Source organism: Periplaneta americana, chromosome 12 (assembly GCF_040183065.1).
Source record: "Periplaneta americana isolate PAMFEO1 chromosome 12, P.americana_PAMFEO1_priV1, whole genome shotgun sequence".
Classification (NCBI taxonomy): domain Eukaryota; kingdom Metazoa; phylum Arthropoda; class Insecta; order Blattodea; family Blattidae; genus Periplaneta; species Periplaneta americana.
In genome coordinates, this window is record NC_091128.1 from 927,501 (window position 1) to 980,758 (window position 53,258).

The 53,258-nt window shown below is 37.6% G+C and overlaps 1 protein-coding gene across 1 annotated transcript; it reads right to left on the reverse strand.

The window, feature by feature from the left end:
* Nucleotides 1-37,938: 37,938 nt before the first annotated feature.
* On the reverse strand, nt 37,939-51,659 carry LOC138710001 (uncharacterized). Its single transcript, XM_069840678.1, has 4 exons — nt 51,583-51,659; nt 44,804-44,956; nt 40,253-40,363; nt 37,939-38,523 (listed from the first exon to the last, which is right to left on the reverse strand). Exons 1-4 carry the CDS (start codon nt 51,614-51,616, stop codon nt 38,285-38,287), a joined length of 537 nt encoding a protein of 178 aa, XP_069696779.1. The 5' UTR covers nt 51,617-51,659; the 3' UTR covers nt 37,939-38,284.
* Nucleotides 51,660-53,258: the final 1,599 nt, after the last annotated feature.

The following is a 53,258-nucleotide window of genomic DNA, read 5'->3' on the forward strand; positions in this document are numbered from 1 at the left end:
GTAGATGGGAAGATAATATTAAAATGGATTTGAGATAGGTGGGATATGATGATAGACAACGGATTAATCTAGCTCAGGATAGGGACCAATGGCGGGTTTATGTGAGGGCGGCAATGAACCTCCGGGTTCCTTAAAAGCCAGTAAGTAAGTATTATTATTATTATTATTATTATTCCAGTTTGACATCGAGTTCCTAAGTAATGCAACCCCGTAGTGCTTCATCAACAATTATGCTTCGGAAGTTCAATGCGATATCCGAGAAAGATAGAGAACACAAACTGGAAATAGATTGTATCCACAAACTCAGCAGTGCCATTCACATATCCCTAATTGGTGCAAATAATGTTACAACAAATTATCATGTGACTGCTATGAGCAATGAGAAAGGCCGCGTTCTTCTGCGACGACTAGAAGTAGAGTTACAAGTTACTACAGATCTTGCATTACATTTCTGCCGGTGAGTGACCGTTGAGTTAGAAGTGGTCGTTGGTGTCAGAGTACGAAAACATAATACATCTGGTTGCCTTCATTCCAGTGGTGTGGTCACTGCTTGCTTGAGTCTAATCAGAGACTTCAGACACATTTTTTTTCTCACAGGTTAGTAGGCTACAACATTTTACTATCTCTCTTCCTCCTCTCCTCAGACTGTGACGTTGCAACATTTAATATGGTATAGGTCTCGCAAGTACGGATTACCGACGGAAGGAATGCGAATCAAACACTGCGATAAGGAAGAGCGGGCGACAGGAAAGGTCACGAGATAACTTGAATGATATTCAAGAGTACAGTCGGAAGAGAAATGACATCGATAGAATCAGTCTTGCGTTGTGATAGTTACATTACGACTTTAGTTTGTTCCATTGCATGTGAATACGTGTCTTGTATCGCACGGTATTATTATTTCAATCATAAACATATGTTGCGCGTTTAATTAACTTCGAATTTTTCTCTTGCTACGTTCTTTATTTCCACAGCGATGTCCTCACTTGTTCATCTTCTTGGAAGAGACAGTACTTCCATCGGCTCTTTCCTCTCCCCCCTCGGCGTGCCCACATACACACGTCAAAACAGACAGCAACGCCATCATTGGTTTTCGGTAATCGTCTCTTGCGCGAGCTATAACAGGAGCTACTGGAGGAGATATGCCAATCAATTCAGTACTTCGTGATTACGTAAATCTGGCGACGATACGCTGCATGTTTGGGCACTGACATAGCTGTCGCCATGAAAAATTATTCTACGGCAGGGGTTTAAATTTCAGCAGAGCAACATCAGCATTAATTCCATCGTGTGTTGTTAATCACTATTTTAGTAAAATTGTAAAATTAATATTTACGTAGGCTACACATTTTAATATAGTTTGTTTCCTAAGATATATTCCAACAGAAATAATCCATGTTGAATCTTTCCTACACTACTTTTAACACTTGAATATAAATAATTTATTAAATGGCGATCTTACTCGTGTTAATTATGTAAGCATGTGCGGCTTACAGCTGTTTCGGTGCTACTTGACACCATCCTCAGAGCCTTCTGTGTCTCGGCGTCATCTCAACTTCGCTGCCTGTTGTGTGGGTGCGTTCGTGTGATGAAGAGTTGTGTCAAATAGTGTGTGCGTACATCTACATATGCATAACTAATGCCAACCACACACACGGTAACATAAATACAGACATGGAAATCCTACACGTACAACCCAAGAACCAAAAACTCAACACACTAGAACAATATGAAATATACAGACACACTAAAACACACCCTAATCAAATACTCAACACACAGATCAATTTCAGAACACACACACTATTTGACACAACTCTTCATCACACGAACGCATCCACACAACAGGCAACGAAGTTGAGATGACGCCGAGACACAGAGGCTCTGAGGATGGTGTCAAGTAACACCGAAACAGCTGTAAGCCGCACATGCTTACATAATTAACACGAGTAAGATCGCCATTTAATCAATTAGAAATAATCACTTGGTTTGTCCATGAATAATCGTTTGAACACGTAAAATTTAATGATATTCTTAATAGTTAACATAGCTGACGTCTCAGTAGAAAGCAGTATAATTAAGCGCTCCCTGCAATTTATTATATAGCGTCAACCAGTGACCTCTGACCGAAGAGACTGATTCTGCAATGAACGTTTATTCCAGCCTCAGTCGAACAAGACTTCCTACGCCTCGCGATGTAGTTCCCACTTCCAGGTCTGTAATGGAACTTTACTTTATACTTGGCATCGGCTAATGATTTCTCTCCATGTATTTAAGAGCAGAACACTAAGTGTTCAGTAACACTCAATTTCCTTCATGCGGCAGGCGTCCCTGGCGTCCTGCAAAGGCAGTGCAAGCTGAGGCTCGAACACGGTGGTGGGTATCGGCGCGAAGATCGTATGTCACATTTCTTCTCCTTTGAGGTCAAAGTTGACCTAGTAATCCCAGGACCATAAATCTGCAGTGCTTAGGGATCGGCGGTACTAATTATCGGAGGGATCTTGGGCCATTCCCGAGGCACATACTGGCAACTGCAGATCTACGTAATTTTCTATGCAGCTGCGTTGCTTGCTATTGCACTGTTTTCTTGTTTACTAAGGAATAAAGCTGTACTAATCTCAATTCGCGAGTTTCTTATTGGGTGCCGAAAACACTTATTTTCCATGTAACAAGTTATGTCTCAGTAAAGATCAAACATTCGCAGAATTGTGTAGAGTAGAAGCCTTGGAAGGAGAAAAGGAAGAAATGTTCAGATTCTTCTGTCATCATTCTTCTTGAACACAACTGGATGTGCTCTGCTGTCCTTACTTTTCTTTTGATCACGTAGTGTTATCATAACTACAGATCTAAAAAATGCATTTCAGCAAATTTAATTTTTCTCCAATTTTACCATATGTACAGGAATTATTGAGTGATTTAAAAAGTACTGTCGGTGACTCAGGAGAAGACGAGAGCGGACTGAGGAGGAAGGGATGTGAACAGATAACGTACGACAACACGTGCAATATTTGTACTGCAGTAAGCGGAAACATTAGGTCTCCTTCTGTTCAACTCAGCTTTAATTTCCATATGCATTGTTACTCATGTTTCCTGCACAGTAATAACCTGGCTACTGGGATGCTTATCTGAGCGATGTTTATAATAATCAGCAGCGATAGTCAAGAAGGTCACATTCTTTCCGCTCGTCTTCTCCTGAGTAACGGACAGTATGTGTTTTGATTTTTTTGAAATATAAGAGCTGAAATAGCTCTCGATCTTGTAAGATTTTTTGAAGAAAAATCATAACGTTGACAGGTTTTTCTTAAATACTTCGGATTTTCGTAGCACACCATTACCCTGTTGCCGCCGTTAGTGTTTAAGAAGACTTGGATTTGCTAAAGGATTAGTGTTGCCAGGCTCTAAGAACGAAACATGTATTTGATTCACTATAAAGATCATTCCATCTAAAAAAAAATCTCTGGATATATTTAACTTTCAAAAGAAAACAGTTGGAGTTTCATTAAATCTCTTTACTGCTAGCTAATAAAACGTAGTTATATATATATATATATATATATATATATATATATATATATATATATATATATATATATATATATATATTATAGTCATACTATCGGCTACTAATTAATGCTTCATAAGCAATTACTCTCAAAAACCATTTAGATTACATTTGGGTACTATTCTATTTCCTCGGCTGACAATGTGAACATTGGCTTATCCTTGTACTTGATGAGCTTCAACACATTCTCACTGACAACGTAGCCATAGCAACCCTCCTTTAATTTCTAATTTTACACTTACAAGTGCAGCAAATGTTGGTGGAGGCAATCTGTTTCTATTCCTAGTTTTGATATTTTGCGTTCCATGAAGGCGTTGGATTGAAACGCAGTCAAGCAGGCTTTGACTGTTTAGAAAGCGAAATTCTGAATTGAAGTTTCTCGAGAATTGCATAATGGACAAATTCAAATAAGTAACTTATTTATCACTATAAAAGCCACTTTTTCTTGTTTTGAAATATAATTCCAAATTGCTCGTTTCTGTTTTCGTGTAGACGGTTCTTCCCAACTTTAATCATCCCGAAATATTCACTAAATTACTCACAAGACAGGTACAACTCAGAAACAAATGAGCGCACAACATCATCAATATAATCATCTACTCTATGATGCTGGAGTCCACATCTGTGGAGTAACGGTCAGAGCGTCTGGCCGCGAAACCAGGTGGCCCGGGTTCGAATCCTGGTCGGGGCAAGTTACCTGGTTGAGGTTTTTTCCGGGGTTTTCCCTCAACCCTATACGAGCAAATGCTTAGTAACTTTCGGTGCTGGACCCCGGACTCATTTCACCGGCATTATCACCTTCATATCATTCAGTCGCTAAATAACCTAGATGTTGATACAGCGTCGTAAAATAACCCAATAAAATAAAAAAGTGATGCTGGACTGATGAACTGCATGGTTCTTACGTCATATTGTGCTTGTTGAATAATTGTCACGATCCCTGATCATACTTTGGATATTCATCTACAAGTCCATAAAACTAAATGTCTTTTTTTTTTTTTTAATGTGTATATTTTGAAAATTCCGACATTTTCTTAAAATTTGTTTAAGATTCCCTCAGTCTACGTTTCGCTCTGACAACAGTGAAAAGTACGTTGAGTGCAGGCCGCTCGACCGCACCTGTCGTCTTGATCTCCTGCGCAGACAAAAACAGTCAAACAGAGCTGAGCTGATGGTTTAGTTCGCTGTACCGTTTGCTCTGCAAAGATTTGAACTTTGCGGAGCACACTAGACGTCTGAAAGGTCGCGCGTGTGATAAGGCCTCGTACTACATCTCTTTGTCCCGCGTAATGACTGGAAACGTGCGCTTCGAGATGCCAGGCAGCACGTGACCACGCGCGGGGAAGGCTGATGGAATGCGGGATCACCTTGTGTCATGATCGGTTGAATTGTATCCTGACGATATGCGGCACAAGGATCAGTGTGCGTTACCTTGACTCGTCGCTCAAACTTCCATTATGTCGAGTATAGTAGAAACCAAGCAAAATAGTCTATATCTCGAATGAGACTTCGGGATTAGCGCAGTTACAACATGTACATGCATGTTAACATTTATTTTAACGAAGTCATCCATGAATATTTTGATATTAATCATGTACTTAACGGTATGAATCCACTACGCAAATTATTTACTCTTCGTTATAGGCAAAAGGAAAGACAAAATCGCAAAGACTCGAATGAGATGGAGCTTTAAGAATAATCCTGAACCCTGTTCTGCAGATCAAACTGCCGTGCATCAGTTTTGTTTAATTAATGTCTCAAAAAGTGAAACTGTGGCTGTGATATTGAAAGGAGGCTTGGCTGAAGGGCGAAAATAGTTACTGAACCTAATATAACTGAACGAGCGAACGTATTGAAGTACAGTAGAACCCCGATTATCCGTCACCCTATTAACCGATTGGCGGATTATCCGACTGTCTATTTCTCGGTCTTTTTTTCTTCAGAAATAAATAACTTATATGAAGTACTGTTTTGTACATCATATTAGTAGGTTCTACATTATGTCTTTACTGGAGAGTGATATTACAAGCCTTTATCGTCACACAACATTGTCTACTGTTCTAATTGCCGTTCTATATTGTAACTTGTATATAAAATGTCTTCCATAGGTATTAACAGAAAACGTGATGTGCTAAGTATAATGGTTTGAGAAAGAGAAACTGTGGCTCATCTCGCATCAGAATACGAGATTGGAGTTACAACTGCGCGATTTAGTAAAAAAACAAGGGTAAAGTGTAAAAAAGTATGTAAATCTACAACATGAGACCTGTATTCCTATCTTCCCTGAGACAGTCATTACAAAGGGTTTCCTTGCCCCTTAAAAACCCGTCGTTGACAACCAGACTTAAATTAGTGAACTTCTGATCCACTATCTAGCGAGTTAAATACAAGACCATGGAGGAAATTACAAATCTTTCATGGTATGGATTATCCGATTTTTTCGGTCAACCGTTCAGTCTATCCCCTTCATTACCACGGATAATAGAGGTCCTACTGTATTTGACTTATCGTTTGTTACGTCAGAATGCAGTTATGGAAGGAATACCGACACCTGCAGTATGTGCTGTACGTGGAACAATAAGATGCTTAAAAGCGAGACTCGTAAAGAAAGCCGAATGTAATGTTAAAGAGTGGCGGTCGTCATTTTATTGTACGGTACTATACCGTCTAGGACATTAACACAAACGGACAAGGAAGCATTAACTGCAAGTACGGTGAATGAGGACGAAATGGGCCAACGCCTACGACCACGACTTGATGATGATGATGATGATGATTATGATGATGATGATGATGATGATGATGTGCTTTTCAGAAATTAATTACTGAGTTGTTTAAATAAAAATGTATTTTATGTGAAAAAGGGAAATTACTGTGATTGTCCAAAAATGACATTCTGACATTCACGGGACAATTAGAATTTATTTCTCTGCTAGTGTGAGATCTTCATTAATGCTGTTCATACTCCCTGCAAGTAGTAGCCTACAATCCAATTCCCACCTAATCTAAAAGTAGATCTAACACTACAAAAGTGGAACAAAATCGGCTTTTCCAATTTGCTTTTTGTTTTGTCCGCATTACATAGAGGCCTGCACGAAACGGTATGCATTCCACTTTTCTAGAGTCGTTAGGCAGGAAGGAAGTGTAAACCAAGCATTGGACTGGCATGGGAGTACTCAGGGCTGCTGCTAAGTAAAACTGTGATTGGACTTGGATTAGGAAATGAAAATTCATCTTCTTTCTATTAGGATCTGGGGTTGCTTTCGCTGAGGTATGTTTATCTTGTGCTACATGGATAGGGAATGCAGCTACATGGCGGTCGGTACACGATGCTCGTAAGAGTAAGGACGGAATGTGCAGTATTTAATGAAGTGATGACGTCAATGACATGTTAAGAGTGACTATTATTATCGCCTGTTGCCTTCAGTACAATTTTCCTTAAAAGAAGAGCTGAATATTGCTTCTGTCTTCAGGAACTCTCAAGACTGTATTAAAAGGACATTGAAATAAAAGAAATGTCTCTGTGTTAGGTTTAAACTGGACTTCGCTCATACCTGGATTAACATATTCTGGGTTTCTTAATCTCGTGCTTCGTTACTACAGACGTGGACAAATTATTAGCAAAATTGGATATTTTTATTATATATTTTTACAAAATATGATTCTTCAATTTAGACTACAGTTGACATCTTTGCGTATTTCCAAATTATTAGAAAAATTGAAGATTTGTATTGTATATTTTTACAAAATTTGACTCTTCAATTTAGATTACAATTGAAATTTTTGCATATTTACAAATTATTAGCAAAAGTGAAGATTTTTTGTATATTTTTAAAAAATTCGACTCTTCAATTTGGACTACAGGTGGCATTTAGGATATTTCCAAATTATTAGCAAAACTGAATATTTTTATTATATATTTTTAAAAAATTTGACTCTCCACTTTAAACTGCAGTTGACATTTTTGCATATTTACAAATTATTAGCAAAATTGAAGATTTTATTATATATCTTTTACAAAATTTGACTCTTCAATTTAGAATAGCCTACATTTTTGCATATTTACATCTATTGTAGGTGGAAATATGCAAAATTTTCAACTGTAGTCTAGATTGAAAAGTCAAATTTTGTTAATGGAATTATCATAAAAATCGTCGATTTTGTTAATAATTTGTCCACGTCTGTACTTACAGCTTAATCCTCAGTCTAAACTTGAAAGTGTCTCCTCTCAATTTTTGGGGTAGAATTTCAAAGAAATAACATAACTACAGACGAAAGTGTCGATGAGATATCAGCAGTTTGTGTTGAATTACAATACTACAGCCCAGATCTAACAGAGAAACTGTTAATGAGGTCATGTCGAAAGTGTCCCTGAAACTGTGCAGATACAAAGATCTTCACAGCAGATACAAAGAAAACCAGCTGTTCATACGAACTGTGAGCTTGTGAAGTTAAAAGATTACTCAAAATGGAGCAGCTCCTGCCTAATGCCCTCCCAGGCAGACAAGCGCTTACCTCGCATGCCACGTGGCATCTCTCCAAGAGAGCGACGTCGTTTCTTAATGCATAGCTGCAGCCAGTATTAACAGCTAATTTCTTATATTTGTTTTTGTGCTGTGGTGCTAAGTTTGAGGTAACATTTTCTTTGTAGTAGTTATTATACGATGATGATGTTTATGGTAATGTTGATACCAATGATCATTACAAAATATTTTACTTATATCTGTCAATCATATTCAGTGAAGTGTGTTGTGTAAGTGAAACATGTTCCTGTCAGTGAAGCTTTATAGTTTATAGTGGCAGTGCAAAGTATTTGAACAGTGAAATGTTTTTGAAGTGTTAGTGAATTCAGGATAGAATCAGTGAAATGTGTCGTAGTTCCAGTGCAGTGAGTGAGTTGACAGCGAAATGAGTGTAATGTTGAAAGGTACTTGTGCAGATATGAACATATCATACTCGTGGGTTTTAGTTCGAACTTAGGTTTAATATACAAATTAGATTTATTTTAAATGTTATTTTAAGTGATCGTGCTTCATTTAATTTAGGATATTCCCTGTTGTTATTATTATTATTATTATTAGTATTATTATTATTATTATAAATTATTGTTAGTATTAATTATTAGTATTATTAATTGTATTTTAATTAATAATTTTATTATTGTCATTATTGAGTGTAATTAGTTACCACTGCCACCGGGTACATACCCATTGCAGTGTGAATAAATACATACATACATACTCGACCATCTTAGCAGATGGCACAGAGAAAATGTTGTTCAAAAGAATAGTCTACAGTACTGTGTATATGATTCGTTTTAACGAAATATTTCGAATTTTGCTTCCCATGGTCAGATATTCTGCATTGTCTCGAACAATTTCGGATCTGCTTACAAGATTCGGATTCCTCGATAACTACAAAGGTTGCCTACACTGTTCGGCAGTTACGCTTGGCTATCTTAAAAAAAAAAAAAAACAATCGCATTCCTTCTGGTAACAAAATTTGTTAATTCCGAAACATGAGGGAAATTAGATTTGAAACGTGGAAAATGTTCACAACCCGTGAAAAGCAAAAGTGTGAACAAACGCTGCATTCCAATGAAAGAGGTAAACTGTACAGCGAGCGAATGAGCAAGACTGTTTGCTGCGCGCAAAGAAGAGGCAGAGGCGAAACATGGGTCGAAGTTTCTGCATAACAAGGCAGGCCATGATTCCCGCTAATTGTCTTGAAATATTGCGTACATTCGAACTCGTTGTGCGCCGACTTTGGATAACTTATTTTAAATTAGTTGGAATCATCCAGGAACTACATGCATCATCTCCGAGAATTAAGGCGGCTCGGATTTCATGTGCAATTACACTCGCTGCAAACTTTTAATTACTTGCAGAGTTTTTAATCCCAGACACATGAAAGGATCTCGAGTCAGACGTAATTGACTTCGTGTCTCGCTGATTATTACGTCAACATAATTGCCAATGTGATGGTGATACGCCACCGCGTGTCGTCCCTTGTTTGGAGGACTGGGATTGACCCTCAAGCACGCTCCGCACCCATTAAGGGCTCCTTGGCACAGCACAAATGAAGGATTGAAGGACAGAACCCAGCACAAGCTCTGACATTGTCGGAGTTACGTGGCCATCTGCGACGGTCTGCTTACACTAGATCGAATGAAGTAAATTGAAATTGAAATGTCTTCCTTCGAAAGGAAAACAAAGACGGGGGTTCCATTGATTTTCAACACGTAAATGTAAGGATCTATACTGTTTTCGCTGTAAGAAAAATCCTATTGTAAACATAAACACGTTGCTCTCATACCTGTGATTGGTTCCCAGTCGAAACACTCAGATGACGCAGGAAAATATAGTTCGTATTTGGAAACCACAATTTTGTATTATTTGAAAATAAAAAATTGAATTCTAGTTGTTAAATACGATGAAACATTTAACTTCACTCATATGTAAAACGCTATGTAAAAGAAAAGCTACTTTTATATTTTGTTATGTACTATGAACGCGGATGAATACCAACAGTAATACCGGGGTAGTCTGTTCTTGTAACAAGCTGGCGTCACTTGAGCTCGTAGTTGTTCACGTAAGCACGTGGTACTGAAGTATGGCTTCTGCATCCTCAACTGTCCTTTGTGAAGACATAAGACTTAAAAATAATTTAATTACATTAATTATAAAATAAATGTTTCCTAAGCAAACGAATGCATAGTAGTGAGGTTAGGCCTCTTGATGAGTAACGGGAAATGTTTAACATGAAACAGAATGTACAACAGTGGGCGGGAACACGTACTGAGAATCTATGGCGCCAAACGGCGGCCAATGAAGCCTCACTTCAGTCACGTGCTATTGTTTATATTAGGATTTTTCTTACAGCGAAAAGATTATAGGCCAGGTACGGAACTGAGGCTCCGGCCAGAGCCGCTAGTGTTGTAGTTGCTGTCAAGGACGTAGCCGCTTTGACCGAAAGTAGCCGAATGTTTCTCAGCAGTTACGAACATGTGACTTTGTTAATTTCATTAATGGAAATGCAGCTTTACAAAATAAGTCGCTGCGAACAATGAAAACACAGCGAACTTAGGAAACCGTCGCATAATATTAGAGCAGCAGAGTAATTAAGATATTAGAGCCAAATCAGGGTTTAAGGCACGTCTAATTTTGTTAGTCGGCTTATAAAAATGCAACAAACTTTGAAAGTAAATGTGCAAAAATGCGGCGACAACCACATTGGACTTCAGAAACGAGGATGGTAAAGGAGGAAATGAAATCAGAGATGTGTTTGAACTAATCTGAATTTGAATGGAATGCTAACGGCATGGACAATGTTCAAAAAGGTATTGAGCAATAGATGTTAAGGGGAGTTGGTCATTATCGCATGCAAAATAATGGTAAAAATAGCCTATCTTCTAGCAGTCATAAATAAATATAATAGTCTACTATTTATCAGTGGCCTTTCATTTTTGTTAGCTATGTGTGTATACATATTAAGCTTTAAAATGAAAAAGAATGGTGACTCTAGAGTAAATCTGTATCCTTAAATTAATTTTTTTTAATTAAGCACAATTTTTTTATAAATTCACTACATGTCTGTGATTAGGTACACTCTATTCACTTATTATAGCACATATTGAATTGAAAATTTGACCACTTACTGCTAATAGATACTAAAACATACCCTACTAAAATTATTCATATATCTGTAATATTATGGGCATAGGGCTTATAGTAATCATCACCGTCAATAAATTTAAAAAAAATTAAGATTAGTATAAACCCTATGCCCATAATACTACAGATATTTTAATAATTTTAGTAGGGTATGTTTTAGTATCTATTAGCAGTAAGTGGCCAAAATTTTAATTCAATATGTGCTATGATAAGTGAATAGAGTGTACCTAATCACAGGTATGTAGTGAATTTATATAAAAAATTTGTTTAAATTCAAAAATTAATTTAAGGGTAAGATTTACACTAGATTAACCATTCTTTTTTCATTTTAAAGTTTAATGTGTATACATATATCACTACAAAAATGAAATAGCTGTAATAAATAGTATTACATTTATAACTGCTTGAAAATAGGCTATTTTTACCATTACTTTGCATGCGATAACGCCCAATTCCCCTTAAGGATTTGATTTCAAACAGATGGTGAAATTCATGTAAGTTAAGTGAACAATTTCTTCTAATTGCTTTATACGTATAATTCCATTGCATACTGTAAATTGTGAGCGAGTAGTGCTTATATTATTGTTTCGAGATGAACATTTTTGTGTTTTATTCATCTAGTCACTTACAAGAAAAATAGGTACACAGGGAGCCTACATTAGTTAGGCCTATACTGGAAAGGGAGAAAAGAAATTGCTACTAAATTGATGAAACAAGATCTAGAAGGCAGGAAAAGTTGATTGCGAATCCAGACGACTTCGACAAAGGAATGTTCCGCGAGATCCATCAGCAGTGCTTAAAGCTGACGAACTGCCATGCCATTCTCTTCCTCCGAACAGAGACAAAATATGCAGTGGCGCCAACTTATATGGGCTCGTGCCCACCCAATAAATTGTCGTGTTATTATTATTATTATTATTATTATTATTATTATTATTATTAGTAGTAGTAGTAGTAGTAGTAGTATATGTTTATTTGTTATCAAATTGTTTCGACATCTCGTCTGTATCTAACGTAAAAAAAGTTCCTTTTGAACTTGAAGCACAAAGGTTTACGCAATTGAAGGGTACAATGCTGTTAAGGCTGATGTCATTATCTAATTCACTGTATTACTACAAACTTTAGTGTTATTTTTACCAAAAGTGATAAAGGAGAATTAAAACCACGGATACACTCATTATTTCCTTCATTTCAAATAGAAACACCAATAAATTTAGCAGTAATATACCGAAATAGATCAATATCTAAACCCTAATGGAAATGTGACATTGTTCGTTTTTCCCGTGTACCCTTCAATTGTCTTTAATAGTAATTACTGTTTCCAATCCAACCTATAGGCCTACATGTTTAGTCACGGTTTGTATGACTTGAGGCTTCCCCGGCATTTGATGTAGAATAACTCTTCTCAGGGAATTCCCTGAAGATGATGGCAGAGCTATCCATCGAAAGCTTGGAAGCAAATCTCCAACTCTCCTGGCTGAGAACCCGAGAAGAGTTATTCTAGCCACGGTTTCTCTTCTAACCTGACTCACTACGGAAATGCCGCAGTTCAACGCAACGCACTGACCAGTCGACTGGACGGCTGATACGATCTAGCTGAAGCATGCAATGATAGGCAGGGTCGCGGTTTCGATTCCTGGGCAAGGTGTGGCGGACAGAGGTGCCAACTACGGAGCAGTGCTCCTCCCTCCAGACAATGCTCTGCTCCACTGCGGACTGAATCGGAGGTCGAATATAATTAGCACCCCGCCCCTAGCAGTGGGAGGGTCTAGGTCACTGCATGGCGAGAAATGTGTCACATCGGGGCGGCCACGTGAGATCGTCCGTGCGTGCGAAGTCAAAGCAAATTGCGATCCCTGACAGAAACTATATTGCGACAAATGTAATCCAAGAAATCGTCGATGCGGCACTTTTTGGAGTTATAGGCCACACTGTCGCTATACGCAATGTTATACACTGATGCATACATTCATAGCGTCTTTATTAAATCCGAAATTATTTATTTTACACAGACAGAATACATAAACTACTCAATAATACTGGGTGTTCATTTCAAAGTGTGTCATGACGTCACCGTTGTTGGGTCACCGATTTGAAGCGAGTTTCAGCTTATATGTCAGAGAAGTTGCCTATTATTTAAGGCGTTCTTCAATCTGAACTTGAGAACGTGTACGGTATAACTTGAACGTCGTAGCAACAGATGGCGGTCTGTACGGTCTGTGTGCTACCATAACCTCTTTCGAACTGTGTTTTGCGCCGGCAAGCCGTACGCAGGGTATTTGTTATCATCGGTTGCGTACGGTAACACAACACAAATCAAATGCTCCGTGTCCATGTTGACCGTCGAAGTTAATGTCAACAAATACGTAAGTAATCGTCTTAACCCTCTCCCCATATCCCGACAGTACGTATTTCCAAACAGTTCACATTCCTGCCACTACCGGCGTTACCGTACGTATCGGTACGTACTCTTCAGAATGAACGCCGTACTTGCTAGGCAACTTCTCTGCCTCATATGTTATACACCTCTGCGGAAGTGTAGGAAGATTGAATTCTCTAAGTCCACATCTGTGGAGTAACGGTTAGAGCGTCTAACCGCGAAACCAGGTGGCCCGGGTTCGATTCTCGGTCGGGGCAAGTTAACCTGGTTGAGGTTTTTTCCGGGGTTTTCCCTCAACCCAATATGAGCAAATGCTGGGTAACTTTCGGTGTTGGACCCCGGACCCATTTCACCGGCATTATCACCTTCATCTCATTCAGACGCTAAATAACCTAAGCTGTTGATAAAGCGTCGTAAAATAACCAAATAAAAAAATTGAATTCTCTAGGCTCATCGGCTAGCCACATGACGGCGTACAGCGAGCCATGACACACTTTGAACTGAATACCCAGTATTACATTCTCCTGCATTGTTTATGATTTCCAATTTTTCTGTTCCACGCCAGAAGAAGTCCCCTGGTTTTGATAATCCCAGTATGGGAGCGAAAAAAATGAAGATGCGATGAAGCAAGGTAGAATAGAGTGGAAGTGGAAAACCTCCCTACTGAGCTCTAGGATAATGTTCAGTATGTGGACGGGCATTATCATGCTGCAGAATCACTTGATGCAGTCTTCCCGGTCGTGTTTATTGAATTGCGGCCTCAAGGCGCCTGAGATACTGACGATAAATATCAGCAGTGATGGTTACATTCATAGTAGACGACGCCTTCTTTGTCCCACCAGATATGCAACATTAGCTAATGGATGAAGACCAGCTTTTGCACGGGGAGTTACTTTTCATTAAGACTCAGCCAATCCTTTCCGTAAGGGTAACTATCTGTGGAAAACCATCGATATTGGTGACGAGCTAAACGATGACGAGCAAGCATGAAAAGTATGAATTCTCTGCGTTTGTCTAAACATAAATGTCAAACCATTGCAGCTTTTTATCATAGCATGAGTCAAGGTCCCAGATCATTAAACAAATTTTATTCCAATAATATTTCAACCACGAATCCTCTTCAAATTAATAAATAAAAAAAATAAAAAAATTGTATTGGATTTATAGTTGGATTTTAAACATATTAAACACTTTTTAATCTGTATTCACTGTCAATTTTAATTTTATTTTTGTCTGTATTGGAATCTCCTCCTGAGCACGAGTCTTTCTCATTCAGGAGTGGGCTAGTTTATCTTTCATTGTATTAACTTATATTCATTTCAAACTTACTAGAAATAAATAAATAAATAAATAAAAGAAGAAGAAAACTGTTAAGGATAAATCGCTGATTACTCTGTTAAAGAAAACCAAATTGAATTTTTCTGCTTCGATGAAGCTTAAGAAATCAAACTTCTTCAGTTTTATACCTCATAACGAAAAAAATAAAATATGAAGATTCATGTGATGCTGAACTCTTCCAACCCAATGTTACATTTAACATTCCAAGTCGCTCTGCCGGGAACTGCGTTCAACTGCAGCGGGTCGCAGGGAAGGGATGTTTGATACCCGCGTCCCTGGGGATGTTAATCGCAAGACGAGAAGAACAGTTCACTGTAGTTTCCTGCAATTAATCATTTATCTTACCTATTCGTTATAATTACCAAATGTCACCTGTTTTCGGTAGAATTAACATCACAGGCTGTAAGTTAAGGCATCATGCCGTGCCATGTGATGTTAACAATCACATTGTATAAAATCTTATAACATTTATACTTTATTATCTTTATTGCCAGCTTTCCAATTTTACATTGAAAAAAGTTCTTTGTCCACAGTAACGAAGGAGTTTTATAGCCCATTCTGTAAATTCTTTCATATTGAAATATTATCTTCTATATAAGCCTAACTATTTGAATATTTTATAATAAAAGTAATTCGAATTTTAATATCATCATATCAGTTGTCCCATGCGACGCCATTTCTAAGACTACTCACAATAATATAAGATCAGTCAAAAGTCGCATCAAAATTTGAAGCATTATAAATATTGTAATAAGGTAGGTGTCCCTGATATGGCCATGCTAAAGTTTCAGAATTTTTCTAGCCGCCATTTTGAAAAAAAAATGTAAACCACTTTTTTCTTACTCGTTCTCAGTCTAATGGACTTTCTTAAAACAATTTCCTTTCCCCATAAAAGTATCTTTAATTGTCCAAAAAGTCCCAAATTCCAAAAGTCTACCTAGTGGCCATATCAGGAACACGTGCACATGATATGGCCACCCTTGTTCCATGTTCTACAAATCGTGATTGTTTTCAGTTTGATAGCGCAGTTGTGCTAAAATTAAATAATGTTGATGTAAAATGAATAAACATGATACTTAATTAGGCCTAATCTTTTTTATAATTCAAAAGTGTAGTCAAAACAGGTTTTTCCATCAAAAAATTACGTTGTTTTTCTTAAAATACAAAATTTTTGCGTAATCCCAGCTATAAGGCATGTAAATTTGTCAGGTGAAAAAATAAAAGTGAAACGAACTTGATATGGCCATGGTGCATTTGATATGGCCATATCAGGAGCAAGTAAGCTTTCACGAAAATCGTTTGATTATGAACAACTCGTAAAAAATAGGCCATCAACTACAACACCAATCAACAGAACATTAAAAACTGAATGGAGTACGATGGTTTTCATGAACAAGTCTTTGAAAAACATGCATGAAACAAAGGAGACGTACCAGAGAAAAATAAGAAGAGATCACATGAAAACCGCAAAACAGACAACTGACGCCATATTGCTCAACCTGACTGGATGAAAAACGATCAAGTGACATACCAAGATGCCCTTTCACTGGATGCTGCTGCAATTTAGCAGATTTTTTGGTTATCTAACTCACAATAGGGGAGTGGCCATATCAGGAACATGGCCATAACAGGAGCACCTACCTTACATTATAAAACAAGAGCAAAAATGTTTCAAAATGCACATCAGTGTAATCTTTGGCTGGACAAAGTTTTCTGTACTGACGAAGCACAGTCCTTTCTTAATGGTAGAGTTAACGAACGTAATTGTAGACTTTGGTTTGAAAATGACTTCCATGTTTTAATGTTCAACGAAGTCTTCAAGATTTGAAAGTCACTGCATGATGTGGTTTCATTTCGCAATTCTTCATTGGTCCATATTTTTTCGAAGAAGACAATAATGTAACAATAGAAATTATCACATCAAAGGGAAGGATTAATTACTACAGTATTCTAAAGAACTTCGCCGCTATTAGATTGAGGAATTTCGACCTGGAAAACGTAGCTTCATGCAAAACGGCGCGCTACACTCCTGTAAAGCTATCACAAGGTTCTTAGTGATCCTGCCAAGAATTTGGCCTCCATGAGCTCTATATTCCAAACCGACCAACTTTTGGATGTGGGATTACTTTAAACAATGAGTTTTCGTGACACACCAAACAACCATAGAGTGCGACTTCGTGAGAAATTGAGAATTCTGTAAGACAATGTCTGCAAAATGCTGCGCTTAGGGGCAGGAAGAATTATGGTTGCGCGCTGTGGCGATGTTCCCAGTGTTTGGAGAAACAAAGTCGCCTCGTACGACAAAATATTAAAGTTTACAGAGAGCGGAAAAACAGTTTAATGCCTTCATAACGAACAAATATCTGACATAAGAAAGTACTTAAATATCTCCTTGTAAAGTTTGTACCCATACCTTCACATAAGAAATGTTTGCAGAAGATCCGGGAAAACTTTTGTGATAGAGATGAACTGAAATGTTATTTTGTTAAATGTTTTGACATACGACGTTGCAGTTCAATACCATCGCTTTTTATTACCATTTCTCAATTAAGGTGGGTGCTCCTGTTATGACCATGTTCCTGATATGGCCACTTCTCTATTGTGAGTTAGTTAACCAAAAAATCCGCTAAATTGCAGCAGCATCCAGTGAAAGGGCATCCTGGTATGTCACTTGATCGTTTTCCATCCAGTCAGGTTGAGCAATATGGCGTCAGTTGCCTGTTTTGCGGTTTTCATATGACCTCTTCTTGTTTTCCTCTGGTAAGTCTCCTTTGTTTGTTTTATGCATGTTTTTCAAAGACTTGTTTCATGAAAACCATCGTACTCCATTCAGTTTTTAATGTTCTGTTGATTGGTGTTGTCGTTGATGGCATATCTTTTATGAGTTCTTCATAATCAAACGATTTTCGTGAAAGCTTACCTGCTCCTGATATGGCCATATTAAATGCACCATGGCCATATCAAGTTCATTTCACTTTTATTTTTTCACCTGACAAATTTACATGCCTTAAAGCTGGGATTACGCAAAAATTTTGTATTTTAAGAAAAACAACTTAATTTTTTATGGAAAAACCTGTTTTGACTACACTTTTGAATTATAAAAAAGATTATTAAGTGTCATATTTATTCATTTTACACCAAAATTATTTAATTTTACCACAACTGCGCTATCAAACTGAAAACAATCACCATTTATAGAACATGGAACAAGGGTGTCCATATCATGTGCACGTGTTCCTGATATGGCCACTAGGTAGACTTTTGGAATTTGGGTCTTTTTGGACAATTAAAGCTATTTTTATGGGGAAAGGAAATTGTTTTAAGAAAGTCCATTAGACTGAGAACGAGTAAGAAAAAAGTGGTATACATTTTTTTTTCAAAATGGCGGCTATAAAAATTCTCAAACCTTAGCATGGCCATGTTTTTTGTGCTGGACTCGAAAATATTTTTAAAAGTTTCCATTACGTCAGTTGTTCATACAAATCACAACAATATGAATCAGGGACGAATCAAGAATGATATGGGCCCGGGGAAAGTAATAATTGGATGCCTTGTGTAAGAAAATAAAATTTAATATAACAATAAGAAAAAGAAGAAGAAGAAGAAGAAGAAGAAGAAGAATACTAGCTCGCCTCTTGGATGTTAAACACACGCATGAACTTCACTCACTCAGAACAAAGGAACTTTCGGCACTCTGAGGAGGCAAAATCGTGAATTGTGTCTTCAAATTCAACCAACTTTCAATATTTGTATTGTAAAGCCATGTAGTCTGAATTATTTCTGTGCTCTTCAATTGAAGGTTAAAATACTTATGGAATCATTCATTAAGGCTACGAACAGTTCTGAAGTGTTGGATTTACCATGTGAATACCATTAGTGCAGGAAATGGTGGACGAAGCAATCGTAAGGAATACCGTTCTCGCTGTAACTCCGTGACGAGATCTTGAAACAATTGAAGGCCGAATCATGCTAATGAATTGCTTGCATCTCTCACGCCCAAAATGACTAAAACTGGAGAGCGTGAAGGACTGTGAGGAATATGTTACTGGGTCATTGCGAAGCGAGACACTTTCTCAACGCCTGTGCTGTTATTAGTTTGCTTGACGACGACGTCTACGTCGTCCAGGTCATGGCTTCTCACTGAAGTGACCTGCCTTAGATCCTCGGCACATCCTCTCAGAGCACTGTGGGATAAGTTACAAATATAATGCATTGCAAGCACAACCCTCAGCTACAAAAGCCTCATTATGACTAATTGTTTAGTACCACACTGGCGAAATTTAAACTCCTGAAATTCCAGTTTTAGAATCCTACATTGTTTTCTGATTGTATTCTCTGCCCAGATTTTATGAAACAAAACAATGTATAACTTTCACTCTTGACGAAAAGAATTCGTGAATTGCACGCTACGTGTTCTCATCTTAGAGCCACGCAGATCCTGCATTTGGGATTTTTGTAGTTGAGTTAATTATTTTGTTTATATTCTATCTGATGCTTTTCCAATTCACTGCAGGCTAAAGCAGGGAGATGCACCATCACCTTTACTTTTTAACTTCGCTGTAGAATATGCCATTAGGAAAGTTCAGGATAACAGGCAGGGTTTGGAATTGAACGGGTTACATCAGCTTCTTGTCTATGCGGATGACGTGAATATGTTAGGAGAAAATCCACACACGATTAGGGAAAACATGGAAATTTTACTGGAAGCAAGTAAAGCGATCGGTTTGGAAGTAAATCCCGAAAAGACAAAGTATATGATTATGTCTCGTGACCAGAATATTGTACGAAATGGAAATATAAAAATTGGAGATTTATCCTTCGAAGAGGTGGAAAAATTCAAATATCTTGGAGCAACAGTAACAAATATAAATGACAATCGGGAGGAAATTAAACGCAGAATAAATATGGGAAATGCGTGTTATTATTCGGTTGAGAAGCTCTTATCATCCAGTCTGGTCTCAAAAAATCTGAAAGTTAGAATTTATATTACCGGTTGTTCTGTATGGTTGTGAAACTTGGACTCTCACTCTGAGAGAGGAACATAGGTTAAGGATGTTTGAGAATAAGGTGCTTAGGAAAATATTTGGGGCTGAGAGGGATGAAGTTACAGGAGAATGGAGAAAGTTACACAACACAGAACTGCACGCATTGTATTCTTCACCTGACATAATTAGGAACATTAAATCCAAACGTTTGAGATGGGCAGGACATGTAGCACGTATGGGCGAATCCAGAAATGCATATAGAGTGTTAGTTGGGAGGCCGGAGGGAAAAAGACCTTTGGGTAGACCGAGACGTAGATGGGAGGATAATATTAAAATGGATTTGAGGGAGGTGGGATATGATGATAGAGACTGGATTAATCTTGCACAGGATAGGGACCGATGGCGGGCTTACGTAAGGGCGGCAATGAATCTTCGGGTTCCTTAAAAGCCATAAGTAAGTAAGTTTATATTATGATCTCTTAACGAGAGCTTAGGCTAATTCCAAGACGCATGTATGCAGCTTCTTTCTTTTGAGGTTTTAGATACATGCAGCAATAGGGACACAACGATAGTTTTACATGATCTTGTTAAAAAGTTTCATTTTGCTTATGTAATTTCGTGTAAATTTTTCTGAACTTAAATTTCCAGGTAACTGCATCCAAGTAGGAAATTTTCAGCCTGAATTTGTTGTGGTGTATTATGTAGTTATTATAGATCATAGGTGATTTCTTTCTTAAAACAAATTTAGAAACAAGTAAATTAATGTTTTATTTATTTTTTATCTAATTTTAAATTTCCTGCTATTCGTTTCAAATGTTTAGTAATTCAACACTAAATTTAATAATTTGTATGCTGGATAGATAATTTCTTCTTCTTCTTCTTCTTCTGCCTGACAAGTGTTAGGCCACGAGGCCTGTTACGGTCTCACATAAAATTTTCACGCCATCTCTTAGCAGGACGACCCACAGATCTTTGGCCATGTGGTACATAATCATAAATTGCCTTTGGGAGTGTACTATTACTCATTCTTTCCAAATGATGTTTCCAATTAGACTGATATTGAACAATGTATGTATGACAAGTCTTTCTTCTGTTAAATTTTAACGTACCTTGTTAATAGGTCGAAACATGTTAACAAGGTACGTTAAAATTTAACACAAATAAGACTTATCACACATATTCCGAAGTGTGTAATCAAGATGTATGAACAATGTAATCTAAAACTGGTTGAGTTTTTAGTTCCTTTAAAATTTCACAATAGATAATTATAGTATAAAAATCTATGTACCAAGTTATGGTTTCTTTATTGACTGTTTTTATTTGAATCTATTTATTTAAATTATATAGAGAACATGTTCTTATCTATTTTGGATCTTGTTAATATACGACATCCTTCCACATTGCGTAAGGATCTTATTATTGCTCCATATATATATATATATATATATATATATATATATATCAATGTTTACATGATACTTGTTTTTATTTGAATATATTTATTTAAATTATATAGAGAACATGTTCTTATCTATTTTGGATCTTGTTAATATACGACATCCTTCCACATTGCGTAAGGATCTTATTATTGCTCCATATACATATATACTACTAGGTTCAAAAAGTTCCCGCAATTTTACTACCATTTTTCGTATTAATATATAACAAGGGATATTATACATTTGTTTTGTTGGTAACATTCATGATGTCATTTTCTTTAAGTGTGTTGATAATGGCGATAGTTGGTTTTGAGTTGTAGGCAATTGTTTATCATAGTGTTTTGTTTGTTCGTCGCATTTTGTAATTATGTCCACAGAGCAACGTACAAACATCAAGTTCTGTGTTTTGATACACAAAACTCCTGCAGAGACATTAAGATTGTTGGAAGAAGCATATGGCGAAGCAGCTCAAGTGTATGCCTGGCATAAACGCTTTTCTGGTGGCCGCGATAGCATCAAAGATGACGTACGCAGCGGCCGACCAACAACTGCAACAAATGAAGCAATCGCTCAGCGTGTGCGTAATGTTGTGAGGGACGACCGACGTAAAACCATAAAAGAGATAGCAGCAAAGGTCGGAATATCAGTCGGAAGTGTACACAATGTTCTTCACAAGCATCTCAACATGCATTACGTGTCTCAGAAGTTAGTTCCGAAAATGTTGTCGGCAGAACACAAAGAAACAAGAATGACTCTTGCTGGGGACATGATCAGTATGGCTGATGAAGATGGTGATTTCTTAAACAAAATTATTTCTGATGATGAAACTTGGTGCTACTTGTACGACCCAGTCCCTAAACGACAGTCATCTGAGTGGAAATCGAAAACATCTCCTCGGAAGCAAAAATTTCCTAGGGACACTTACAAAGGCAAAGTTATGTTGGAAGTTTTCTTCGACTCTCAGGGTCTCATCCACCATGAGTTCACTCCAGAAGGTCGTACTGTAACGAAAGAATTGTACGTAGAAATCCTCCGTCGCCTCCGGGACGCAGTGAGAAGGAAACGTCCAGAAAAGTGGGTAGAAAACAACTGTTTCCTTATGAATGACAATGCACCTGCTCATCGCGCAATTATTGTAAAGAATTTTCTTGCCAGGCACAACATAACTGCTTTGGATCATCCACCATACTCTCCTGATCTCTCACCACCTGATTACTTTCTGTTTCCCCGTCTGAAAAGTCATCTGAAAGGACGGAGATTCAATTCTGAAGAGGTTATCGCAAACGCGACGAGAGCACTAAGACGGGTTTCACAAAATGGCTTCCAGCCTGCTTCCAGGAACTCTACACGCGTTGGCAAAAGTGTGTTGTTGCGGAAGGCAACTATTTTGAAGGGAATGCTGTAGAATAGTGTTTAAGGTACGTTGTTTCTATGATAGTAGCAAATTCCGGGAACTTTTTGAACCTAGTATGTATATATATATATATATATATATATATATATATATATGTATATATCAATGTTTACATGATACTTACATGTGGAAGCTGTTGTAGAATCCCGAATGCCTGGCGCGCCATTGCATTTGGATCTCAAATAGCATTGTAGGGTCGCCATCATTGACGACAGGCGGCGAGCTTTGAGTTTAAGCAAAGAAGACCGGTAGGTCTTTAAGTTCTTCCGCGTCAATCATATCGTTTTCCAACGATGAAAGTTTAAATACTGCATGTTGCCGCTATTTTACTCATTATTTATGCAGACCGTCTTTGATATTCCTTGCAGTATAGACAGCCACGTGGTATTAAGGCAGCAATGTTTCGTCGCCCAGCAATGGCTGTAGTAAGTACAGAACGATTTCGGTGCGTGCCTTGGATTCCAAAAAAGTTTCTGCTACACTTGCAAAGTAACTTTCATACCCGACATCAAAAATAACCTCGTGGAGTGAGATAGACTTTATTGACAGAAGCTTGATTGAAGTCATACAAAGACAAAAGGTAGCCCTACAGTGAGTGAAGGCAAATTCCAAGGTTATAGGTAAGACAGCTTCGTTTCTGTTTGAAGGAGCTTTGTATTGTACCAATGAGGTTTTCAATGCAACATATTAGTCTGTGTCAGGACCTTCACTCATGCTGGGACGCTTTGTCTTCAGTTCCGCATTGGCTGGAAGTTTTACAGAGGTCAGATTGTAATCGAATGATGCTCGATGTTGAAGAGTTCTCTTGAGAGGTGAGAAATTGTCTCATTACGATATAAATTTCCAAGAGATTATAAAACATTGTTATGTAAGTTTTAATTAACAACAATTATGATTGTATCAACTTAAAAACGTAATTAGTTATTCATAGAGATTACAAACAACCCTGACACGGTGACTTCAGACCTGCAGTACTTAGTCAGCTTACATAACTCCATTGTGAACAACATGCACTGCGGGATGTGTGTAATCGGGGGATCCAGAGTTATAAAATCCAGAACAGAGTTGGTACATAAGACCAAGACATGCGCTATGATAACTCACCTTCACTATGGCTTCCTCTTCACAAGCAGCTGTTTCCTTCCTTTTGTAAATTTTAACGATTTTGTAGGAGTATTGAGAATATTCTGGACAACAAAAAACCAACGCCATCATTATCATTTTCATCTCATCATCATTGTCCGCATTTTTATGTTCTTACATTACTCTGCCAGGTAAAATAAAATAAATTATTATTATTATTATTATTATTATTATTATTATTATTATTATTATTATTATTATTATTATTATTATTATTATGTGTTTTTGCTGTATTGAACATCTCTGAAACTTCGTGTCAAGTGTTCATGAACGTAATTTTGAAGTTTTATTTTAAATAAAAATTTTACAACTTAAAATCATATATTTTGGCAAAAGTAGATACAATGCAAGTATTTCGGGATTTTTTCTTTGTCTTTCAATTGCATTTTTAAATTAAAATATATTTAAATCACATTTTTAAAATAATGCTTAAAAATTCCATATTATAGTTTCGATTTCTGCCTGCTGGGTTCTTCTGATAAACAGCATATTATGATCACTTCCTGAAAACTTGAGTGCGAGACAGTTGGCTTTATTCAAGAATGCTGAACTTACAACTTGTGATGTGGAATAGTAATATACGTTACAAGAGCGGTATGTTGATGTTTTCATGGTCGAGGAAAAGATTGAAAAAGCGAAACGTAGTTGAGCTTTTTTAATTTCCGAGAACATGAAAACAAACATACTGCTCGTGTATCGTACATTATTTTGTGCGAAGATCGTTTATTACATACCTGAAAGACGAATTTCTAATTAGTTGCAATGAAATCTCCATCTTGGTTTCTGTTTAATGACGGCAACTTCGGAAAACCAAAATATCTTTCTTCAACATTGTTGCTATAAAATGTTTTCTGTGTTTACTATACTTCAGCAGGCCGTGATATACGTCTGTCTTTTTTCCCCCAGTCTATAAATGCGAACTTAAAACAAACGGTAAGGTTATGTAATGATTTATTTTTCATTTTAATATTTTAACAATATTATTTATATAACATATTACAGTAATAACATCGGCGTCTGGAATCTTGTTGATTTTTTCACGGCTTCCTTAATGTTACTTGTATCAGGAATGCAGTAAGTTTCGTGGAGTAGTAGACTTTACTTAATTTTTGCAAATATTTAAAAACAATAATTAACATTACAATTTAGGTGAAATTGCAGTGGTAAGTTTCCAATTTATAATTGTTACTATGTTAAACGTCTCTAAAAATAATATGTTAAAAGCCTAAAGCAGTAAAATGAATGTCGCGCTTAAGCGGTAAGAAGAGGGAAATTGTTATGTGTGTTACGTTGGGAATACTGAATGTGGTATTTCACACTTACCGCGTATTGGTTCTGTGCGGAAAACAAGCAAATACGCACGATCTCGCACAAAGAACTTTTTCGCGCTTATAAATAGGCTTTATTTCCGTGAGAATCGTCAGTCATACACTGCCGACAATTTGAGAATGGCCTTCGTAAAGCACTGCAACGTTCAAATATTAAGATGCAAATTAGCATTATTGAACCATTCCCTTCATAGTTAGCAATGTTGTAGTACATAATGTTTTCTAGTTTTTAGCACAGGTTGCAGGGGTAGTGAAGTGCTTTCCATAACCTCTCCTACTTAAATGCCATGCTCACATTCCCGTGTTGCAACCTGTTTTCAAAAAACGAGGCTAGGGACCGAGTCACAGCGGTATAGCCGTTCCAGCAAAAATACAGGAAGTGCTGTTTCAGCATGCAGACCTGCCATGGAATGCATAAGAGTCCCCTAAGTGATGAAGACGGGATATGGTCGGTGGAGTTGCCTGACAATCCTTCCGGCTAGGCCATATGGACCCGCAGGTGTGGTCCTCCGGAAAGTATAATATCATCATAATGTAAAAATAAGGTGTCTACGTTAAAACGGTTGTAGTTTCTACTACATCACTCTGCTATATCTTTGTGACTGTCAAGAGAAGTATAATATTCCGGAGGTAAAACAGTTATTATTAATATTGTGATATTCACACCTGAGGAGTAACGGTTAGAGCGTCTAGCCGCGAAACCAGGTGGCCCGGGTTCGATTCCCGGTCGGGGCAAGTTACCTGGTTGAGGTTTTTTCCGGGGATTTCCCTCAACCCAATATGAGCAAATGCTGGGTAACTTTCGGTGTTGGACCCCGGACTCATTTCACCGGCATTATCACCTTCATCTCATTCAGACGCTAAATAACCCCAGCTGTTGATGAAGCGTCGTAAAATAACCTACTTAAAAAAACATTGTGATTAATACTGAATAATTATTTAGTATCATTCTGAAACATCTTAAGATCTCGTCCTAGAAAAAATATTTCAAATAAAAACGGCCAGATTTGTTGAAAATCAGAATATTCAAATGATGATGATGATAATAATAATAGTAATAATAATAATAATAATAATAATAATAATAATAATAATAATATTGTAATAATAACACATCATTTCTTTCGTATAAATTTATTTATTTGTTTATTTATTTATTTATTTATTATATAACATGAACGAAGTCGATTGTATTTGTTCTTGTATTTTGCACTTTTATTAACTTCATTTAATCATGCTTTTGTTCCTATATTCACTCACTCACTTATCGTCCTATGAATAGCTGTTTCATGTGAATTTGCAAGAATTCTCGTGCGTTCGAAGTATATGTTAATAATATTACACAATTTTTCTTTACTTAACCTTGCATAGGTATATTTTGTAACCAAAATTGGAAAGACTGACTCCTCTGAACCGTGACATTTTATTTTGACTCGTTTCTTATAAATCGGTATTATTATTATTTTATGCCAGTTCTCTGGTGGTTTAGCTTTTGCTAAAGTATATTGACAAAATAAAATAAGGGATACTATATTTTAAAATATCTCTGATAATATAATTAAACAGCTCCAAAACCAAATGTCTTTTCCTGGAGATTTAATAGCTTTAAAATCTTTCAATAGATGAAGTCGTGCAAATGAACCCCGGCCATCAGTAATTAAATTTACTGCTTGACACCCGCCACTGTTTTAACACGAATCTCAAGTGAAGAATGCCATGTCCTAGAGATGGAAGTATGGATAGCATCCACAATTCATGCTTCATATGCTTCGAGTAACAGACAGGAAGAAAGTTTTGTGGAAGTAGCTGATCTATTCGTTTTACTTATGGAATAATCAATTTTAAAATTTGCTCTCACGGTACTTAGTTTTTGATTTGTTTTTATCTGTGCTAGTTCAGGATGGGTTAAGTAAGATCTCTTTGTAAAATTGAAACATAACCACATCTGTCTACCCACTTCTTTTCTGCTACGGCTCTTTCATGTTTATTTTTTTTTTTTCATCTTCATTTTCATGGTAACTGTTTCATGAAAGCTTGTCATTTATCATTAATTACTTAATTACTTTTTAACATTTTAAATTCAGTTAACTAATTTCTTTTCTTCGTCAACATTATCGCTAATTTTATTTCCTTACTTAGATCGTCTACACGCTGGGGTTTTGTACAGGATGTACTTTTTAGATTATTTTGTTCTGCATATCGTCGTTGTTCCTGGAATAACTCCTATGTGACATTTATCGACTTTCAGATTTTTGCTCTATTAAATAACTTAAATAGTGATACAGCAAATAATAAAATCTCCTATATGTAATTATATGTCTTCGTTTCGAAAATGTAAGAATTCACAGTCTCCTATGTACGGCTGCCACAGGATGAATAAATGTGTTTTTTCTTCCTACTGAAAAATGTTATATTTTGCACATAGGAGTTATTTAAGGAACAACGAAGATATTCAGTTTTCTTTCTTTTAATTCTGATATAACCAGAAAACGGTGTAATTCAATATCAAGATCTGTAATTACTGTACTAATATAGACCTACCAGTAATCAGCAGATTTACTATTGCACATTATGTAGGCTCTAATCAATAGCAGAACATGGGTCTCTAGTGCACCATAGGGTAAAGGTTGGTAATATTGTGATACTAATAATATCATGATAGTTCTTTTTGAGAATTTTTTACAATTTTACTGAGCGAGAGAAGGACCTGTTTTGTGCAGAAACTTGTCCACGAACATTCCCTTAATACGTTGACGCAAAAATCCGATCTTCCTCTCGCTCAGTAAAATTGTAAAAAAAATCTCAAAAAGAACTATCACAATATTACCAAACTTTACCCTATATATTCCTCGAGCTTTCTCATTTTCTTTTACCACAGCATAAATTTCAAACTAATTTTGAGTGTCTCTGGAGTCTTTTAATTTCGCTTTGTTCAGATACAGCAGCTATTTTGCTTCCTCTCTTTACAAGTGTATTATAACCTTTCCCCCTGGCATTCTTTGTAGCAGTTCTATTGCCAAGATTACTAGAAGACCGGGGTAACCATACATAATATACATAACTTATTATGATAAAATATATAGGCTATATAAATCATTATCACTACAAACCAACAAAGCATTACTCTTAAATCATTCCTTCTAACTGCTGTAGCCATTAATTCAATAATATTGATTTAGGCCCTTTCTGGTATCACGCTTTCTCTCTCGGACACTTAAGGCTCATTCACAATGAAAATTAAACATAACGTAAGCGTTAATTTAAGAATATAAACGTTACGGTAAAATCAAGAAGTCATACCATCATTCACGATGGGAACATAAACATAACAGCAAACATACTTGGTAACCATGGAAACATAACAACGACGCCATTTCCCCATATTCTGTCGTATACTTCAGCGCTCACGATTGTGTTCTGTTTGCAAATCACGTAAGCATAAGCTTGAAAGTTTGGAGTTTGCTAACTTTCATGTTAACGTCTTACGGTAATGTTTATGTCAATGCTTATGTGAATCATTGTGAATGATCCCATTTGGTAGCCTGGGCGCAAACTTCTGTGTTTATGTTACGGTTATGTTTAATTTTCATTGTGAATGGGCCTTTATACTCCAAGGAATGTATTGCAGTAAGTTAATTTAATCTTGATTTATGTAATCAATTGCAAAGTTTGCTTTAGTTTATAAATATTTGTTAACCTACACAAGCAACAGGCTGCTATAGAGCTATGAACAAACGTCATTGAGTTATCCGCCATTTTCACGCACAATTTTAGTATCGTCGATCATGTTGCAATGTGCGAATCCCAACGCTGAGTGGCACATTTTAGCAATCGTGACTCCCAGAATGAGACGTGAATGTGTGCATATCGAACGGAGAGTCACGAGCACGGTGCTCGTCAAGTGTTAATTCGGCGCGTTTTAAGAATGTCAAGGGGCGTGGAATCCTGTAAACTTTAAAAATAGGAAGAAGCATTCGCCTGACACGTTTTTTGCATACTAAGTGGGACATCCGCGATCGAGAACCTTTTATTGGATCATGGGTGTCCAAACTGCTGCTGACTAAAAATATTTGCTTATTTTTAAACACATTGAATCGTACAGGTCCTGCGTTACTGTCAACATGCATTGAATTGTACAGGTCCTACGTTACTGTCAACATGCATTGAATTGTACAGGTCCTACGTTACTGTCAACATGCATTGACTTGTACAGGTCCTACGTTACTGTCAACATGCATTAGGTTCACCGCTGTTATGAGTACGTACAGTAGTTTACATTGGCTGTGAATAAAAATCACAGGAAGTTACGATACATTTCAAATACCTGGATGGAGACGGTCTAACATCGAAATGACAATGAATATATACATACATACTGTAATATGATGTTGGAATGCTGTCTACAGAAGCATTTGTGAAGTTATTACAATAATAACTCAACAGTTGTTAAATAGGAGTGGCTTAGAGTTCGGGGCAGAAGAAGATATGAGACGATAGGTAACATTAAGATATGTGGATCATATGAGGAGACAAAAATGAAGGCGGAAAATAAGAAAGATTGGAGAATGCTGGGTTTGCAATGAAAGATCTGTCCTTGGACATGACACTATATAATATGATATGGCGGAGATAGCTTGTCTCATAAGCATGAAAAGTCTAAAAATAAGCAGAGGATCTAACATAGAAAGAAGTACTGATCTATTAAACATTAGCTTCAATTGGCTTAACTTGACTTTTCGAGAGTTGGATCCAGAATGATCCTTGATAATGTTTGACTTATGTTGGCCCATTTTGTACCCTATATACAGTATGTTGATGATTGTCCAAGTTCGAAAAGTGACCTGAATGACGTTCATGAATCCGATGCTAACAGATGCGTCATCCTGTCTCCCAGGTCCTATCGCCAGACGAGTAAATGCTTGAAAAAAGATAATTTAATGAAGAAAACTTTAATTATAAGTAAATAAAATGATAATTTAAAGAAGAAAACAGGGCCCCTTTAACTTTATAGTGTCAATGGGAAACGTAGCAATGAAATCCCTTGACCAGCTTATCAGTGTTGGACTCGCCGTGTGCAGAGTACACTCGAGGTGTTTGGTCAGCAATCAGAGTTCTTGTCTCGGACTTCACATAAGTAACTGTGTGCATCCTAACAAAGCGGCGGAGAAGATTACGGAATGTAGTCTTTGTAAATTAAAAGCAAGAACACGTTGAATAATGTTTCTGTCAAAGAAGAGTTGTTCAAGCAACTCCATTTGTACTGAGTTTGGCACTGACAGTGAATGGCATAAAAATGAATCTGAAGAAGACTGTTGGTCACGAAAATCACCACATGTAAGTAATTCTCATTTCTAAATAGAACTATAAATGATTGGAATGACCTACCTGCAGCGGTCTTTGAGGGCTGTCCTTCCTTAAGGAGATTCAAGAATAACGTAAAAAGTTGTGTATAAAGTGCAAATTAAAATTAAGATGACATTCAACATTTAATTTTTTTAAGGTGACATGTATTTATCTAGGCTGACGAGTTTACTTCCTAGGTTTGAATTGTAAATTATTTAAAACTAGCGTGTAAGAGGGCCTTAGACTAGAAATGTTTAGTTTAAATGTAGTTCTATTTATAAGTATGCATAAGGGTGTAATTATTTGACTTATTTGAATGTTGTATCAGTGAAGCGAGGTGAGTCAGTGAAGTTATGGTTTTACAGTGCAGTGAACAGTTCCGATCAGTGATAATTTATAGCGTCAATGAAATGTGTTCTATAGTGTCAGTGAAATGTGTTACAGAGTGTCAGTGAAATGTGTGCTAAAGTGTCAGTGAAATGCGTCATAGTGCCACTACAGGGAATGAGATGAGAGTAAAGTGAAAGACTATTGAAACTTATGTAGGACCTAATAGATAATTATGTAGGTTGTATTGTAAAATGAGGTATTTTATTTTATGTTTTATTATTATTGTGTTAAATTGTATTATGTATTATTATTGTATTGTGTGTAAAATTGTATATGTGTTGTAAAATTGTATTGTGTATTGTAAATTTTATTGTGTATTGGTTATCATTTTATTGTGTATTGTTAATATTGTATATACCACTGCCACAGGGTGCTTGCCCACTTGCAGTGTAAATAAATACATACATACATACATACATACATACATACATGTCTTTCTAACTCACTTCGCAACACCGATAATTTTGTAGTCTATTCATCAGCAGTCCAACAGTTGGATTCAGGGACAAGCCTGACATGAATTAAGTCTTTTTTTTACTAGTTGTGCCGCCCAAAGTTTGAGCTTGGCCACAAAAGTGATGTTGAAGAAATTAGAGATGACTGGTTGTCGGACTCATCTATTGAAATATTAATTTAAATCACAATCATTACGTTTAGAAATGTGGGGCGCAGGGTTCCTGCCACAAACCCAGCAGGGATGATCTACTGAGTGAGCGATGTCTCCTGCTGTTACCCTCTGTGGTCACACAAACCACGCTGACATGTATTTGTTGCTGAACAGTAAAGACAAATTGAGCAAAAATAGAAACAGAAGAATAAGCAGCTGGAAGCCGGTGTAGTGCACCAACGAGTTCGGTCTAGTCATTTGTGGATAGTGCAACCGAGCAGGCGATCTTTCCAGGTCTGAAGTGACACTTTCTAGGGTGGAACTTGTAAGTACAGTAGCGTGCAAATTAATCCGAACACGATATATTTTTACATTTTCTGTCATTGTTGGCCTCACAGCTGCTTATACTGCTTTAATTGACATCTGTAGTACGTGTAATTCCATTGTTGAAGGTCTGTCATTATTTTTTTTATAATATGTGACATTTTGCCTGTCGTTTTGTACTTATAAGCATTTCAGTTGTGTTGAAGACTTAATACTGCAATCCTGTGTACATTCTGTCGTCTTTACAAATGGATACAACTCCACGAAAACGGTCTAAAATTATAACATTAGCAGAGCATTCTTCTATGACACAGAGGCAAATTGCTGCAGAATGTCACATCGGTTTGGCTACTGTTAATTCGATCATAAAACGATACAGGGAGACAGGATCGATCACACCCCAGAAAAAGGAAACTGTGGCCGGAAAAGGAAGACTTCACCTGCAGATGATCGTTTAATTGTCAGGAAAAGTAAATTAAACCCTAGATTAACTGCTGTCGACTTAACCCGCGAGTTAATGGCTACCACTGGGGCGAATATTCACGTCACAACAGTGCGGCGTAGGCTTTTGGAAGCTGGACGAAGGGCTCGTAAGCCTATTAAGAAGCAACTGCTATCCCCTGTTATGTGCAAAAAACGCTTAATGTGGGCAAAATTATATCAACACTGGACAGTGAATGACTGGAAGAATGTACTTTTTTCCGATGAGTCTCATTTCGAGGTCCACGGCCACCGTGTTTCTTACGTACGGAAAGGATCCGAAAAATTAACAGCAGCTCATCTCCAACAAGCACCCAAATACCCCCCTAAAGTAATGTTTTGGGGTTGTTTTACACATGAAGGGCCTGGAGAATTAATATCTATCAAGGGAATGATGAATTCTGACAAATATATTCACTTATTGGAAACCAGAATCGTACCCCAGCCGCAAAAATCATTTCCGGATGGCAGAGGTGTGTTCCAACAAGACCTGGCACCATGCCATACGTCTCGAAAAACTACAGAATTCTTCAACAAGAAGAATATTCAGGTACTCCCCTGGCCAGGCAACTCACCCGACATCAACCCCATTGAGAACTTGTGGTCAATTTGCAAAAGAAGAATGCAAAAATGGATTGTTCTACAAAGGAGAAGATGATTTCTGCCCTCATTGGTGTATGGTTTCGCGATGAAGAAATGAAGAATATTTGTGTGAAATTAGTGGAATCCATGCGAAATCATCTCAGAGCTGTTATTAGGAACAAGGGAGGCCACATAGATTACTGAGTTATGTCTTAGATCCTTTTTTTATCCCATTTGAGTGTTTTTGCATAAGTAATTACGTTGTTCGGATTAATTTGCACGCTACTGTATTACAAAACATAACGGAAATGCGAAAATGCAATGTCAAACCTTGATAACTTAGTCGTTGACTCTTGTCAGCTGGTCTCCAGGTAAATGTTGACATTTTTAAATATTTAATTTGTGAATTTAAGTTCTTCAGAGAGACTTGCGAATTTTGTTCATTTTCTCTATTAGTAACTCTCATTATTCCTTATTGTGGCATCTATTATCAAGAGTTGGGAACAGACAAATGGTGGCAATATTGTTGTACCTTCAACCACCTTTATTCATGAACTAAGGACACGAGACATACAGGGAACCACCGTGTTTCTCTCCTTGTCCGAAGGAAACCGCGCTTGCAATATTTTATACATAAAAAAACCATTACTCTTAGCCTAGACAGTAATGGAGTGCATTGTACGGGGCCGGCTTTTCAAAAAGCGTTAAACAGCCTGCTGTCTCTTTGGCTTGGAATCAGACGTTCCTGGTTGTCGCTTTCACAGCGGCGCCGGATGCGGTTGTAGCAAATTGTCTCCGCTGAGAAACTTGGAAGTGAGTTGCGATGGGCATGAACCCAGACTCGCCGACGCCACCGCACCTTCCAGTACGACGCCTCGTGATCCAGGAACATTTTCCAATCTTCTGCTCCAGTTCCCGCGCGCTCAGCAACCTCCGCTGACAGATAGCTTCCCATCAGGTGTACCAACATTCCGCAATAAATTTGAACATGCTTGATGCGTTCCTGTTTCATTTCTTGTGAGTAACATAATCAGTCACGTGGCCACCAACCCAGGAGGAATGCTTAATATTGATGTAATTTTAAATGTTGACGACTTCGTATATGAAACCGACCTTCAGAGATCGCTGTTGCGACTTTAAAGAATGCACGTTCTCGACCGTTTTTTTCGAATCAGTTTTTCGGCAACCTGGTTTCCTAAAGTCTGTTTTTCCTAATTGTACCTTTTTCCAAAACAGCTATTCGTAACACACATTTTACCGAAATAAAATGTGTCCATTAACCGTTATTTCCTCATGAGAATTTATGAAAGTGCAACAATACTTTGTTGCTGCTTACATTATTGTTTCGAGATAAACAGTTTTGTGTTTTATTCACCTAGTCACTTACAAAGAAAAATAGGTACGCAGGGAGCCTACATTAGTTAGGCCTATACTGGAAAGGAGAAAAGAAATTGCTAATAAGTTGATTAAATAAGATCTAGAAGGCAGGAAAAGTTTACTGCGAATACATACGACTTCGACAAAGGAATGTTCCGCGAGACCCATCACCAAGCTGACGAACTCCCATTCCGATCTCTTCCTCTGAACAGAGACACAACAAGTAAAACAAAATATGCAGTGGCGCCAACTTATATGAGCTCGTGCCCACCCAATAATTTGTCGTGTTATTTATTATTATTATTATTATTATTATTATTATTATTATTATTATTATTATTATTATTATTTATGAGATTCATTTATTTTAACTTAAAATCAAGTGTTTGAGCTCATCCAATGTTTTCCAAAAGTTGGCGCCACTGCGTGCAGCCCAAGACCAACCAGAACTTTTTCCATAACTAGTGATGTCGGTTTTATTGGTTTTAAACCAGAATGCTGTTTAAAATAGTTTTTATCACGTTTTGTTGGTTTAATTGGTTTTATTATCGAATTAAAAATATTCTTGACACAAATATTAATAATAAAAATGAGAGTACAAACAGATAATAATAATAATAATAATAATAATAATAATAATAATAACGTAACTCTTAGTTTTCTACTTCTCAAAATTAAATACTTTTGAGCTAGAAAAACTGAAAGTAAATTTTCTTCACAATACATGCTACAAATGTAATATACTTACTTACTGGCTTTTAAGGAACCCGGAGGTTCATTGCCGCCCTCACATAAGCCCGCCATTGGTCCCTATCCTGAGCAAGATTAATCCAGTCCCTACCATCATATCCCACCTCCCTCAAATCCATTTTAATATTATCTTCCCATCTACGTCTCGGCCTCCCCAAAGGTCTTTTCCCCTCTGGCCTCCCAACTAACACTCTATATGCATTTCTGGATTCGCCCATACGTGCTACATGCCCTGCCCATCTCAAACGTCTGGATTTAATGTTCCTAATTATGTCAGGTGAAGAATACAATGCGTGCAGCTCTGCGTTGTGTAACTTTCTCCATTCTCCTGTAACTTCATCCCTCTTAGCTCCAAATATCCCATTCCGAGGCTTATTGTTAGGTTTCGTAACAAGCTGTACAAATATAATACAGCAACACTAATAGTAAGCGAAATAAAACTTAAAAATCATGTTTACCTTTTCTCTTGTTATTTTGAAAACCACCATGCTTAGTTATAAACTGGTTAAGAAATATCATCTTCCTCATTTCTTGTTGCTGCACTAATCTTCCTCAGTAGTTGCTTCATCAGATATTGTAGGCTCTGGATTCACTGTTCAGAACTAGCGAACTTAAGATTCCATCTTACCATTACAAGTTTCTCCAACCTTTCAGGACACAGCCTATTTCTGAGTTCTGTATGAATGTTGCCATGAGCGACCAGTTTCTTTCGCATGCAGCCGTAGAAGTGGTACATTTAATATTCTCGAAGCCCTTCCACCACAGACTGCTGTTTCAAAATGATTCCAAATGCTTGAACGAGGTCTCATTGTACTTACACAGTACAGTATCACGGCACACTGGTTACGAACTACAAGCGCGCACTGAACTGATCCATCATCCAACGATCAGCAGCATACAGAAGTAAAACGCCCGGATGTGTATGCAAAATGGATGGCGTATATGATGTTTGGATTGCATTCAATAAATCCAATTAATCATAGTAAACAGGGTTTTAAACCCATAAAAACCCATGTATATGGAATTCAGCGGATTAAAACAGTTTTTTTGCATCACTAGTTATAGTACTAATATCTATACGACGTTCGACAAATCAGACTTCCGGTTCGGTAGTTACTGGGACACACAATATGTAGTTAGACGTCACAGGAACACTATTATTATATAAAATGACAAAATATCAAGTGTACGTAGTTCATGGTAATGTATCACTATTCAATGCATCACACTATACAACCAAACTTGTACGTTAACACTGCTTGTTATAACTCCAGCCTGCTTCAATGTTTCACGTTAGCTCTCAATGCTGCTGTTCTCCACATTTTCCATCGCATGCAAAAATACTTACTTACTGGCTTTTAAGGAACCCGGAGGTTCATTGCCGCCCTCACATAAGCCCGCCATGGTCCCTATTCTGTGCAAGATTAATCCAGTCTCTATCATCATATCCCACCTCCCTCAAATCCATTTTAATAGTATCTTCCCATCTACGTCTCGGCCTCCCCAAAGGTCTTTTCCCTTCTAGCCTCCCAACTAACACTCTATATGCATTTCTGGGTTCGCCCATACGTGCTACATGCCCTGCCCATCTCAAACGTCTGGATTTTATGTTCCTAATTATGTCAGGTGAAGGGTACAATACGTGCAGTTGTATGTTGTGTAACTTTCTCCATTCTCCTGTAACTTCATCGCTCTTAGCCCCAAACATTTTCGTAAGCACCTTATTCTCAAAAACCCTCAATCTCTATTCCTCTCTCAAAGTGAGAGTCCAAGTTTCACAGCCATACAGAACAACCGGTAATATAAAAAATACTAAATTAGATAAATAAAAGTTTATTAATCTATACAAAGTAACAATATCATATATACAGGGTGTTAAAAATGGTATAATATTTTGAGAAGTGGTAGCACTCATCACAAGTAAAAGAGTCCAATAAACATGAGTGCTAAAATTAAGTATTTGTACGAAAAACGTACTTTAAAATTCGCGTGTTGGTGACAGGTTAAGACGGTCACACATTCTACCCCGTAGATTAACTGGTTCTCAATATCGGCGTCTATTAGCAAATTAATTGCCCGTCTTGCTGGAGGAAGTGCCACACCACCAATAATGTGCCTTATGTGTGACGCCCATTTCCGTAACAGTGGACGACATCTAACACGGATTGGATTGGCCTGGGAGATTCTGTACCAGATCTCAATCCCTGGACTTTTAGTTATGGGGACGCAACACCCACTGAAGACGTTCTAACGCTAAGGAGCGTCACTTCGACGCCTGTCAGCACACGAGGGATGTTTGGAAGGTTGCGTGATTCCCTAAGGGTAGGTACACGTTGGAGCAACGATAAACGATAAAAGAAATGACCTAGCGACGCTTTGGTATTATCGAAGAATGAAGTGTTCATATCGGAGCGACGAGGACGCGGGAAGCGAACATTTTGATTTATCAGTAGAAGATATTCTATGCATCCACTTAATGAAATAAGATATATAGGAAATATCAGCTGCTAGGTTCAAGGTTAATATAACTTAAATACGTACAAAACTGAACCCGTTTCTCATCCCAAAGGTAGTATAAATTCGTTGTGTTGTGATTGGTTATTGTGATCACATAATGTATCACGAATAAATACACAACTGATCAATTTGCCAATATCTACAACAATTAATTTAATATGCCGAAATAATAATAAATCGATTAATATTCGGATATATTGATAACCACCGGTAATTATACAGATTAATATTATCTTAATCAGAGATCATATGAACGACAAGAGCGAAGAAAATGGTACTTTTCTTTTTCGTCGCTTTTATCGTGTATCTTCGCTTTTATCGTTACTCCAATACGCACACCTCAATGACAATGCATGCTTCAATTTTCTCTGATATAGCATCCCTGCTTCTTTTATCGTTTATCGTCGCTCCAATTTGTACGTACCCTAAGACGTCGAGCAGAAGGAAGGATATGTTATGAATGGAAGTGAACAAGTGGAAGATTGTTTTTACTTGTTTTGATGAGTTCTACCACCTTTCAAAATATTAGACCATTTTTAACACCCTGCATCATATTAACGTAACAACGCGAATAAATAAACAACAATAATTAACATTGTATTCGATCTTTGTGCAGTGGAATCGGGCTTGATATGCATTGCATTGCCATCTATCACCAGTAGCCTAAAACTTCATTGAATGCAGCGCTAACGGCGATGAGAAGAACTACCGGCAGTTGCAGAGCTGGTGTATGAATGGTTGCGTAGTTGCAAGGCGGTGAATGAGGCGATAAAGTCCGACACGCACAGACCTCGGTGCTGTACACCCCTTTGTAATGGGTTAGACATCCCTCCTTCATAGCCCCCTCGCCCTGCACGGAGATCTTGGTGCAGATGTGGGACACGTTCACCACTGAAACAAAAACTGCAGCAATTCCCGACAACATTCTATGCCAAACATTGCCATAGCATTGTTTTATATAAGGCGTTTTATCAATAGGGTTATTCAAGATGGAAATTATTTGTTGGCGATAAATGACCGAAATATTTAGGTTGGAGCTATCTGTCAAGGACAGGGCTGCTTAAATCTACGACGCACGCGGAAAATACAGCTTCATTTTCCATGCTACGAATTACGCCGCCCTTTGAACTCCACCGCCCCTTTGTGTTCAGCGACTAGCATGGGAACACACAACATGGGGAACGTGCGGTAATGACTAAAGCAATACCTTTATATAACAATCATCATCATGGTCATGTAGGTACAGTACTTTCAGACGTTAGGAGACAGATCTGGAGTGAGTTAAGGCTGGTTCACAATAAACCGGAAACGAGAATCGGAACGATAACGAAAACGGTAAAATTGTTAAAATATATACATTTAAATGTGAGCATTCACAATTAATGAAAAGCTTGCCGGAGCCCGGGATCGAGAACGGAGAGTTGGCCAAGTTTCAACTTTGGCGTTCACGTTTCCGATCACAGCCCACTAGATTCATTCTATTGCCATCTAAAAGCTATTTCGTCGTCATATATTTTGTAGCAAGAAGACCGTGACATAACCTATGCATTATTTTGTTCTGTGCTGTGCATCATGGAGCAAGTTTTTTTTTTTTACGAGATTCTAATATTGAGTGTTGAGGAAAATCCTCACGTTTAGGATAAGCGGCGCGCCTCGTATAAAGATGAGAAAATGAAGGAGAATACGTGGCTTTTAATAGCTGCATCTTTGAACACCGATCGGAAGCGAATCATATTTTATTACTCTACTGGTGTATTACATACTACATATTCATGCTTCAATTCAATAACTACTGTTGTGTTCATTTTTGTTCTATTACAAATGTTTCTTCTCTAATTATTTTACGTTATGGTAGACTTAAAATAGGTTGTGATAATAAAGATGCATGGGCATATTTATAGTACCGTACCTAATAAAATGTTTCAGTTGAAATTTCGAAGTTGATTAACCTGTGTTTATGTTGGCTGCCTTGTACTCATGAGAGAACGCCATTGGTCAATTATACACAAATAACATCAGAATGCGTAATATCGACTTTACATATCGTTATTGACATGCATATCGATATGCATAGTCGTCTACGTTCTCGGTTTATTGTGAATCAAAAATTTTCATATTCACGTCCTCTGCTTCTCGTTTTCATTCTGGTTCTCGTTCCCGGTTTATTGTGAACCAGCCTTTAGACTACGCAAGGAACTGAATTTTGTCCGACGATAATTGCGCGACGTAAAGAGAGGAATAAAGTACCAAATGGATAAATGTTTCCTCTTCTCGACAGAACATTTTCTTTGGATTAATTAGTTGCGTTTCCAAAGAAACCGAAGCAATGAAATGAGACACAAACGTTATTTGCGGAATGTAAATGCTTTCAATAATATCACAAAAGTGTAATAATCGTTATTAGAAAGCTTGGGTTTCGCATTACGACGACCTCACTGTCTGAGGAAGGGGATAAGACATGTACGCGTATTTTAAATAGGTATGGCCATTCGCCAGATATTATGCTCTAGGGATTATTCTATGTTTTCTACAGAATGTATTAATTAATTAATGATTGAATGAATTAATTAATTAATCTACCAAATATTACATTGTTGTGGCATTATTTTAGGAATCTTACCCTCCTTGTCGTAGTAGTTGATCCACTTGGCGCAGACAGAACTTCGATCCAGACGACACGTGAAGTTCTCTCTCAGAGTAGCGTTGTGCCACAGTTCGGAGTAGATGGGAGCTGTGAGCGTACAAAATTAACGTAATTATTAATTAATTATAAGCATTTAGTTGCGTTCCTTCACATACATACATACATACATACATACATACATACATACATACATACATACATACATACATACATACATGTGTGTGACGGTAGCAATAACGTCAATTCAAACAGGCATGCAATACTAAACTGAAAGCAGTCAACTCACAAAGAATTATTTCGATTCTCCTGTGCTTGGCAGTAAAATCATCGCCGACCCGAAATATTACATCCCTCGATGTAATAATTTTCTTTCATCACCGTTCTAGTAATTCTTCTCTACAGGGAGTAATGGCAATCAGAACATTCGAGAATCTTGAGAATCTCTGACGTAGGTATTGATTCCTTTAAATGCAGGGCAGCAACGTTAAGCGTTTGGCAGCATGTACGGTACATTTGACGAATTTGTGTAAGAAAACTATTACATCTAGGGATGTCATATTTCGCAAAAACATCCATATCTCTTTCTCTATTCTAATTGTATAGCAAATATAACGAAAATTACAAATTGTTAGATGAATTTTCCTGATTTTCCGTCCAATTTCACACGACACACACTTGGACAAACTCATCTGCCGTTCTGCTAGCAGTGCAGGAACATTCTTGCTTACGTCACGCGCACAGAGCGTAGCTAATATAATTTAACGAAATTATTTTTTTACAGGAGCACTTCTTTATGCAACACGAAAATTAAAATTGATATAATGTTTTCAGAGAGAAAGGAACCTATTGATATTTTTATGTAGTTGTTTTCCGTGCTACTGTGATCATAAACTACAGTTGTAGTACATTTAGGTTTGTCAAGAATATACTGTCTGATATTTTTTTGTTTTATATTTATGTGAATTATATATATATATATATATATATATATATATATATATAATTCACATAAATATAAAACACACATGATCACAGTAGCAACTTCAGTCCAAGGCTTTATAACAAAATAATAGCTAAATTAATTACCAAATATGCAATTTTCTAATGCTCCTTATTAAAAAAAAAGAATTAAAAATTGCTGTTTAGAGAGAAAATTTAAAGTGCATATTGATATTCGTCTTCCGTTTCTGTGATTATTTATCGAATGAAATCAAATTATTAACGAGGCAATACACCGGCACCTGAGTTGCTAATAATCACTAAATGTGTCACTGAAGAACCAACCCATCTCAATTGTACGCACAACTTGTCACACGCTGGGCTCGTGTCGCCTAAAGTCCTGCATAATTCCAACAGGGGAATCATAGACTTGCCTGGCGTGTTGCACCGCATTTTAATGGACTGAATGACGCGGGCTTCATATCATTCACTGCGGGGTACAAACGGCAGATGTCGGCTTAGTGGAACCAAACATGATCCAGATGAAGAAGCAATTTAAAAATATAATCCCTGCGGTTTTTATATTCAAATTTAAAATAATCTATGTGTGGTTAACTTTTATTTTCGAGATGAAAAATCTAGTTATCGGTAGCCACGTGAAGCTATCTGCACGTGACAAATAGGCAAAGAGGCATTCTGCATGATAACAATACTCTATAATAGTCATCATAATCATCATTTTACCTTTATAAACAATGTTATAGCCTATAGAATACGATGAGTTGTGGAATCGCAACCAACATATCCACGACAACAGAGGCGCGAAGCAAAAGTAGTTATGTGTATAATAATAATAATAATAATAATTATTATTATTATTATTATTATTATTATTATTATTTATTTAATCTGGCAGAGCTAAGGCCAGTAGGCCTTCTCTTCCGCCCAGCCAGACTCTAATTCTAATTAAATACATTTGCTTACATCGTTATTACATTAATATCTAGACCATAAAACAACATGAAAATAAATAACGAAAATTGGATAACTAATGTTAGTGTGACAATAATAAACATTGGTAAGAAATAGTTATAATAATAATAATAATAATAATAGTAACAATAATAATAATAATAGTAATAATAATAATAGTAATAATAATAATAATAATAATAGTAATAATAATAAGATAATTTAGATATTTATCTGTGATATATATATATAAAACCATTAAACTAAAATCAATGGCGATCTGGACTCAATCTGGACATGGACACGGAAATTCCGACTTAAACTAAATCCAGAAAAATCACAGTCAATCATTATGGGCCATTCACGTTTGTTAAGCACTATTACCATACCAAATTTGTCCCCGATTAAAATATACGGCACCGAAATTCCGTTCAGCGAATCAGTAAAGAATCTAGGTATTTATATGGATAAAAGTTTAAATTGGAACATTCAAGTTTCAGAAACCTGCAAAAAAGTATTCTCATTAATCCACTCGTTTAGACGATTGAAGAATTTTCTACCCTTTTCCATGAAAAAAATGTTAGTGCAAACACTCGTGATGCCCCACTTCGATTACTGTGATATTCTGCTTACTGACCTAAGCGTTACTTCGGCGCAGAGACTACAACGTGTTCATAATATGTGCGTCCGTTTCGTCTGCAATATTCGCCGGGCGAATGTGTGTGTATGTATGTATTTATTCACACTGTAAATGGGTGTATACCCGGTGGTAGTGATAACTAATTACACTCAATAATGACAATAATAAACACAACTAATAAAAAACAATAATTAATAATAATAATAATAATAATAATAATAAAATAATAATAATGAGCATCCTAAATTAAATGAAGCATGGTCACTTAAAATAACATTTAAAGTAAATCTAATTTGTATCTCAACCCTAAGTTCGAACTAAGACCCACGAGTGTGACAGGTTCATACCTGCACAAGTACCTTTCGGCACTACACTTATTTCGCTGTCAACTCACTCACTGCACTGATTCTACCTGATTTCACTAACACTTCTAACCATTTCACTATTCAAATACTTTGCACAGCCACTTCACTGACACCAGCACACTTCACTTACACAATAGACTTCACTGACACTACACACTTCACTGACACAACACATTTCCTCACTGATAGAACACTTCAATAACAAGATATCAATTACACCCTTTAAGTAGTGTGTATAATATACTACCGTCTATTAGTAAAGTCCTTAAGCCTATTTTTAAATACATTTTTGGTTGTTGGTAAAGCCTTTAGTAAGTCTGCAGGTAAAGCATTCCAGTCCCTGATAGTACGATTGAGAAAAGAAAACTTTCCAGTGTCCGTCCTCTGTCTTCTTTCCCTCAATTTATATGAGTGGTCGTTCCTTGAAGAGTAATTTGGCGGCTGCAACCTATTTTTTATTTCTCTCCAGGCAGGCTCAAGTAGACATTCTTTCACAATCACAACCTAATTATAGACTAAGCATTACTCACTTATGGCTTTTAGAGAACCCGGAGGTTCATTGCCGCCCTGATTGTATAAATTAAGTGTCCATCCAGTCTTCGAACTGCTGACTAAGCATACATACAACCTTTGTTAACCATAAAAAAGACCTTTTCTTACTGTTACATACTTTCAGTCCCTGGGGTAGTTGAGTAGCCTAGACTTGTGACGCTTATTGTTGCAGTTCGGGTTTTCGTCGAAGTTCTTCCGTTTCCTCACGTTAGGCATCAACATCATTTCGTCCGATCTCCATTCCGTCATCATTCCACTGTATTCCCCGGCTGGCGACGCGCGGAGGGGGCTGGCCCTAAACTAGATTACTTAGCGAATCGTCTGGCAACGCCCCTAGCTGGGATTCGGCCAGTATCCTCTCAGGGTTCGCCGTTCCCCTCTAAGACAATAATCATACAATTTCTCGCATCTATTGAATAACGTCGTTTGTAAAGCAACACGCATATGGGCGAGGAGGTTTACAAAGCTTATTGAGGTAGAAGCGTGCTTCGCATCTCTCGTCGATGTAACATCTTGTTAGAAGAAATCTTTGTTATTTAAATACATTTAAATTGCACACGTTCTTTCGTATGGGTGAAGTGATACATTAGTTGAAGGTGAGAAGGAACGTTTTATCGCATGGATTTTAGTAGGTTATTTTAATACGCTTTATCAACAACTTAGGTTATTTAGCGTCTGAATGAAATTAAGGTGATAATGCTGGTGAAATGAGTCCGGGGTACAACACCGAAAGTTACCCAGCATTTTCTCATATTGGGTTGTGGGAAAACCCCGGAAAAACCTCAACCAGGTAATTTGCCCCGACCGGGAATCGAACCCGGGCCACCTGGTTTCCCAGCTAGACGCGCTAACCGTTACTCCACAGGTGTGGACTTATCGCATGGAAGTCTTGGCTATTTTTAAACAATAAATATTATTTTATTTTCCTGAAGGGTCTGAACAAAATTGCAAAGAACTTTATTCGTATTATTTACCCTCTGAGTACGAAAGCAACAGGACATTTCAGGGGTAGCAGCTGGAGATTTGGTAGTGCAGCCCATAGCAGCGAGCGGAACTGACCTGAGTTCACGAGCGGCAGAACGCAGGGCGAAGTGGTCACCTCGTTGCAGAGGGTATTGTTAGGCTCCTCACTGGTGTTTTGGAAGACGGGACCCAGCCAAGTGAAACTGAAACAATATCCGTCCAGCTGTCCCCTCGACCCTGGCCACGCCCCTGAAACAGCACGTGGAGGTAACAGCTCTTCACAAATTGACATCATAGCTACATTCGTTTCATTATTTAAAGCAAAATGCAGCAGCTCGTGTGGTGAATCAGCAGTCTTCTGGGGATCGGCGGCGATTGACTTCGTTAATGTGGTCTGTTGCTGAGCACAGAAACACATTTTCGGAACTATCAGTTTTTAACACTTATTTTTTAATCGTCCTTTGCCTCCGATTGAGGTTCTGGCTGATATGTACATCTATTATCAGCAGTACATCTCACTTGACGATATGTGTCAGAGGAAGAACAACTGTTTGCATACATCTGAAGTCTGATGAGCAGGCTTCGAGACTTTGGACCCGATACAATAAGTTTACTGTGCATGTACTATAGGTTGTTGACTCGCTGCAGGTAGTGAAAGGTAGAGATGTGTTCAGGTAACAACGTTGCTGTTTAGAGTAGAGTACGGTAGTATGGGGGAACACACATATGTACATTCTGAAAGTAAATATACATTACACAATGACAATGTCAAAAGAATGTGAAAAGCATTTATTCTCCTGTCTTTTATAAGCATTTGTGTTTAATTATACACAGTGTTAATGGTGGAAATAAACATGTAGCAATTTTAATTTCTTCATTTATCCTATTGGTCGTCTTTAGGAAGTGCAGTTACAGTACCGAATTGCAATGTACTACAAGATACATTCTCAGTGTCTCAAACGTAAATCCTTTTCGGTTATCTGCCAAATACAGTTTGTACTGTGAAAAGCTGCGCTCTACATCGCATGACGTGATAGGAGCAAAACGACAAAACCTAACATCATTGCAGTCTCTAAGAGACAGTCCTTTATTCTCGGGTGACTCTATGTCCACTAATTTGCTGTTTATGTTACACAATGTTCCATATCCGGTAATTTTTCTTAAAATTGATTTCCACTTCTGTTTTACACGTTCAGTAACCGGTGTACTTGATGTCTCATTAATTCTCTGCATCATTTTCTAAATTAATTTGAGGGCTTCCGGCATCTATTGCTCTGACTTTTCTAACCGTGTAATAGTTTCAGACACAGTTTGAAAATAGGTTTGTATGAAAACCAAACAATTATGCGTCAGAACCTTCAAGTCCGGAGCGTTTTCCTTTGCGTATTTGTTGGCATTCATTCTACAGTACCCCCACCCACTGTACGCTTTACCACTACACTCAGTACGCCGTTATGCGGATTTCCCACGAACTGCTCTATCGGGTCCAAAGTCTCGAACCCTGCTGATCAGTGTAATATGTACTGTTGTCACGCCAGGAGAAGGCGGCTGAAGTACTTAGACGGGGCGGAGGGGAAACAGTCGCGCATGCGCAGCGCGCTGTTCATTGCAATATTCCTGTTTCACAAACATCTACTACATGTGTCTGTGAGTCTTTGCGACTTGTGAAAATAATATTGCAGTTTTTATTGTAGTGTTTTATTAGTTTCAACAAGACAATTGTTTTCAGTATACCACAAATCTTGTATTGCTTTAGTTATCCTTTGCTTTTCGTGTTGATAATAATATAGTTAATTTATGTTATTGTATACTGTTATTTAGGTTTATAGCAGTTTTTTGTTTATTGTAAATATGTCGACAAAGAGGAAACAAGGATTGGCAATCTATAGCGAAGAAAGGAATATTATTATAAGTACAAAATAATTTTGCGATGAAGAAAAAGAACAACAGTGCCTTTGCATTCCTCTTACGAAAACTACAGCAAAGGTAGAAAAGTACTCTAATCTATCCACAAGAACAATACAGCGTATAAGGAATGAAATGAAAGACTGCACAGAAGAAAGTGCGTTGTCGACACCTGAGGGAGAAAAAAAAAACGGAAACGTCCAGACTACCGAAACGCAAATGTAGATGACTTCGACGGGAGATTGACAAAAAAGATATAATTGAGAATTTTTATTTGAAAAAGAAAGAGGGCCACCGGCGTAGCTCAGGAGGTAGCGCGTATGCCTGCTGATCTGCAGTTGCGCTCGGGAGTGAGTTCGATTCCCGCTTGCGCTGACTACCTGGTTGGGTTTTTTCCGAGGTTTTCCCAAGCGAATGTCAGATAATCTATGGCGAATCCTTGGTTTCATTTCGCCAAATACGATCTCGCCATCATCAATTCAATCGACATTGAAGAAGCTAGTAGCTATTACAGTGTCGTTAAATAACAAGTAAAAAAAATAGTACCAAGCTGCAACAAACTTCTACCCTTTTACAAGAGAAAATTGATTTGAAATGAAAGACAACATTAAGACGAATATTGAAGAAAAAGGATTTCAGGTGGAAGAAGTGTGCAGGAAAAAAAAATAGGAAAACACTGTAAATTAGAATACGTGAAGATATCTACGGCAAATAAGAAAGCTTAGGAAAGTGGAAAAACCGATTTTGTATCTGGACGAAATGCGGATAGATAGGTCTACCAATTTAACGTTTCCGAAGTGCTGGCACGATAAAAATGTTCGGGAGCTTTGACTACCATAATTGTGTCCAGAACACTCATTGTTGTCCATCAGGATGGGGGCGGTGGGGCTAATGGCTTTGTTGAGAGATTCGAATTAATATACACGGCTGGAACATAAACAGACGATTGTCATGGACAGATCATACTCCAGAAATTTTGAAAAATGTGATGATAGTCATAGCGACAACACCGAAGATACGGAATCTTTCATGTCTGACTCCGTTCCCTTGTAGCCAAGTAAGCGGACTGAAGTTTTCAGGTCAGAGTGTAGCGTAAAATTCCCCCGTCCCTCCTATCTACTCTCCGCGCCAACTCGTAGCGCGAAGACAGTAGCTAATCGGTGATGTATACAATGGAGGGGGAAAGGAACCTGCCACCCTACCCCATTATCTCCTGGCCTAGTTGCCTCATAAGTGGTAGCACTTGTTAGGTTCACACCTGACTAAACAACAAACAACAATCGTCCCTATATCAACTTCGGATGAACTAGCATCGATTAAGTCTGTAACAACACGTGTCCAACGGCTTTTATATATTTTTCCTGCGAAAATAGATGTCGCATAGGGATGAAATCTACTCGAAATCTTGGACTTATTGTACTTAACCACATATATATTTTTTACGGGTTCAAAGTATTAAGTAGGAGTAGCTCTGTGGTTTTTGTCATTCCTGAAAATTTTACTTTTATGGACATGCGGGGTTCTCAATACTTCCATTCCACTTCCCTGATCGCCGAAATAATTTAGTGAGTATCATAATAGAGAATTAAAGTTCAATTCGTATCATACTCAGTTACTGTACCATTATTATGCTAGCAGAGGTCCTGAGTTCTTTTTATGTTTTTGGGCTGTAATCATCACTTTAGCGTAAATGTAAAAAAAATTATGCAAGGCTCTTGGCCTTATTAACAGAAAGGTGTCTATTTGTGGTTGAGTGCATCTCACTTCATGTAAATTTCAAAGGTTGGCCGTTTTATTTCTCACTGGTTTTTAATACGGTAATACCATACCATAAGTATGCCACCGATATTTTTTTTAGAAATGAATGCAGAAGACAAATTATCTACCATTTTCCTCTAAGTCCTGACTTCCTGAACACAAAATATTCGTAAGAGTGGCCACTACGAAGATTTGAGCTGAGAAACTCTGATCTGTTATGCAGTATGTTCTACCTATGATACCAAGAATTTAATAAACAGCTCGAACTGTGTGTCGTCAGATCACCATGGTAACGTATATCTGACAGTTGTAATTGAGTGCAGCATTCCGCTGATTTTTATTAAATCTTTCTCGCTGCACATGGTTAAGCTTTGCGATCAAATCCCCGATGAAACGCGTTGAGTGCAAGAACGGCATAAGAGCCAAGTGAGCCGCTCTAACCAAATTTCATCTTTCCCTTTCCATTTAAAGTCATTTTTACGTCTTAATTATGAGCAGAATACCGTATCATTCGGAGCTGTAGCCACCAGTTTATTGACGATTTAATTCAAACTACATAAGAGAAGAGAGAGCCAACCGCCACATTCGTTCTATTTTACTGAGGGAGCAAACTGAACTCTCTCTGCAGTGCGACTTAAGACCTATTCTACTTGATGACCCACTTGAACTGGATACCACAAAGACAGGCCACGCAATTCCCTAGCAATAAGCAGCTTGGAAGAGAAGACGGGTTGTCGTTCACGTTCTCTACTTCATTCACAGGTCTTTGGTCGTGAGCATTAAAGAAAGGAAGTTGTATCTTGTTGGCTACTTCCACTGGCTCGTACACTATCTTGATCTAAACTTTGTGACGATATAATGCAATTATCCAGGGAAGGGGTTGAACACCGTCGTCCAGGATCTGCTTCTGACATTACAACTAATTCTCATTTCCATAGATCTTCTGGTACAACTGTGCAGCTTTTAAAAGATGCAGACTCTTCGCAGTAAAGAAAGGACACCTAAAAGACGATCATAAGCTATTTCGTCTCGCGTTTGCAAGGAAAATGCCAATCGCAACTGGAACAGAATCACATTCTCAGATGAGGTGATATTTTCTTCTACACGCGGGGAGAAATGATCGTCTACTGTCCACGAGGAGCCCGACACGACGAAAGATACGTGGCTAAGCAATTTCGCCAAGACCGTGCATCTGTGTGTGGATGTCTCGCGATGGTCTGGGTATTTTGTGAATGCTCAACTAAACGCTGAACAGGGAACAATACAAGGTCGTCCTTGAACAAGTCATGGCTACCTCAATGAGGATAGGCAGGATATCACTGTGAAGGACTGGCCTCCCTGTTTACCTGATTTGAACCCCATTGAAAAAGTATGAGAAGAAATTAAAAACGTGCAGTCGAATTCGCCTCCATATTAACGGAGGATAAAGGACGTCTTGTGCGCTCAAATTCAAGAAGCCTGGGATACAGTATCGACATGTCGTCGGTAGTGTAGAAATTTTATTTCGTACATGCCTCAAAGGTTGAGGCAAGTAATTCGGTCTGAGGGGTAACATACCCGATATTATAAGTAATGTTTTTTTAGAGCATTTATTTTCGTTGGAATTTGTTCCTTAATTATTTATTTTCATTGATCTTAGATGAAAAAGTCTATTTTTTGTTTTTGTGAATGCACATTAATGCTACAATTCAAAAACGATTTATATGCAAGAAACAGATGACAACTGGTATTCTAAAGTTTTTTTTCATAAAAATAAAAATAAGTTGGAGGCAGGATTCGATTCTGTGATCTTACAATCACTGCACTAGCACCTCATACCGCTCTGCCACAGCCATAGGCAGTATGTAGCGTGATACTCACCGCAAAGGATCGAAGAAAACATAAAACGTTCTAGTGTGAATGCAGCTTTATCCGAGTGCGCCGAAGTTTAGTTTCTGGAGCCTCCCCATTTTTTGTCTTAGAGTGTATCTATGTATGTATGTAGATAGGACTTGTGTATGCATCACCATCAACTGAATCCTTTGCAATTTAACGTTTAATCTTCACCTCGATGATATAGGTCAGTGCGACTGCCCTGGACTTGAGATATCAGGGTTGAACTTCGGACGATGTCTTCGGATTTTTTAGTTTAAAAAGTGCAACTTTCATGTAGAAGATACACAATTAACGACCCCTAGGCTTATGTTTGTATTTGTATATTTTCTGTTGTTGCATTAAGAAAAAACAGTGAAGGAAAAATTTTACATCCAAGTTCGCCATTAAATTATTGTCAATTCTTGTTAGGTGTACGGCTTAAGAATACCTCTGACCGAAAAGAATGGGAGCGTGTCATTTGAAAAGGGCGATGTATCTATAACCTACCCATGTAGAACGGTGCAAAAACAGCAGTACGAGAAGAGCTCAGATGCCGAGTGCAGGGCTTTGTAAACCAAGTAACCAACTGTACCCATAACAAGGTACATCTGTAGGCCTATACCGCACTTACTTACTTACTTACTTACTTACTTACTTACTTACTTACTTACTGGCTTTTAAGGAACCCGAAGGTTCATTGCCGCCCTCACATAAGCCCGCCATTGGTCCCTATCCTGAGCAAGATTAATCCATTCTCTATCATCATATCCCACCTCCCTCAAATCCATTTTAATATTATCTTCTCATCTACGTCTCGGCCTCCCCAAAAGTCTTTTCCCCTCTGGCCTCCCAACTAACACTCTATATGCATTTCTGGATTCGCCCGTACGTGCTACATGCCCTGCCCATCTCAAACGTCTGGATTTAATGTTCCTAATTATGTCAGGTGAAGATTACAATGCGTGCAGTTCTGTGTTGTGTAACTTTCTCCATTCTCCTGTAACTTCATCCCTCTTAGCCCCAAATATTTTCCTAATCGCCTTATTCTCAAAAACCCTTAATCTCTGTTCCTCTCTCAAAGTGAGAGTCCAAGTTTCACAATCATAAAGAACAACCGGTAATATAACTGTTTTATAAATTCTAACTTTCAGATTTTTTGACAGCAGACTGGATGACAAAAGCTTCTCAACCGAATAATAACAGGCATTTCCCATATTTATTCTGCGTTTAATTTCCTCCCGAGTTTGTGTATACCGTAACGATGTTATTTAAGTGGAGGGGTTTGCAAATGTTAAAATACGGACGAGTAGTTACACGATGTTGAAAGAAATTAAAATCAGTGATGGACACGGACTTACCGAGGAGGCCCAGCAGACAGACGAGTGCTGACATGACAGGCAGCGCAGCTCTATCTCCGATTTATCTTCCGGACTGCGACAGATAGATTGCGCCGCCGACATCCAGCATCATTCTTGTTGCCCTTATCAGCGACATCGAACCCCCGCACCCCACTCCGCTGTACAGGGATTACACCCCGGCCTCCAAATGAACAAGCGGCAGTTCGCAAGTTCTCTGCTGCCGTTGTCATCCCAAGACGTAGCAGTAGGCCGTAGTAACATTCATAGGCCTAATATCAACGGCAGGAACATGAGACAAATTTAGTCTGTAGCATCCAATCAGAGACAGTGTTCTTTTACGTGTGTGTACGTATATATATATATATATATATATATATATATATATATATATATATATATATATATATATATATATATATATATGTAGAACTCAGGACACAGAGCCTTAGTTCATTCTTGTAGAAAGTCAAGTTGAGCGCTTTATCGCCCTTTAAAGTTCATCAGACAAGCCGCCTAGCATGCTGTACCAATGCCCAAGTATATCATATGTCGGCATATTGTAGATCAGAATGCATTATACAAGAAAATACTAGTGGAAACACTAGTAATGCCCCACTTCGATTATTGTGATTTTCTACTGACTGACCTCAATGTCAACCAGTCGCAAAAATTACAACGTGTTCATAATTCTTGTGTTCGCTTCGTCTGCGATGTCCGTCGCGCTGACCACATTACCCCATCCTTCCAAGCTCTAAACTGGTTACGGCTTAACGAACGTAGAAATTTTCATTCTCTTGTTCTCCTTTTCCAAATCCTTCACACTTCTACACCTACCTACCTTGCCTCCCGTTTCAGTTACCTGTCATCATAATCTCTTCACACGCACGCAAAATAGCCGCATACTAGCCATACCAACACATAAGACATCATCGTATTCATCATCATACACAATCTCGCTCTCGCGCTTGTGGAATACCCTACCCAGTGACATCAGAGACTGTCGGAATTTAGTAGCGTTCAAAAGCAAACTTATTAAGCATTTTCTTACTGCGTAGAGTAGGTTTAATTTTTACTTAATCAATAAAAGAAATGCTTTTCTCTTCTTAACTTTTACAATAAACTGTCTAGCTTTTTATTAATCAGTTAATCTTTTAGTACTTTGATTTTTATTGTATTTGTAAAGTTAATATTAATTGTAATTATAATTGTAATTGTATTCTTAATATTGTAGTTGTAATTCCCTGGTAGGGGGGAAGAGATGGCCTTATCTCTACCAGGTTAAATAAATAAATTTCACTGAAAATTTGTAAGCATACTAAATACGCCTGACCACATTTATTCTTTTTACAATGTGACGTAGATAGTGTCTTATAAGCCTCTCAGACATAATACTCCTGGCCGGTGTTGTATATGAGGCATTTCAAAAACTAAGGAGCCGTAAGTCATGCATTGTTTGTGGGTCGATATCAACAAAAATGTACAATAGAAGTATGAACTGGCAATGTAAATGATAACATGGCTGGGCCTTACCTGTTGCGTAACACTCTCCGTGGTGGAAATTGTCTTGTATTTCTTATGGAGTACTGCCAGAGCTCTTAGAGACGCGAGAGAACGACTGACTGTGGTTTCAGCATGGCGGTGCTCCTGCACGCTTTGAACTACTCACATTCGTTGGA

Coding starts and splice junctions, on each gene's coding strand:
- LOC138710001 (XM_069840678.1), bottom strand. CDS start 51,616: ATGTCAGCACTCGTCTGTCTGCTGGGCCTCCTCG. Junction 44,957..51,582: donor CTGTCTGCTGGGCCTCCTCG/GTAAGTCCGTGT, acceptor GTGCTGTTTCAG/GGGCGTGGCCAGGGTCGAGG. Junction 38,524..40,252: donor CAACTACTACGACAAGGAGG/GTAAGATTCCTA, acceptor TTTTTGTTTCAG/TGGTGAACGTGTCCCACATC.